At 41.0% G+C, this 72,089-nt stretch overlaps 1 pseudogene; it reads right to left on the reverse strand.

The window, feature by feature from the left end:
* Window positions 1-30,511: 30,511 nt before the first annotated feature.
* On the reverse strand, window positions 30,512-31,169 carry LOC149460519 (uncharacterized; annotated as a pseudogene).
* Window positions 31,170-72,089: the final 40,920 nt, after the last annotated feature.

The raw sequence follows: 72,089 nt of genomic DNA on the forward strand, positions 1-72,089 counted from the left end.
ATTAATTTACACGCATTGGGATTTTTTTAGCAAATACATGTCGCAGAATACATTTTGGCCTAAATTTATGAATTGACATTTTTTTTATTGGAAATATTGTTTTTTTTTTCAAAATTGTTGGTCTTTATTTTTTAATAGCGCAAAAAAAAAAAAAATGCAGAGGTGATCAAATACCACCGAAAGAAAGCTCTATCTGTGGGAAAAAAGGACATAAATTTAATTTATGTACAGCGTTGCATGACCGCACAATTGTGAGGTAAAGTAATGCAGGGTTGTATGGCAAAAAACAACCTGGTCAGAAATGGGGGTAAATCTTCTGGAGGTTAAAGAATGCTGTGCTCAGTCATCAGACTCAGGCACCAGATACAAGAAAGGTGAGCATTGCTAGTTGAAGAAATTACTTACAGCATTAAGGAAAGTATGCTGTCTTTAAAGTTGGAATGGCCTGAGCGACAGCTGAGGCCATCTTCATGCTAGATTCCACAGGCAGTTAAAGTGGCATCCTTTTCTACACTACACTTGCAAAACTGGATATCATTTTGGACACTGCTCCCCCTTTAGTGAGGTGACTATTGAGCTCCAGCTTGGAGCGGCGCCACAATGCCACGCATATTGGCTTATTATTACTAGGAACTCACCCTTTTATAGTGATGGAGTGGGCTTATCCAAAATCCTCCTTATTGATCCTTCTAAGTTTACTGAACTATGTTCAAAGGCCAAACAGTGCATTATAGTTGTGGTAAATTCCCAATCAGGATTAGCCTTGAACCCAATGTGGTTGCAAACCACAACTTCAGCTCTATTCCTGAGGGTTGTGTAAACATCTTTCAAGTTTCTGGGACCAACATCAAAAATGCTCTCTTTTAGCTTCATTGTAACTGGACCACTGTTATTATGTATGTATAAAATTATCCATACCTGGAATTCCTCTTTAACTAGTAGCCGACCGCAGATAGCCGAATGACGGCTACACTGCGGCCGGCCAGTTCTGAGTGGACGTCATATGACATCCTCCCAGAAGGCGCTCTCCTGCGCGCCCCAGGGGGCGCGCACCCGGCGATCTCCGTGATCGCTGTGTCCTACGGACACAGCTGATCACGTGATGTGGTAAAAGGCCAATCACAGCAGCCTTTTACCACGTGATCAGCGGTGTCCAATGACACGCTGATCAGAGGGAAATGCAAGTGCCGGTTCTCGGCTGCACTTTCCTCATGCTGTCAGATCGTGAGGAAACTACTGCCGAGAACCGGCAGTTGTCAGAGCGGGGATCGGCACCGATCATCAGGGCACTGATGATCAGTGCCCAGCAGTGCCACCCGCAAGTTCCGCCCACCTGTGCCCAGCAGTGCGCCCACTAGCTCCGCCCACCTGTGCCCAGTAGATCACCCACCTGTGCCCAGCAGTGCACACACCTGTGCCCAGAAGTGCCACCTACCTGTGCCCAGCAGTGCCACCCACCTGTGCCCACCCACCTGTGCCCACCAGTGCCACCCACCTGTGCCCACCCACCAGTGCTGCCCACCAGTGCCACCCACCAGTGCAGCCCAGCAGTGCTGCCAGTCAGTGCCACCAGTCAGTGCCAAGGGATTGTGCCAATCAGTGCCGCCAGTCAGTGCCCAGCAGTGATGCCAGTCAGTGCTGTCTATCAGTACCCATCATCAGTGTCACCTATCAGTGCCGCCTATCAGTGCTGCATATTAGTGCCGCCTATCCGTGACACCTCATTAGTGCTGTCTATCAGTGCCGCCTATCCATGCCACCTCATTAGTACTGCCTATCAGTGCCCTTTAGTGCCGCCTATCAGTGCCCATCAGTGCTGCCTCATCAACGCACATCAGTGAAGGAGAAAAAATACCTGTTTGAAAAATTTTATAATAGAAACAAAGAAACTTTTTTTTTTTTTCAAATTTTTTGCACTTTTTTTATTTATAGCGCAAAAAGTAAAGTGCCCAGTGGCGATTAAATACCACCAAAAGAAAGCTCTATTTGTGAGAAAAAAAATGATCAAAATTTCATATGGGTACAATGTTGCATGACCGTGCAATTGTCAATCAAAGTGCGGCAGCGCTGAAAGCTGAAAATTGGCCTGGTAAATAAGGGGGTATAAGTGCCTGGTAGGCAAGTGGTTAAGACCTAGTGTTACAATGTACTTTTTTATTTGGAACGGCTGTTAGAAAGCAACTTAAAAATTCAGGATAGCTTATGTATGTAATTACAAATGTTTCCCTTTTTATTATTTCGTTGGCAGGTTCTATATGAAACCTTTTCCTTGCTGGCAGATACCATTAAGGGACTGTGTTTACACTTTCTATCTATTGCCTGCCTTGGTGTTTACAGAAATCTTGGATCATGTTGAGAATATTAGATTAGAAGGTTTATGTAAGGAAAGAAGGTTCAAGTCAAAATTATATTTCAAAGGTCAAATAAGCTGGCTCATGAAATTCAAACTTAATGTAACCTAAATAACAGCATGAAATGAAGTCTTGCTATAAACATAAGGCTATAAAAAAAATTTCTGTATGTAGTAAAGCACTCATTAAAAACGAGTTTTCTCTTAACACCTCTTGTTACATAATATTTTCTTTTGTCTCTTATTATGCTAAAAACAGTCATACATTTACCTGTCTATTTGACTGTCTATTAATTATCTATCTTATTATAATAGAATTTGCTTCACAACTGTGCATAGCACTTGCACTTAGTTTGCATTTGGGTTTGGGGTTAGACTGAGGTCTGATGTTTATGTACTGGGATAGAACTGAGGTCTGAAGTGCAAAAACTGGGACTGTTTTGAGGTCTAAAGTGCATGCATTGGGCTTGATTTGAAGTCTGGGGTGCATGCATTGGGCCTGAACATGTGTTGTGTGAACAATCAATGTAAAACAATCAATAATGTAAAACAATCAATAAGTGTGAATTCACACGTGTGCAGTGCAAATTTAAGCTCTGTTTTCACAACTAATTGACACAATAGATGTTCAGTGGTTCAGGTCAGGTTTAGATCAGGTTCAGGACAGGTTTAACTCAGGTTCAGGTCAGAATTTTATCCTACTCACAACTGATGACATGTGCGGTTTAGAAGTGATTTCCATAGAAGTCAATAGCCTTTAATCTGCACAGAAATGCGAACTGCTCAGAAATCGGACAGGGATCTTTTTCAATCCTTACTGAATCTAGACTGCCAGTGCACCGGACATATGTGAACAGGCACCAAAGGAAGCAATGTTATTTCACATGTCAAACCACATTCAATCCGCATATATATGTGAACTGGCACTAATATAAAATGTTCAATTGTACTGAAGAGCTACAATCTATTTGTGCCACTGGGGAGTGTATTTTGGAGTTTTATGAACATTTTAATTGCTCCTACTTTTGGGGTCCCCCAAGGTTCTGTCTAGAGATGAGCGAATTATTCAAAAATTCGATTCGGCTGATTCGCCGAATTTGAGGAAGAAATTCGATTCGATGCGAATTTATTCGCTGCGAATTTAACTTATAAAAAGGGTTTCTAAGCTTCAGAGAGCCTTTATATTAGTGCAGAACACTGTACCTTTAATTTAAATGCCCTTGGAGATGAGGAAGGAGAAGGATGAGAAGAAGGAGAAGGAGAAGGATGAGAAGAAGGAGAAGGAGAAGAATGAGAAGAAGGAGAAGGATGAGAAGAAGGAGAAGGATGAGAAGAAGGAGAAGGAGAAGGATGAGAAGAAGGAGAAGGAGAAGGATGAGAAGAAGGAGAAGGAGAAGGATGAGAAGAAGGAGAAGGAGAAGGATGAGAAGAAGGAGAAGGATGAGAAGAAGAAGGATGAGAAGAAGGAGAAGGAGAAGGATGAGAAGAAGGAGAAGGATGAGAAGAAGGATGAGAAGAAGGAGAAGGATGAGAAGAAGGATGAGAAGAAGGAGAAGGATGAGAAGAAGAAGGATGAGAAGAAGAAGAAGGATGAGAAGAAGGAGAAGGATGAGAAGAAGAAGAAGGATGAGAAGAAGAAGAAGGATGAGAAGAAGGAGAAGGATGAGAAGAAGAAGAAGGATGAGAAGAAGAAGGATGAGAAGAAGGAGAAGGATGAGAAGAAGAAGAAGGATGAGAAGAAGAAGGAGGATGAGAAGAAGGAGAATTCCAAGCCGGCAAAAAGTGTATCTGCAGAGCTCCGCTATTTCTTAGCGGAGCTCTGCAGATACACTTAGCGGAGCTCTGCAGATACACTTTTTGCCGGCTTGGAATTCTTCTTATTTTCATCCTACTTCTTCTTCTTCTTCATCCTCATCCTCTTCTTCTTCTTCTGAGGATGAGGATGAGGATGAAGAAGAAGAAGAAGAAGTAGGATGAAAATAAGAAGAATTCCAAGCCGGCAAAAAGGGTATCTGCAGAGCTCCGCTAAGTGTATCTGCAGAGCTCCGCTATTTCTGACAGTTCTCTGACATTCACTCCATACAGAGGTTGAAACATTGTATCTATTTGTTTCCATTTATGGAAACAAATAGATACAATGTTTCAACCGCTGTATGGAGTGAATGTCAGAGAACTGTCAGAAATAGGCTATTTCTGACAGTTCTCTGACATTCACTCCATACAGCGGTTGAAACATTGTATCTATTTGTTTCCATAAATGGAAACAAATAGATACAATGTTTCAACCGCTGTATGGAGTGAATGTCAGAGAACTGTCAGAAATAGCGGAGCTCTGCAGATACACTTAGCGGAGCTCTGCAGATACACTTTTTGCCGGCTTGGAATTCTTCTTATTTTCATCCTACTTCTTCTTCCTCTTCTTCTTCTTCTTCATCCTCATCCTCTTCTTCTTCTTCTGAGGATGAGGGTGAAGAAGAAGAAGAAGTAGGATGAAAATAAGAAGAATTCCAAGCCGGCAAAAAGTGTATCTGCAGAGCTCCGCTAAGTGTATCTGCAGAGCTCCGCTATTTCTGACAGTTCTCTGACATTCACTCCATACAGCGGTTGAAACATTGTATCTATTTGTTTCCATAAATGGAAACAAATAGATACAATGTTTCAACCGCTGTAAATGTGAATGTCAGAGAACTGTCAGAAATAGAGGAGCTCTGCAGATACACTTAGCGGAGCTCTGCAGATACACTTTTTGCCGGCTTGGAATTCTTCTTATTTTCGGCTGATCGGGAAAAATCCGATTCGCGCACCCGAAGTATGCTAATATTCGGATTCGCCGCGAATCAAATTTTTCCTGAAATTCGAAACGAATTCCACTTCGCCTGGTTCGATTCGCTCATCTCTAGTTCTGTCCTTGGACCTCTCCTATTCTCGATCTACATTTCTTCCTTGGGTCAGCTGATAGCTTCCCATGGTTTCCAATACCATTTCTATGCTGATGACACACAAATCTATTTCTCTAATCCTCAGCTCACCCCTTGAGTTTGCTCATGTATCACTGGTTTACTAACAGACATATCAGACTGGATATCACACCACTTCCTAAAACTCAATCTATCCAAAACTGAGCTCATAATATTTCCTTCCCCATGTGCCTCTTCCCCTGATTTCTCAGTCAGGATCAATGGCACCACTATCATCCCATCCCTGCATGCCAGGGTGCTGGGGGTAACCCTGTATTCTGAATTATCCTTTCAGGCCCACATCCAATCCCTGTCTAAATCATGCCTTCAACCTCCGCAACATCTCCAGAATACGCCTCTTTTTAACCAATGATACCACAAAGCTCCTAATCCACTCCCTGGTTATCTCTCGCCTCGACTGCTGCAACTCCCTCCTCATTGGCTTACCTTTACATAGGCTATCCCCTTTTCAGTCCATCATGAATACTGCTGCCAGGTTCATCCCCCTTACTAAGCGTTCAGTGTCTGCTATCCCTCTCTGCCAATCCCTCCACTGGCTTCCACTTGCCCAACTAATAAAATTCAGAATTCTAACAACAAATTACAAAGCCATCCACAACTCTGCCCCCAGCTACACCACCAACCTGGTCTCAAAATATAAAATAAACTGCTCTCTTCGATCCTCCCAAGACCTTCTGCTTTCTAGTTCCTGTGTCACCTCCTCCTATGCTTGCCTCCAGGACTTCTCCCGAGCTTCTCTCATCCTATGAAACTGCCTACCCCAATCTGTCCGGCTATCTCCTAATCTATCCATCTTTAGACGATCCCTGAAAACCATTCTCTTTAAAGAAGCCTATCCTGCTTCTAACTAGTAAACTGCCATTTATTTACTCCATCAGCTCATCCCCCTACAGCTATTACATTTTGTATCACTCAACCCTTCCTCCTAGATTGTAAGCTCTAATGAGCAGGGCCCTCTGTTTCCTCTTTTACCAAATTGTATTGTAACTATAATATCTACCTTCATTTTGTAAAGCGCTGCACAAACCTTTGGCGCTATATAAATCCTGTATAATATAATAAAAAAACAAAGACTTTATTGACATTAAGCATATACAAAGTTTACTTGTTTCCCAAAGCAGGATCATCATCGAAAAAAAGACAGTAAAAGACTGTTCATCATCAAAACATAAGAGGAGGAATCATTATTTGTTTCAATAGACAAGATGCTGGTATGAGTATAGCTGTCAAATATTTAGAGTCCTAGCAAACTGAATAGTAGCAGTCCATGTTTATGCACGATACACAGACCCGACCTCTTATTATAAGTAGGCTAGTTGTTTCAGCATAAAGGGACTTTAGACTCTGATTTATAGTCCCTCAAAAGGGCCAGCAGATGGTGTGGTGCTGAGATCAAGGAAAGAGAGTATAGAAAAATAGAGGGAGAGAAGAAAAGGAAGGTAAGAGAGAAGACTAAGGAGGGGCTAATGAACATTACAGGGGAAACTCGAAAAAATTTGAATATCGTGCAAAAGTTCATTTATTTCAGTAATGCAACTTAAAAGGTGAAACTAATATATGAGATAGACTCATTACATGCAAAGCAAGACAGTTCAAGCGGCGATTTGTCATAATTGTGGTGATTATGGCTTACAGCTCATGAAAACCCCAAATCCATAATCTCAGAAAATTAGAATATTACTGTACATGCAATCAATAAAACAAGGATTGTACATAGAACAATATCGGACCTCTGAAAAGTATAAGCATGCATATGTACTTGGTTTGGGCCCCCTTTGCAGCAATTACTGCCTCAATGCAGCGCGGCATGGAAGCTATCAGCCTGTGGCACTGCTGAGGTGTTATGGAAGACCAGGATGCTTCAATAGCGGCTTTCAGCTCTTCTGCATTGTTCGGTCTCATGTCTCTCATTTTTCTCTTGTCAATGCCCCATAGATTCTCTATGGGGTTCAGGTCAGGCGAGTTTGCTGGCCAATCAAGCACAGTAATCCCACAGTCATTGAACCAGGTTTTGGTGCTTTTGGCAGTGTGGGCAGGTGCCAAGTCCTGCTGGAAAATGAAGTCAGCATCCTCATAAAGCTCGTCTGTGGAAGGAAGCATGAAGTGCTCCAAAATCTCCTGGTAGACGGCTGCGTTGACCCTGGACTTAATGAAGCACAGTGGACCAACACCAGCAGATGACATGGCTCCCCAAATCAACACAGACTGTGGAAACTTCTCACTGGACTTCAAGCATCTTGCAGTGTGTGCCTCTCCATTCTTCCTCCATACTCTGGGTCCTTGATTTCCAAATGAGATGCAAAAGTTGCTGTCATCAGAAAAGAGGACTTTGGACCACTGAGATGTTTTTCTGCACAACTGTCAGGTCAACAGTCTTTCCCATGATTGTGATTCCTACTGAACCAGACTGAGAGACCATTTAAAGGCTCAGGAACCCTTTGCAGGTGTTATGGCTTAATTAGCTGATTAGAGTGGGACACTTTGAGCCTAGAATATTGCACCTTTTCACAATATTCTAATTTTCTGAGATTGTGGATTTGGGGTTTTCATGAGCTATAAGCTATATTCATCACAATTATGACAAATCACAGCTTGAACTATCTTGCTTTGCATGTAATGAGTCTATCTCATATATTAGTTTCACCTTTTAAGTTGTATTACTGAAATAAATGAACTTTTACACAATATTCTAATTTTTCGAGTTTCACCTGAATATAGTATTGATTATTTCACACAATTGTTCACAATTTTGTTTTCTTACTTGCAGAGTGTTTTCACTTCCATGTTTTTCACAAGGGTTGTTTTTTTGTGTTATGTACTATTTAAAGCACTTATGTGAGGTATTTGTTTAATGGGACAGCACAGCATTTTATAAATGTACAGTTGCAAGAAAAAGTATGTGAACCCCTTGGAATTACGTGGAGTTTTGCATGAAATGGGCATAAAATGTGCTCTGAACATCATGTAAGTCACAACAACAGAAGAATACAGTCTGCTGAACATAATACTACATAATACTAATAGAGGTGGCCATGGTTTAATTTCACATAACTTGCAACTGTATAGTTTATTGTTATTTTGTAATCAAATATCAATCAGTGCGGCTGTCTAGAAAAAAAATACCTTTTTTTTTTGTTATTTAAATTGTATTTATTTTTTTGTGCATGTTTTTTACATACTAATGTTTTGTGTGTGTACCAGTTAATCAATGTTTGCACGTTTAGTGTTACAGCTCATGGCTAGTTTAACAAATTAATTATTATACAATGATTAATGATTTACATTCATTATTATATAATGAGTTTTAATATATAATATAATAATAAGTTAAACTTGCCACTAGCATTACAGCTATGAGTGCAAAAATTGAAAACGACCTAAGAATACAACATGCATTCACTGACATGCTGGCTGTCTAATGCTTGTGAGCATGACACTTACAGTGGAAAAGGTTGCTGACCCCTGAGCTAATGTGTCACCATGGGAACTACAATACATTTCAGAATACATCCATACTAATGGAGTCATTCACACCACAGCTTTAGTGTTTTCAGGGAATTGAAAATAATGTAAAAGCAATTTTAGCATGCTTCCCATTCAGTTCAGAAAAAAGGAAACTTGAAAAAAAAAACCTTCACACAGTAATGTATTCATATCTAAGGGTTTCTTTTGATCAGAATTTTTCATCAAAAGACAAAAGTCCTTTTTGTTGAGTGTAACTCCACCTTCCAGGCAAAAAAGATCATATATAGAAATATAAGCAAGTGAAAATATGCAGCGCTAAAATGATATTAATGAACAATAAATATGCGTATATAAATAAATATGAAAATTAGTAAATATAATAATGGTATTCCAAACTTGCGTTTAACATCGCTCATGAGTACTAAGGAGTAGGTCTTATATACTTCAACGCACAATCATTTGTGTTGTCTGGTTAGTACTTTGTACACCTATTTTCACAGTCACAATAATCACGGATATTCGCAATATTTATCATACGGACTAGAGCACAATTGTCACTTTATGCACCTTATGGGATTTTATCCAAGACTGGTTTTATCTCATGAGCGTTGTTAAACGCCAATTTGGAATACCATTATTATATTTACTAATTTTCATATTTATTGTTCATTAATATCATTTTAGTGCTGCATATTTTCACTTGCTTATATTTTCACTGGAGGATCTTGAGGTTTCCCTCTTTATGCTGGCAGCTCTCCATCTATACCGCAACCCAGCGCTCATATAGCTTGTTCCTTATATATAGAAATATAGTTGGTATAAAAATAAATTCCCATCCAGGGTATTAACTACAGGGCCCAATAGCACAGATTTGATGGGGCCCTCATCTATTTCAGACCTTCAGTAATGCATCCCTATTTACACCTCCTAAGGCTAGGTTCACACTTTTCAGTGCATTTCCTTGTTTGCAGAAATGCACTACAGTTCATTTACCATGATTTCCTATAATCTAATTCACATCTGTGCATCTTTAGCTGCTGAAGATTTTTGAAAGGGTCATGGACTTTTTTCTCTGCTCCTCGGGACGTCATTGAGTGGAACATGCTGGGTCGATGATGTCACAAGGGGGCGGGGCGGTGGTTCCACTCTTTAGCTTATTTAAGAGCTGTCAGACGGTGTAGCTGTCAAATGGTGGGAGCCTTGTTGTGCTTTTACTCTCTTTTGACACTTTTTTGGTGAATGAGTAGGCATACTCATTCACATGGAGGAGCTAGAATTTGGGGGCCCACAGCCATCCTCCACAGCAGTTATATTCATTTCAATTTGACATATAAACTTTTCAATTGGAACTGCAGCTCCTGTTATTTTTCACAACCGTCAGAAAAAAAAAAGATATTTTCCTTGCAAGATGGCAGTTTGGAGGCCCTCTGTACACTGAACGCATTCCGAAATCTCTATATATCTTTATATGTCAAACTGAAATTATTATATCTGCTGTGGAGGATGGCTGGAAAGTAATGCTAAGAAGGTTCCTTTGATAAAGTCAGAATCAAATAAAGATGCCAATGGTCCTGTAGCCTGAAAAACATCAGTATGGTGGCGGAGGGCGGCTCCTTAGCCCCGGAAGACGTCTTTTGATGATGAAACGCATCGGGCGAAATCCATCTCTGATGTCATCATGCTGTAGGCCATCTTGTAAGCATTTTTTCTAATGCTTATTACTATTCTACAGCTTGTAAGTAGGACTTTTATTTGCGCATATAAAGTCTTGTCAAAAATTGCACTATGAGAGGCATGTCTTTCGTTTTATGATACTAATTTGGCATTGTATTGGAGTTCACATTCTGGCTTGTGAGGCTTGGGAAATATTTGATCCTGGCATGACATGGAAATCTGGATGATACCTTATATTGCTATGCTGGTAAAGACCCCCTATAATGAAGGTGTCTCTGCTTCTGGTAAGCCTCCATTTATTCACATGGTGGTGGTGCATATATTGCGAACAATTGGATGGAATAGGATTCACAGCATTCACATTCACAGAACTGGAGAAAGGCTTCACTATTGATTGTGGAGCATTGTATTTACACAGACGTTTTTGTTTTCTGTATGGAATATATGTCACTATTTATTTGTTTTTTCACTGATTTGATTACTTTACATAGACATGAGTAATTTCAGAATGAATATATATGATAAGTTTGGTTTGTAAAATTGTTATACAGAGTGCAATATTTTATTTATTAATGTTTATGTGAAGAGAGGATATCCTCTTTAATATTTGCAGCTTTGTATAGTTAAATAACTGGGAATTTACAGTTTGACTTGTTTTTATTTATCCACATTGACTAATATGAATGGAGGAACTAGGTTCTTTGTTTTTTTGCCCAAGCATTAGGAGTGTAGGATCATCAGTGGCGGTAGCTCTTATGCTTTGGCATATACTTTTTTTCTGGCCAAGATTTCTTTATCCACATCAATCGTTGTGAATTTAGGGATCTGTTAGGTTCTTTTTTTTTTCAGCCCACAGGCATTAGAGGAGTCATTAGATGTGTGGAAGAAGCCTCTAACTTTGGGGAAAAAATGCCAGGACCATTTAAACACCCTTAAATGACCCCTTTTTGGAAAGCAGACACCCCAAGGTATTTGCTGAGAGGCATGTTGAGTCCATGGAAGATTATATTTTTTGCCACAAGTTTTTGGAAAATGAAAAAAAAAAGTTTTTTTTTTTACCCGTCATTTCATTGAAATATTTCTCATACATGCCATAGGTATATGTGCGATTACACCCCTAGCCACGTACAGGGACCCACAATCCAATGACCATGTTTTTAAAGGGTGTACAATAATTCCATAATTTCACTTCCTGACTACCTATCACAGTGTCAGAGGCCCTGAAATGCCAGAAAAGAACAACCCCCCCCCCCCCCAAATGGCCCCTCTTTGGAAAGTAGACACGAAAATTTATTTTTTATTTCCTTTTTTTATTTTTCAAAACCTTGTGACAAAAAAGAGATCTGCAAAATACTCACCATGCCTCTTATCAAATGCCTTTGAGTGGTTACTAGATGTAAACCTCTCCTCAGTGCAAAATACATGAAAGCCTGCTTGGAGTTTGCAAAAGCAGTTTTTGTCATTTTCTAAAAATGTGTGGCAAAAATTTAAATCTTCAATGGAATCAACATGCTTCTCAACAAATACCTTGGAGTGGCTACTTTCCAAAAAGGAGTAGTTTGGGGAGGGTGTTTGTACTATCCTGGCATTTCAGAGCCTCCAAAACTGTGATAAGTAGTCAGGAAGTGAAATGAGGCAGTTACACCGTTTTAAAGCCTGAAGGTCATCATTGGTTTTCTGGCCCCAGTACACGGCTAGGTTTCCAAAAAGTCTCACACATGTTGCAGCCAGATATTGCAGTTGTTTAAATTCTTTTTTTTCTAATTAATCTACACTCAGTACCCCATAATAATGAAATCAGAATTGTAGGAATATCTGTGAATTTATTAAAAATAAAAAACTGAAATATTACATTGGCATAAGTATTTAGACCCTTTGCAATAACACTTGACATTTTAGCTCAGGGGTCTCCTATTTCTCTTGATCATTGCTGAGATGTTTCTACACCTTGATTGGAGTCCACCTGTGGTAAATTTAATTGATTGGACATGATTTGGAAAGGCACACACCTCTCTATAAAATGCCTTACAGCTGACAATGCATACTGTATCAGAAAAAAAGATCTGGGGAAGGCTAAAAAATTCTGCTGCACTGAAGGTTCCCAAAAGCATGGAGGCCTCCATAATTCCCAAATGGTAAATGTTTGACATAACCAGGACTCTTCCAAGAGCTGGTCACCTGGCCAAACTGAGGAAGCAGGTGTGAAGAGCCTTAGTAAGAGAGGTGACCAAGAACCCAATGGTCACTCTGACTGAGCTCCAGAGATTCTGTGTGGAGATGGGACAAAGATCCAGAAGGACAATTATCACCGCAGCAGCACGGAAGCAAAATACACGCAAGCCTGCTTGGAGTTTGCAAAAGCAGTCTTTGTAATTTTCCAAAAACTTGTGGCAAAAATTAAAATCTTCAATGAACTCAACATGCCTCTCAGCAAATACCTTTAGGTATCTACTTTCCAAAAAGGGGTTATTTGGGAGGGGGGCAGGGGTTATTTGTATTGACCTGCCGTTTTAGCACCTCAAGAAATGCGATCAGAAAGTAAAAGCTGTGTAAATTCCAGTATATATGCCATAGTTTGTAGATGCTATAGCCTTCACACAAACCAATTAGTGTACACTTATTGGGATTTTATACAATAGACATATAGCAGAATATATTTTGGCCTGCATTCATAATGAAATTTGATTTTATTGGATATTTTTTGAAACATAAGGTAACAAATATGTTTTTTTTTAATATTCTGTCTTTTTTCATTTACTTAATAAAAAATAAACCTAGTGGTGATCAAATACCATCAAAAGACAGTTCTATTTGTGTGAAAAAATTGATAACAATTGAATTTGTGTACTGTGTTGCACGACAGAGCAATTGCCAGTTAACGTAGTGCTGAATAAAAAAAAAATCCCTAGTCATGAAGGGGTTAAAACTTTCCTGAGGTCATGTGGTAAAGATTTACAAGACCGTACCACCTTGATGGCTACTTCTCACAATAGCACTTTATACAAGCTAGAGGATCAAAAGAACAGAAGGAAAAACCTCCACATAAGGGGCTTTCCTGAAGCCGCAAAAGATGAAGATCTCCCATGCATGGTAAGGGGCATCTTAAATTCTGTCCTCAGGAATCATGCTACCACACCACTGCAATTTGAATGGGTGCACAGATTCCTACATCACTGCAATCTATCATCAGATTTACCACGGGACATTATCTGCCACTTACACTATTTTGAAGAAACAGGTTTTATATGCAAAGGTTCGGAAGCACACCCACAATTGACTTTGATGGCATCTCCATTACTATTGTAGCACCCTCCTAGATAGGTACTAGGATTAGTTAGATTTAGTACTGACTCACTGTGTTCAGTGGAGCTGTATTTTTGTTCTCTAGGTAAATTTAGCTTGTCTCATTGCAACCAGTGTGGTCTTCTCAGTGTTTCAGCTGCTGCTAGTTTTGACTGTCTCCACTGCTTTCCAGAGAACTGGAGAACTCTCTGGAACATACAGTAGATGTAAAGCAATGCAAATAGCAGCATGAATATTTATACAACCTTGGCCATTTCCAGGGAGGGTGGCCCTGAAGGCTGCTGGGAGTCTGTATAAATTCGTTGGGTCTTCTTCCAGATGGAAAGATCATTGGCTAGTGGACTCGTTAGCATTTCCTGAACATTCTGCCTTGTGCTTGTTGAGCGAATGCCCCAGCTAGGAGGCTGGAGGTCCTGGACCTACTGTCTGCTGCAGATGATTTGCCGAGGAGCTGTTGTTTAAGATCTAGTCTGATACCACTTGTAGTACAGGTGGGGAGTTCCATCACCCCTTTTGTGTGCTAGAGGTCAGTCGTGTGTTTGAACTTTTGTCCAGAAGTACATAATCATTACATGCATTTTGAAAGGGTTGTTGCTTAGATTGTTCACCGAGGAGGCTCAACCTCAATACTGTTACTGCAGAGCCTGTCCGCTATCTGCTACTCAGGAGCAGTGTTCAGAGTTTCAATATGCAAATTTAGTGTCCTCAGGTTCAGTATTACAAGTTATTATATTACAAATCCCTGAGGAAGTCACATGACTCATGACGTAATGCGTAGGATGGAAACATGGTAACGTCCACTCCGGCCGCCATCTTGCTACAGCCATGCAAGTACATCTACACTGATACATGCTGTTCTGAGTTTTTGTTACCTTGTATTTGATGTAAGTGGGCATTTGGCAATATGCTGCTCATTAAATTATATTAATTACTACACTATGGGAGTGTTCCTTTTCTCCTCTTTTGGGATCGTTTGAGTGGCTGTACGGTGCATTTTTTTCCGTGAGGGGGATATCACCACTGTTGTTGATGGTTGACGATTTCTGGATTAGTACGTTAAGGCCCCCATTGGATGCTGATCTGTTTGACATTGAGTGCTTTGGAAGTGCGTTGGCCCCTAGGGGTTGCAGCGTGGAGGTGAGGAGGCATTTTAGCCAGTGGTGGATCTCTTGTCAAGTTGATCACATTCACTATCACCCATCAAGTTTATTTGGGAAATTAAATATTGGACTTTACACGTATTAGTGTATTGTGAACTATTATACCATCTTTTATGTTTATTCACAATTTGTGGCAATATTCATGCCAATTTATATGAGGTTTGTGGTTTTGTGCGTATCTTTTTTTTCTATTTATTTATATCCTTTTATGAAATTTTTGTCATTCATGTCTAGTCCTGCATTGGTATATATCACTTTTGTGTTTTTCTTTTATTGACTATTGGTATACCAGTTTTCACATATTTATATGTAATATCTTTTTTACCACCCATTCACATTATCTCTTCTTGGTCTTCATGTACAGTTCACTTTTATTACTACGGGATGTGTCTTGAGCTGAGGACATGTCTATTTTTGTTGGTTTCACATATGATAGTGCACTTGTGATATTTGTGCTCATTCTCACCTTTGTGGCATCATTTATGCCATTATTTATGCCACGCTGTTTAAATTTCTCTGTTTATCTTTCACTCATCATCCATTTACATTCTTCCCTGACCTTAATTTGCACTGGTATATATCACTTTGGACTCTTTTTGTATTTGTTTTACCAGATTATTATTATTATTATATTTTTACCACTTTATTCATATATACTATTCACTGTTAGTATTATGGCACGTCTTCAGTTGAGGACTTGTTTTATTTGTGTTATTTTTCACATATGTTAGTACACCTGTGGTATTTGTGCTGTTCAATTTGTAGTTCACATGTGGTACGGTCCCTGTGGGTCATCCATTTTTTCCACCCTTTTTAGTTTATTTAGATTTGTTAGCGCAGCACCACACCCCTTTTATTGCATCTTCACTATCAAGCTATTGGAGTATCTTACTTTCCCAAGACCCATCCAAGTTCAACCGTTTATTGAAACATCATAACCAACAACCTTAGACTGTTTCTTGAGCCAAGAGAGTGAAAGTGCAGGTGTGCCTGGCTGTGGAGCAACTACTGGGAAAAGGAACCTGGGCATATTACCAGTGGCTCCTCTGGGGATAGCACTACACTATCTACTGACTTGGACTGTGAAATACTGGAGTGGCGAAGGGCTCTGAGATCACTCCTGGACAATCTTTGTGCCACAGGCATTACCTACCAATGGTATTTCCTTCTAGCCTTATAGCCCACAGAGATGCTTGTTCATCTATTCTACAGTATGCTTTTCCGAATACTTACATACCTTCTGTGCAGATCCTCAAATCAATCCATTGAATTTTCCTGGCTGGCAAGAGGGTCTTGCCAGCCAGGTAAATATTTTACAGTCACCCCAGAAACTTAATGGCGCAATACACCTTCAAAGAAAAAGTACACCCAGCTCTTCACAAAAATGGGTGTGATTTACCTGTGATTTATATCACAAGCAGTCACAGTGGTACTTTGGTAGTTTTTGTTAATGTTTCTTACATTTGGCTTACAGCCAGTTCTGACTGCCCCTTCATTACTCAAACATGGTTGTATTGGAAACAGAGTCTTCCTGCTTCTCCATGCTTCCTTACTTGTATCAACCCTTTTGCATCACAAAATTTAGGATTTTTTATATTTGTTGGCCTGCCAATCGATGGTTAGAGCGTCTCTTTTTTTTATCGTTATTTTTTTTATGGATAGTTTATATTACCATAAGCCTTTGCATACAGATCTTCAAGAGACCCATTGCTTTGTGGTTATGTCTTCCTTTTGACCTTACAGTCTCAGGGGCATCCCCCTTCTTACTTAGGGAGCACAGCCACTGACACATTCTCAGGGCACTTCTTGGTTTTTGGTCCTGTTGACTGTTTTCTGGCTAATTGTGCCACTACAATTATTACATTGCAACAATTTGCGTGACTTAAAAGAGAAGTATGTGTTACATTTTTTTTTTTTGCATAATCTGAATCCTGGTGAGCTGCTACTATGAAAAATGATTCTTTTCCCTCTGGAATGTACACACTTTCTTCTGAAATCAAAGAAAATACCTGTGGGTGGGGCTGAGGTCTCTCATGCAGTGTCATCCTGACACTGAAGTCGGTATCCATTCCCCTTCTTATGACTGACATTGGCTCCCGACAGTCTGCACGCTCCCAAGACATCAGCAGAGCTTCAGCTCTTCTCACACTCCCCACTCCTCAAGCCTCCCATCCAGGCTGTTGAGTTTCTTCACATGCAGACAGCTTCTCTCCCCTACTCCCTCCTCCCATCAAGGTCATTCTGAATGCAAGTTTCACTTACAGACATGCAGCTGCTTTCTTCCGCCTCCTTCCTTCCACCTCCTTTCCAGACTGAGCTCTCACTGCCAAACTTTATCAGTTCTCTCTCTGCAGAGTGAAGCAGAGAAGAAGCTGAAGAACATTTATTCATTCTTTTCTTGTACAGTATAGTCTCCTGGAGTTGCAAATCCCTCAGCATACTGTTATGTGCCTCTGTTGGAGCAACATAGGAAAGAAAAGCTGTTTTGTGGTAAGGTTAGTTAATGTTATCTATTTGTACTATCCCACACTTCTACGTTAATGGTACTATCTGTTTTATTGGTATTTCAATGCTGTTCATTATCTTTTTCAGATTTTCTACACTATTTATCTCCATTGTCAACCTGCTCCTACCCCTCCCTTCTAATTCTGGTATCGATGCTGGTATACACTTCACAGTTGTGTCTGTATCTGCTCATGGCAATCGTTAAAATAGTCACATACAATTTGAGAGGTTTGAATACTGCAGGGTGAGGCATCAAATCTGCATAGAATTAGAAGGTTTATCTGGCACTGTAGCCTTCCTCCAAGAAATGCATCTCAAGCATTCCACTAATACAAAAATAAACTCTCACTATTACTCAAAATGGTATTATAGCCTTTTTGCTACTAATAAGGCAAAGAGATTAGCCATTGGCTTTCATAAAGACACTGATTTCACTCTATCTATTATGTTAGCAGATGTGCATAGGAGCTTCCTTTTTTAAAAGGTCAGCTTGATAATAATATTTGTACACTAACTAATATTTATAGTCCTAACCAGGGTCAACCCATATTCTCACCAAGCTTTCTAATTTTGCCTCAGAATTTAAAATCCTAGTGGGTGATCTAAATGTGGCCTTAGATCCAACATTACACACCTCCCAGAGTGCTACTCCCATCCCCTATAAACAAATCAGATTGATTTAAAAATTCCTGCATTACACTCAATTATTGACAGATCAAGAACCCTCAACCCAAAGGAGAGAGAATACTCTTGCTCTTCTAAAATGCATGACTCCTACTCCAGGATTTATACTATTTTCAATAATTATCACTATTTACATCTACAGTATTACGATAAGCTTTCATTGAGGTCTCCTCCATGTTGGATCATGCTCAAGTCACTACTCAACTCTTTAATCCTACATTCCCAACCCTCACTAACAACTGGAAACTAAATGATTCCTTACTCTGGTCCGCTTGACCAAACTCAATTCTCTGCTGTAATATCACAGTATTTCCTCTCTGGCTCTCTCATTCCCACATAATGGGGGCAAAATCCATTCCATCCATAACCAAATTGTTTCAGAAAATTGATAACACATGTCTTATGGAGAAACTCAGATATTACCATTCTACTAGCTCTCATAGCAAGATATGGGACTGTTGGTAGATTTACAAAGTATCATCTACTTATATAGACATTGTCTCTCAATCTGCTGAAGGGACATCTATATGATTTCTCGACTTATACTGAAATTGACACAATTAACACAATTGGTGGCTTTTAAATGACACCAAATCTCTCATTTCCACATAATGGGGGCAAAATCAATTCCAACCATAATTCCTAATGGTTATGGAAAATTGACAACACATGTCTTATATGGAAAAACTCACTCAGATATCACACCATTCTGCTAGCTCTCATAGCAAGATATGGGACTTTTGGTGGGTTTTAAAGTATTGTCTACTTATATTGACATTGTCTCTCAACCTGCTGTACCCACTTCTACATGACCTCTCGACTTATGCTGTAATATGTTTTACTGCTTTCTTATGCTGATATTGAATGTTGCTTAATACAAGGACTTGAGGGGCGGAGCCTAAACATGGCGGCCCCCGAGCTGACCACCACGAGAACCTCTATGGACTGAAGTGCGGAGCCCTACCCGAGTGAGAAGGTCTCCAAAGGGGGAGAAGCCGGCGCACTGAAGGGAGAGGAGAGCGAGAGCGGGCACGGAGCTTCGGGAGGTGACCACGCTGCGGAGACCCGAGATCAGCTGTCGGGTTGCCGGGGAAACGGAGCAGGGCGGCGTGAGCATGCTGGTTGGCCGCAAAGGAGCACTGGGAAGCAGAGACGCCGGCCGGCTCCCTGACAAGAGCTGGTTCCCTGACAGGAGAGGATAGACGCCGGATCAATCCCTAAACCTGCTGCACAGTAGAGAAAAAAAAAAAAAAAGGATACATACCCACAGGCCACAGGAGACCCTGTAGGAATCCCCCAGAGACACCAGCCAGGAAAAACAAGCGGACGGCTGTGGATTTGAGTCGACTCACTGGGTGAGTGAGCGAAGGAGGGTGAGTGAAGAAGCCACATGTAATTGTATAAGTATGCTGGACTGTGGGAAATGATTTTAAACTGCCTATAAAAGAGAGAAGGGGGATTCCCAGGGGATCTGGAAAGTGAAAATAGAAAGAAGAGGGAAAGAGAAATTATTAAGTGGCTCCAGAAGAGAAGTGGGAAAAGAAAAGAAGTGTTAAATTGATAGAGACTGATTAATATCAATACCCCAATATACAGTCTAAAGTTGCCCTCTGGTTAAAGAGTATAGCCTGCACAGAAGATATGAAGAATAAAAGCGCTAAAGGAAGCGGGCTTAAAGGGTCCCAGACGGGTACAATTAAAAAATATACTTCCCAGGGGAATGCGACTCCAGAAAGGGCCCATAGGCGAAATGAAAAAGGGGAGATGGAAACCACCTTGGAAAATAGCCCCAGAATGTCATTGGGCCTGAATAGCAGCAGCCAACAGTTGATAGAGAATCCAGAGAGGAAAGATCTTGAAAAAGATTTACAAGTGCCGAACAAAAGAGAGATGTTTAAAGATCTGGAAAAAACTATTAAGCAAGAAATGACAAATATACGACAGGATCTAGGGCACCTGCTAATGAGAACGGAAGAAATGGAGGGAAAAATTAATAAACATACCCAATTCATTTCAGACTTAGAAAAAAGGTCCGCTATGATGAGGAATACGCAGAAACAACTGCAGTATAAAATAGAAATACAGGAGAACAGGAATAGGAGAAGCAACTTGAGGATAAGAGGAATCCCAGAAATCCTGAAAGGGGGAGAACTGCAAGAAATAGTCTGTAAAATGTTAAACTCCATTATGGACAGACCTGAAACAGAGGTAATTAAATTGGACGGAGTATATAGAACAGGAAAGTTTCACCAAGGTAACGGGATGGAAAAACCAAGAGATGTGATTGTTCAGCTGCATAAATATGGAGATAAGGAAGAGATTTGGAAAAGGACTAAAGGAAGAACAACTATTAAGTATGGAGATATAAATATCCAGATTTTTGCGGACTTATCGTATGAGACTTTGTGGAGAAGGAGAGCCTTGAGGCCCCTATTAGAGCAGATGAGAATACGGAATGTACAATATAGATGGGGCAACCCAGAGTGTTTAATCGGATGGAAGAACGGTGTTACAGCATATTTGAGATTTCCCGAGGACTTAAGAGACTTCTGCGACAGACTGGAATTGCATAGAATGAGGATTACTGGGTGGGAAACAGAGGTAGAAATAGGCATTGGGGGAAAAGAGGAATGACAGAAAGTAGGCAGGGGGGAGGTAGGGAGGAGTTAGAGGGGATAGCGTGAGTTTTTTTTTTTTTTTTTTAATTTTTATTATTCCTCTCTTTCTCTTTAAATTGCACCGCTAAAGTTAAAAGAATTAAAGAAAACAAGGGAAATTTTGGTGGTTGGAGGGAGGGTAAGCCGTACATGGGAGGAGTTCAACCCCAAGGTTTAAAAAAATCAAAGGTGGTCATATCTCCACAAAAGATTGATAGGCAAATTGAAGGCCTAAAAAGTGTGGGGGGGGGGTAGGTAGAGGGAGAAGGAGGGGGGGGAGGGGACCAGCGGGAGAGGGGGGGAGGGATATGGTTAGAAAGATAAGAGGGTTAGGGGGGGTCCTAGGGACAATACTCTGCACGATAGAAGGGGGAAAAAAAATAGCGATACAAGATGTATGGAAAACTTGCGATTTATAACATATAATGTAAAAGGTTTGAACTGCCCTGGGAAGAGATTTAAATTATTCAAGGAGCTGCAGCATAGAGAGGTTTCGGTGGTTTTTTTGCAGGAGACTCACTTAGAGATCAAGTCAAATGTAAAGTTGTACTCGAGAAATTACCCAACATGGTTCTATTCTGATTCCCCGATTAGGAGAGCTAAGGGAGTAGCAATAGGGTTTGCAAAAAACATAAGGTGGGAGATTGAAGAGAGAGAAATAGATCCGGAGGGGGGATTTTTATTTTTGAAGGGTAGATTACAAGAACAGAAATGTACAATTGTGAATATTTATTGCCCAAATAAGAGACCAGAGGTATACCTGAAGGGAGTCTTGAGAAAACTGATGGCCTTTAAGGAGGGTCTTTTGATAGTGGCGGGGGATTTGAACCTTTGTATGGACCCACAAATGGACACGACCTCATCTGTGCAGAGAGAGGGAAGTAGAGCTCTAAAAATTTTGAAGGGGGTGATACATGAGTGTCAATTGGTGAATATTTTGAGAGTGACAAATGGAAAAGAGAGAGATTATACCTACTTCTCTAATGCCCACGGGATGTATTCCAGATTGGACTATATATTAGTAGACCATCAACTCATAGAAATGGTGGATAAAATAGAAATAGAAGCGACGTCTCTCTCTGACCATGCTCCTGTCACATTGAAAGTGAGGTGGGGGAGATGTTCGACTGGAGGGATAGGATGGAAGTTGAATGAGGCTCTTCTTTTGGACCAGGAGGTGGATCGGAAAATTAGAGAAGAAATAGAAAGATTTTTTTGGGAGAATGAAACAGGTGAGGTGTCGGTGGCTACAGTGTGGGAGACCCATAAGGCCTACATAAGAGGTATATTGATTGCGACCGGGGCAAAAAAGAAAAGGGAAAGAAGAGAGAAACTTACTGGGCTGTTAAAAGAAATAAGTGATTTGGAGCAGATACATAAAAATAAAAGAACAGAAGAGATAAGACAGAAGGTAGTAAAAAAGAAAGAAGAACTAGGGTTATTGTTGGAGGAGGAGAAGAGAAGAGTCTTTAACAAAGTTGCAAGTGAGAGGTATAGATGGGGAGATAGACCAGGAAAATATCTAATGAGAGCCTTGAGGGAAAAGAAAAATAGGAACTATGTAGAAAAAATAAAAAACCCCAAAGGAGAAATGGTTTATTCTACCAAAGAGATCACTAAGGTGTTCAAAGAATACTATAGTAAGCTGTATAATATTGCCTCCCAAGATCCAGCAAATATAAGTGGAAAAGAGAGTAGAAAAAAAAGAAGGGTATATTTAAAGAATGCAGGACTACCGAAGTTAGGCGAGGATCAGTTGAATTCCCTAGATATGGAAATTACACAGGAAGAAATAAAAAGTGCATTAAAAAATACCATAAAGGGGAAAAGCCCAGGCCCAGACGGTTATACAGTGAGGTACTATAAAAAACCTAGTGACTTGTTACTACCTAAAATGGAGAAATATATGAATGCCCTGGGAGGAGAGATGGAGATGAGGCGGGAATCTTTACAGGCCCATATGGTACTAATCCAAAAGGAGGGGAAGGATGCCTCTCAATGCTCTAGCTACAGACCGATATCACTTCTGAACATCGACACTAAGTTATATGCAAAGGTTCTAGCAAATAGACTAAAAGATCTAATGCCAGAATGGATCCAAGCGGACCAGGTGGGATTTGTACCAGGGAGGGAGGGTAGAGACAACGGGTTGCGAACTCTGAATAAATAAATAGTGCGAGCTCAAAATAAATAAATAAATACATATAAATACAAATAAGTGACCAAATCATATAACAAATCTTAAAAAAACCCGCAACTAGCATCAACTAAAATAGATTATATAATAATATATAATAGTGTGTCAAAAAATGAAACTCAAGTGATCACACTTTAAGTAAATCAAGTGTCTCAAATAAATATCGTGCTTAAAAATGACAAATTGGTGACCAAATAGTGTAACAACCTATGTATAGATAAAAAGTGCTAAAGTGCCAAAATTAGTGCAGAAAAATATATGTCCAATCCTTCTACAAATCAATATAGACAATGTCCATCAAGTGATAAATAAATTCATGCAATATATAGTGATGATCAATTGGCGATTTGTGCCATAATCTTCTCCAAACAGTGGCTAGATTTCCTCCTCACCTCCTCACTGCAACCCGTAAGGGCCAACAGGCTTGCAGGATCAACATGGATCCTAAAATCAAATGGGCCAGCAACTTTCCTCCTTCATTTCCTTGTGGGCCTCCTATTTCCCTTATTCAGCCAAGGTGCCTCTGAAGAACAGTGGCTCACCAATCCAGTGAGCCAAGAAAGAAAACACCCTCTAAGTGTAGTATTATATGACTCCTTTATTAACCTCTTGCCGACCGCGCATAGCCGAATGACGGCTTCACCGCGGCCGGCCAGTTCTGAGTGGACGTCATATGACGTCCTCCCAGAACGCGCTCTCCCGGCGATCTCCGCTCTCACCCGGCGATCTCCGTGATCGCTGTGTCCTACGGACACAGCTGATCACGTGATGTGGTGAAAGGCCGATCCCACCGGCCTTTTACCACGTGATCAGCGGTGTCCAATGACACGCTGATCACAGGGAAATGCAAGTGCCGGTTCTCGGCTGCACTTTCCTCACGCTGTCAGATCGTGAGGAAAGTACTGCCGAGAACCGGCAGTTGTCAGAGCGGGGATCGGCACCGATCATCAGGGCACTGATGATCAGTGCCCTGATGATCGGTGCCCAGCAGTGACACCCGCAAGTTCCGCCCAGCAGTGCGCCCACTAGCCCCGCCCACCCGTTCCCAGCAGTGCCCCCACCTGTGCCAAGCAGTGCCCCCACCTGTGCCCAGCAGTGCACCCACCTGTGCCACTCTGCAGTGCCACCTACCTGTGCCCAGAAGTGCCACCTACATGTGCCCAGCAGTGCCACCCACCTGTGCCCACCAGTGCCACCCACCTGTGCCCACCAGTGCCACCCACCTGTGCCCACCCACCAGTGCTGCCCACCAGTGCCACCCACCAGTGCAACCCAGCAGTGCCACCAGTCAGTGCCCAGGGGTTGTGCCAGTCAGTGCCGCCAGTCAGTGCCCAGAAGTGATGCCAGTCAGTGCCGTCTATCAGTACCCATCATCAGTGTCACCTATCAGTGCCGCCTATCAGTGCTGCATATCAGTGCCGCCTATCCGTGACCCCTAATTAGTGCCACCTATCAGTGCCGCCTATCCGTGCCACCTCATTAGTACTGCCTATGAGTGCCCTTTAGTGCTGCCTATCAGTGCCCATCAGTGCCGCCTATCAGTGCCCATCAGTGCCACCTCATCAACGCAAATCAGTGAAGGAGAAAAAATACCTGTTTGAAAAATTTTATAAAAGATACAAATAAACTTTTTCAAATTTTTCAAAATTCAAATTTTTTGCACTTTTTTTAATTTATAGCGCAAAAAGTAAAGCGCCCAGTGGCGATTAAATACCACCAAAAGAAAGCTCTATTTGTGAGAAAAAAATGATCAAAATTTCATATGGGTACAATGTTGCATGACCGCGCAATTGTCAATCAAAGTGCGGCAGCGCTGAAAGCTGAAAATTGGCCTGGTAAGGAAGGGGGTATAAGTGCCTGGTAGGCAAGTGGTTAAAAGATATGAAGTAACATAACTCACATTACTTAGCAGTCCTCTCTCCTCACCGATGTGTGGGTACACTGCATGTGAATTGGGACTTCCTGGGTATAGCAAGATGGCGTCGCACGCCGGAGGTGCGTCACCGCGCACCGGAAACTACGAAATCTGTTGCTTATCCAAAAGGCTAGGAAGGGGAAAACTCCGGTATTGGTGCTTTCGATTGATGCTGAAAAGGCATTTGATAGAGTAAACTGGAGCTTTATGATGGATACTCTGGAGACTTTAGGATTGGGAGCAAGAATGAAAGGGTGGATAGGAAAGTTGTACAGAGAACCTTCCGCGGTTATTATGGTTAATGGGGAGAGGTCGGAAACTATAGGAATGTCAAATGGAACTAGACAGGGTTGTCCACTGTCCCCATTGCTGTATGTACTGTCGTTGGAACCTTTACTGGCAACAATTAGGAAGAATATAGATATAACAGGGGTGCAGATAGGAGGAGACGAACATAAAGTGGCAGCCTTTGCAGATGACCTGTTGTTTTACGTGGGAAATCCGAGGATAACACTTCCGAATTTAATGAAGAGCTTAAAGGATTATGGGGAGTTATCAAACCTGAAAATCAACCCAACAAAAACTGAGATTTTAAACGTAAATCTTCCAAACAGCGAAAAAGAAAAAATACAAAAAGAATTCCCTTTTATATGGAAAAATAGAGAGATAAAGTACTTTGGGGTTAAACTATCTGCTTCGTATATGAACTTGTACAAGTTAAATTATATCCCACTCTTAAATGAGATTAAGGAAGAACTAAGGAAATTGGGAAGAGGCAATCCGTCTTGGATAGGGCATATAAATCTGATAAAAATGGTAATTGTACCTAAAATCCTGTATAAATTTCAGATGGTCCCAGTTAAAATCCCGGAGGTATTTTTTAAAGTAATAAAAAAGATGTTAACAAGATATATATGGAAAAATAAAAAACCTAGAATATCATATGACTTGCTGAGCAGAAATAAGGAGAGGGGAGGATTGGGAATGCCAGATATCAAGAGGTACTATAGAGCAGTAGTCCTAGCGAGAATGTATGACTGGACACATAACCCAGAGGGGAAAAGGTGGGTTAAGATTGAGAATGAACTAAGTGGAACTACCTTGAGTAAAACTATATGGGCACCAGCAAAATATAGAGGTTTAAAAGATTCCACGAGTGTTTTCACATTGAATGTTTTAAAGGTTTGGGATAAATTGCACAAATTTATGAAATGGGACTTTAATTCACAATTAATATCACTTAGGAACACGGACTATTTCCCCCCAGGTAGGGAGGAGAGTATAGGAAAATGGTTAAAAAAAGAGGATATTCAATTGAGAGATATTATGGATGGACAGGAATTAAGGACACTTAAGGATTTGGAAAAAGATAAAAGGGAACTTTTTATTAAAATAGATGAGTGGAGATATCACCAATTAAAACACTTTGTTAGAAACCTTCCGAAACCTTTGAGATTGAGAAAGGATTGGAATTTGTTTGAGAGGTTGTTGGATGCACGTGGAGATGGGAAACGGGGCACAGCTAAGGTATATAAGATTCTCACGGAGTTAGACACACACACAAAGCCAATGTACATAGCAAAATGGGAAAGAGATTTGGAAATAGAGATAGATGAAGATAAACAAAGGAAAATATATAGATTCATACACGAGAACATAAGCATGAGAGAGGTGGAGGTAAATTATAAATGTTTAACGAGATGGCACATTGCACCGAACGTGGAACACAGGATGAGTGGGGAAAATACACCAGAGTGTTGGAGAGGATGCGGAAAGATAGGTACCTTATATCATTTATGGTGGGAGTGCCCAATGATTCAAGCCTTCTGGGAGAAAATGGTTCAATTAATTGAGACAATCACTGGGTTAAAAATAGGATTGAACCCAGAGGTGTGTCTACTACATAGTACAGATTTATCAGTAAATAAATATAAGGACTCTGGTGTATGGCATTACCTGAATGCGGCAAAAGGTCTGATTCCTAGGTTTTGGCATAGACCAGAGGCGCCGAGGGAGGAGGATTGGGTAGAGAGAACGAATCAGATATGTAAGATGGAGAAATTATATTATACGCAAGAAGACAAGATGGGGCTATTCTATAAGAAGTGGAGAAAATGGGAAGATTTCGTAGCGAGATATACAAAGTAGTAATGAGAAAGAGGAGGAAGTATTTGTATATATTATTTAGGAAAAGAGTTAATAGAATTATGCAGAGTGGGAGGGTTCATTTATGGGGAGGGTGGGTACGCTGAGGGGGGTGGAGGGGTTTTAGACAGGGGCTGGGGAGGTAAAGGGAATAAAACATAGGAAGAAAAGTAATTAATGGTTTGGAAAATGATTTTTGTATGAAAATAATGAAGAAATGTGTATATTATATGGAAAATAAATAAACATTTAAATAAAAAGTACAAAGACTCCTTCCTCACCCTCCGCTGTCTCTTTTCACATCTCTCTTTTTTTCTTTTTAGCCTCTTTTCTACTTTTTTTCCATCATATTAATGTACTCAAAAATGGCCTCTAATCTGATATGTTGGGATGATATCCCTGTTGTCCTGTATTTCCCCACGTGGATGTCTAGCGCAATCGCTGTAAAACATAAGCCTTGTACATGGGTTGTAGATCAGACTTATGTAATTGCCACTTTCCGATTGCATCACTTCCTTTCATTTACAAAAAAAAATTCAATAAACATATATCAAACAAATATACAGTGTATATATGTGTGTGTATATGTATATATAACCCCATCAACTCTCTCCTCCTGTGACCTCGCAACCGCCCTACCCCCCACCACACCTAACATCCCACACACTATAACCTCCCCAACACTCCGCTCCTTCAGCCTTTCTACCACTGAGGAGGTCACTAAGGTCTTCTCAGAAGCCCGCCTCACCACTTGCCCCCTTGACCCTGTCCCCACACATTTCCTCCGGTCACCCTCCTCCTCCATCCTATGCTCCCTCATCCACATCTTCAATCTCTCCCTCTCTACTGGCGCATTCCCCTCCCCCCTAAAGCATGCGCAGATCACCCCCATACTCAAGATACCCTCCCTAGACCCCACTGACCTGAACAACCTTAGACCCATCTCCCTGCTGCCATTTACTTCCAAGCTCCTTGAGCGCTTAGTCTACAATCGCCTAAGCGCCCACCTCACTGACAACAACCTCCTCGATCCACTGCAGTCTGGCTTCCGTCCCCTACACTTCACCGAAACCGCCCTACTCAAAATCACCAATAACCTGCTAATGGCCACTACTCAGTCCTCTTACTCCTCGACCTTTCCGCAGCCTTCGACACAGTTGACCACCCCCTCCTCCTTAATAAACTACACTCCGTCGGCATCTGAGACTCTGCTCTCTCCTGGCTCTCTTCCTATCTATCTCAACGCTCTTTCAGTGTTACTTATAACGCTACCACCTCCCCCTCTCTACCCCTCTCTGTTGGGGTCCCCCAAGGCTCTGTCCTCAGGCCCCTTCTTTTCTCCATTTACACCTCCTCCCTCGGCAAACTGATACACTCCCACGGCTTCAACTATCACCTCTACGCCGATGACATGCAAATTTACTTCTCCACCCCTCACCTCACCCCTTCAGTCTCCGCCCGTATCACCCACCTACTGAACGACATATCAGACTGGATGTCGCTCCATTTCCTCAAATTGAACCTTTCCAAAACCGAGCTCCTGATTTTCCCCCCCAGCCCACTCCCCCCCCCTCCATCACGGCCAACAACGCCACCTTCACTCCCACCCCGCAAGCCAAAGTCCTAGGTGTCACTCTAGGCTCAAACCTGTAATTTCAACCCCATGTCCAATCGCTGGCAAACTCATGCAGGCTCCACCTCCGCAACATCTCCAAAATACGTACGTTCCTAACCCCAGACACTACTAAACAACTCGTTCACTCCCTTATTATCTCACGTCTGGACTACTGCAACTCCCTTCTCACCGGCCTACCTCATCACAGACTATCCCCGCTTCAGTCTATCCTGCACTCAGTGGCTAGACTCATCCACCTTACCAACCGCTTCGCTTCTGCCACCCCCCTTTGTCATTCCCTCCACTGGCTCCTGATTGCCCAACGCATTAAATTCAAACTACTAACACTGACATACAAAGTCATTCATAACGCTGCCCCAAACTACCTCACCGACCTGATACCAAAATACCACCCTACCCGTAATCTTCGCTCCTCACAAGACCTCCTACTTTCTAGCTCCCTGGTCTCCACCTCCCACACCCGACTGCAGGACTTCTCCAGGACTTCCCCCATCCTATGGAACTCACTACCCCAATCCATCAGACTGTCACCTACCCTCCTCACCTTTAGACGCACCCTGAAAACCCATCTCTTCAGGGAAACCTACCCCACCCTCACCTAACAGCCGATCCCCTCCACTCCTCCTACCACTCCATCCCCCACAGCCACTTCCTTCTGTACCACTATCCCCTCCCTCCTAGATTGTAAGCTCGAAAGAGCAGGGCCCTTGAACCCCTCGTGTTTTGTTTTGTTACTGTATTGTCTCATGTACTGTCCCCCACTATAATATACAGCGCTGAGCAAACCTTTTAGCGCTATATAAATACTGTATAATAATAATAATTATTATATATATACATATATATATATAACAGAGCACATCAGGACATTTTTAGACAAAGCTAAAGTTTGTATTGAAAAGCTGAATTTATAATTGTGATTTGTGGTTTACAATAGACTGACAAATACAAACTGCTATTTTTTTAATATATTTTTTATTAATTTTTTTTGGAACATATGCAGATATTACTGTTGTAAGCAAAGGATTAAGGCCAGGTTCACACCTGTGTATTTTTTTATGCATTTTGCAGGAATGCAGTGCATGCCATTTATCATGATTTCCTATGGATCACATTCACATCTATGCGTTTTTGTGGGCGTGTTTTTTGGAAAGGGTCAGGGACTTCTTTTCCCACAGGAGTTTGCATTTTTGGTCCAATAGACTTCACTGGAACTGCATATAAAACACAAGTGTTGTGTTGAATTTTTGGTGCGTTTCTTAGGCGCTTTGTGTTTTTTACATTATTCACTACTAACACCTCCCCTTGACAACAGACTTCCCATGCTGCCCTGCAAACCAGGAAGTTGGATCCAAAACAAGTCAACATGGTGAAAACAGAGGTGCTCATGCAGTTGGTGAGGTCCCAGACTTATGTATACAGCCCTCCTGACCCAGAACATAAGGATAAGTCAAAGCAGCATCATGGATGGGTGGACACTGCAGAAGAAGTCTATTCTAAATGGGATTCCTTCAGCAAGAAACAGAAAGAAAACAAAAGTGAGTACTACCTGTATTATCTGGTTTCAGCTTTTTAGCTCTTGTTTGATGTACCTTTTTTTAGATTACCAAAAAAAAAAAAAACACACAACTCCAAAATATACTGAATTGTTTTATTATCTTAATTTCTCCCAAAATAAAAAAAAACAATATTTTTTTTTACCAGAAGAACCTAGTTTATAATACATAAACAAAAGTTTTGCAAACTTAACAATGCTAATGTTCACAACCCTCCACAGCAACTAAGGATCAATTACATAGCAGTATTTTTGTCTTCAAAAATATATGTAGTTGACCAAAAATATTAAATAGCCTCAAGTTGCAATGGCACCTGATCATTTGGAGACATGAAATAGGCACAGAATGCATCCCTGATAGTGGCACCACTTCTGCTGCCCCGAGGTGCTGATAAATCTGCATATGTCATGTTATGGGTAATTGTGTATTGAAATCCATCCCTTTCTCTAACAAAATTATGCAGGGCACATGCTGCTTTAACAGATTTTATAGCATGATGCATGTTTAAGTGGAAGGGAGTGTGCAATTAACGCCATTTATTGGCAAGGATGTCAAAAGCTCACTCCACAACTCTACAGGCCCTAGTGAGGCAATAGTTAAACACCTTCTAACATCCAAGAAGTGACCGGAAAAGGGCTTTAGCAGATGTTCACTAAGGGCAAATGCCTCATCACCTACAAATACATATGGTAGAACAGGACCTTTGTTCCTTGTAGTGGACTGTTTGGTGGAAAGCCCAGGTTATTATTTTGAAGTATGTGCCCAAATGAGGAGTGTGAGAAAATACTTGATTCTGAGCTGCTCCCATAAGGCCAAATATCTATGTAAGTGAAATGATAATTGGCATCTGCCACTGCAAATAACACAAATGAAAAATATTTTTCATAGTTATAAAAACTGCTGTCACTAGCTACTGGTTTTATTATGTGAATGTTTTTTCCCATCCATCACACCCAGACAATTTGGGATATTACAGCGCTCCTGGAACACAGCAGCTATGTTGCACCATTCTTCTGCTGTTCGTTTCTCAAAGATCACATCCTTCAGTACCTCTCAAAGGACTGTGCAGGTGTCATGGACAATATAGCTTTAGTTCATTTCCCCATCATAACCTGAAAATGTAGACTGGCTAAAGGATGTCCTGCTGCAAGGTACCTGAAATGAAAAAGAAAAACACATTTTTATGTTTTGCAGTTAAAGAGTTGCTTACAAGATGGCATGAGTTGCCTACATGCTTACATGAGTGCAAAAGACTGCTACAATAGACAGCCATGCATGGAATGGCAAGCAAGGAATGGGTCTGGTGTAACAAATTTTACCTCTTACCAATTTGTTAAGGACCAGAAGCTCCTCAAACTGATCCTAGAGATGAGAAGGTAAGCTAGGATCAGAGCACCATTTCAATCATTTTTGTTTTTTAATAAAAATAATATTTGGATTTATCTCATGTTGCTTCTTTCTGTATTTGCAGCTCTGAGAGCAGTTGGGAATCTCAGGCATGTGCAGAGGACCCTGGGGAGTGTCCTTCAACACCCCTGGACACCCCAACTACTGCTTTGCCAATATCCAGGGCAGGGGCAGACTGACAATTCATGGGGCCCCCAGACAATAGGGGATCATGGGGCCCCTGTGTCCTTGCTCAAACTCAAAAAAGCCTATGAAAAAGGTACCAGGGGCATCTCATGGGGCCCCCTACTGACCCCGGGCCCTCGGGCAGTGCCCGAGTTTCCAAATGGTCAGTCTGCCCCTGATCCAGGGTGACAGAGGAGATGAGGGAGGAGGAGGTGGAGGAAGAGTTGAGCAGGCCTGCTGCACCACCACCTGCTATGTTGCAGAGGGCAGGAGCATCAAGAAGAAGGACTCCACGTCAAAGTGAAAAAATGATGGATACATTAAATGAGCTGGTAGCTCTATTTAAAAACCAAATGTCTTTATCCCAGCAGTATGTAAACACACTAGTCCCCTTTGTTGATTAAGTTCCTCTTGAAATACAGGGGGAGATAACAATTTCAATAATGCAGTGCCTTCATTCCCTCTGCCAACCCACCCCCACCCACAAGCTTGCCCCAGCAGACACCACCTCAGGCCTCTTATGTGTCATACCCAATGCTCGGTGCTTACCAAACTCCTGTACAGCCAAATTATCAGGTTCCACAATATTGCTATCATGCTTCAGCAACACCTTTGGAGCACACGCCACCACCAAAGCCATCTGTGTCCCGCTTTGTGATGGAAGGGCAAAGCTGGGGCCCAATATATATACCTGCCAGTGCTCCGCAGAGAGGCATGAAACCTGCACCATGCTTTGCAGAGCCCCAGTACCTTGAGCAGCATGATGCCTCCCAGGAGGAATGAGTTTATCAGACCCTGTAATGTCCTTTTTACACTTTTATATCATAATATTATGGCAACAATGTCATTTTGTATTTCTTCATAAAACAACTAAAAAAAAATTACAGAAAACAATGTTATACAGTTTTATTGCATTTTACTATTTTATTGAAAAAACTGTATGAAAACAAAATAAAAAGTTTTCATGCAATTCAATATACGTTGCCATTATTACTTGTACAGTTTAGAGTATAAACACTTACCTTAATGTGATCATTAGCCTTTCTACTGGTAGGATGGGGTCCCGGAAGAAGGTGTTTTGTTACTCCAGCTTGCTGCTGAGTAGACCAGACAATTCATCAAAACTGTTAAAAAAAAGTTAGTGATTTAAAAAAAAAAGTTAAAAAAGAAAAAAAGATGAAAAGAAGAAAAAAGAGAAGGAACACAAAACAAGAAAGCATAAGACAAAAAAAAGGAAAAGAAAATGAGAGGTGGGAGGGGGAGGTTATGGCAAACATATGTAGCTACAGGAAAAGTTCAAAATTTGTGCTCACCTTTTTGTAGACATCCATGTGTATCAGAAAAATGTGTTCTCATGTGCTCTCAGATCATTACACATGATCCAAAATTGTCCTCTCTGCTGTCTATTGGATATCACCGGATGTATCCAATATCTGTGTCTACTCTTCTGTTCCTCTTCTTCTTTTTCCTGCATGACTGTAGCTGTCAATGTGGCAATTGCAAGGAATAAGGAGATTGCAGCCATGATGGTGACAGATCTGCACCATGCACAGATTACAGGCAGGAATCAGTAAGTAAAAATGCTATCTGACATCCTGTGACATCCAACCAGTGTCTTTTTCCTATTGGCCAACCAAATTGAAAAAAAAAAAAAGATAAATGCATGTAAATGACATCAAATACGCAGGAGCTAAACCACAAAATGCACCGTACAAAGCAAATGAAAATGCAACCTGCACAAATGTGAACTTGGCTTAATGGTTATATTTTTTTCTTTTTATACTTTTTTTTTTCCATTGCAGAATTTCACATTTCAAATTTCAGCCTATAAACCTAAAAATGTAGTTCAAAAGTTTAAATAAACCAAAACTAATTAAATATTCCTAGGCTTATTAAAAAAGATTCTGTTAAAAAATAATTGCTTTTGTAATGAAACAAATAAACGTTTGTTGCTAGCAACAAATTAGACTGGTATTGTATAACTCACTGTGACTTTGCAAAATTTCTCACACTGTGCATAGTAAATGCACCCCCAATTTAATGATATTCACCCCTTTTCTCAAACAGTGGCCTTTCCTCTGATTTTACCAAGATAGTTTCCCTTTTGCTGACTTTTTGTCATCCCTTTATGACAAACCTGCCTCTTTTCTGCTGGAAGCAGCAGATTTTTTCTTACAAAATTTACACCCTTTGATGTTCTCCAGGGAATCCTGTAAAGCCTTCAATGAGGACATCTCAGAGATGGAAATCTCTCTGGCCATCAAATCTTTGCGACTTTATAAAGCACCAGGCCTAGATAAGTTAGGTATCTATCTAGTACAAGAAATTCTCTCCCTTTTTTGACACCTCAGATGGCCAAGCTGTTTAATGCTCTAAAGAAGGGCTCTGCCTCCTCTCCAGACTCTCTACTAGCTTACATTACTATGATTCCAAAAAACACTGAGAACATTTCTGAATCTGTCTTTTAGACCAATCTCTTTTAAATGTGAACCTGAAAATCCTGTGAAAGGTCCTCAGGTCCTTAACCGCTAAACAATGCACCTGATCCATCTTTTACATCACTGTAAGAGTCCAGGTTTTCTTATTTCTCTAGCTATTTCAAAGACTTTTTCTGGAACTACTTACGGTACATTCTGAAATGTTGGGGCTTTGGTGTTCCCTTCTAGCCTGGATTTTGGCCCTATACTGCCCCCCCTCCGCCATAGTGAGGTATGTTGGATTTCACTCTAAACCCTTCCAAATTTTCATAGGGACATATCATCAAGGCTGTCCCATCTCTCCTTTTTATTCATGCCTTGGCCATAGCGCATAGTGAGAACTCTAACATAACAGGAATATTGGATATATTATAATGCATAATATCATATAATACAGTGCTGAAGTGCACTATAAAGTGAACCTATTTACTGACAATGATTTCCTATTCAATACAAACCCTCCTATCACCCTTCCAAACCTGCAATGCACCTTAGTGCAGCTTACTACTATCTCAGTGTTCTGGTAAACCCTTTTAAATCCATTGCTTTGAACATTTCATTGTCTAAAAATATGGTATCATATTTCCAATTCTGTTTCTCGTATCACTGGACAACTTCATCCTTGGATTACTTAGGCATCAAACTGACACCCCAATATAATTCCCCTTTTGTGGCTAAGCTCTACCCTTTATAGTGCTCTTTGACCTCCCTTATGCAGTCATGAAAACTCCCCTCTCTTTTCATGGATAGGTTGTATAACGCCAGTCAGATCATGGTCCAGCCCAAAGCCCTCTACTACTTCCGGTCTCTTCCTTTTTTTACGCCTCCTGCAAAATGGAATCCTCTCTTTTATTCTGGCCCACCAATGCTCTAGAGTTGCCCGTTCTACTCTTTTCACTCATAGATTGCAAAGTGGCCTGGAAGTACCTAACTTGATGAAATACTATCAAGCATCCCACAAATCACTGTTCAATGTTATATGCTACTTCTGCTGACCAGCCATTGGTACTTTTGGAACTCACATATTGTGAGCATCTACATAAGCAGAATATAAAAATGGTATTCAAAAGGAGAATGGCAACTGCACATGTCCACAGGTTACACTGCTGCAATAGTGTAGGGGTGTGTATCTTGGGTGTTGCATTGGGAGGTGCCCACTAGAAGGTGCTTTACCTCGAGTTGGTGCCTCCTTGATTGTAGGCGCAGACCTCTCTTTCTGCCGGTGGTCTCCGCCCCTCCACTGCCATCCGGCAGGAGTTGTTGGTGTGCATGTGTGGGATTCGTGACAGGGACAGATTTTCATGTAGGCGTCCCAGTCGGGGTGCATTTATAGGGCGGCAACAGAGTGGTGCAGGGGGTATGAGGGCACTGGAGACAATAGAGGAATGGTGGACTATTCCTTGCCCAGTAATCTAACGACTGGTAAGCAAATGCTTTATATGCGATGAATTGATGAGTTAAAGTGAGCAGAGTACCTAGGATAAAAATGGAAAATTGCTGAAAGTATGCAGTTTGTCTTTGTAAACCTCTTCATTTGCAAATGCAAATTGAGCGGTGGAAGTAGCAGCCACAACAGCTCTAAAAGCTGTAATAAAGTTTATAGTAGCCAGTAGCAGTTCATAGTACAGCTTGTGACCTACTTTTGTTTTGAGTACCATGTTATATTATATTAAAAGTTGAATAACATTTCAAAACAGAGTACACAAAAATACTTTGAAACCACAACCCAACATTCCAGAGATGACAGTTTTTATCTTGAAATACAGTGCCTTGAAAGTATTCATACCCCTTGAAATTTTCCATATTTGTCATGTTAAATCCAAAAACGTAAATGTATTTTATTGGGATTTTATGTGATAGACCAACACAAAGTGGCACATAATTAGTGAAATGGAAGGAAAATGATAAATGGTTTTCAAAGTAATGACTCAGGGGGGCTGAATACAAATGCACACCACACTTTTCAGATATTTATTTGTAAAAAATGATGTTATTATATACACAAAATATTATTATATAAACAATTATGTGCCACTTTGTGTTGGTTTATCACATAAAATCCCAACAAAATACATTTTACATTTTTGGTTGTAGCATGACAAAATGTGAAAAATTTCAAAGGGTATGAATACTTTTTCATGGCACTGTAAAATTAGAGTACTATATTTCAGAGACAAAAAACAGCAGCTAAAGGACATGTGGGCAGTTTGATTGGGCTGCAATGTAAAAGGGAGAGATGAGACAGTTTCTATCATGGAACAAAATTTAGAGTGTATTTGTCACGGTGTGCCTTCATCCTCCCCCCTCTTCCCCCCGCGTCCTCATCCTACACAGCCTCGGAAGCCAAGCTGTGCGGGATGGGGGGAGGAGACCCCTCGCCAGCAGACCCCAGCGGCAAGCTGCCAAGGTGTCTCTGCGCGTCCCTGGCGGGCACGGTGTGGGCACGAGGTGTTCCCGCGCTCTGTGCCCACCGGAGACAAAGGCCGTGCTCCCTCAGTGCGGCCTGAGTCAAGGGGGCGTGCCTCGTTGCCCTGGCAACACGGTGCTGGGCCGGCCATTGCCGGGGAAACCCGAAAGCATCTAGGGAGCTTTAAAAGGCTGGCGTGAGAGCCGGCCTGTCTCTTCCTCCTGCGCTGTCCGGCCGCTCTCGCTCGGCCCGCCGCCACCGCTGTCGTGGGAGGTCCAGGTGGGGACCGGACCTCTGCAGCCATCCCTGCTGAGCGCTCTGCGTGAGCCCCCCCCTGCTCAAAGGTCAGACCCCACAGCCCTTCCTCCCGCTGCTGTCCCTGGGGCTACCGCTGTCACGGGAGGTATGGGTGGGGATCAGGCCTCCACAGCCATCCCCACTGAGTGCTCTGCATGAGCCTCACAACCATCCCAGGCGCAGACCCGCACTGCCAAGATCCTGCTGAGCCCTTGCAAGCCCGCTGTGTCCCTATCGGCTGATCGCTGGGTCCCTGGGAAGCCACCCTGTCTGCTGATCATTGGGCCCCTGGGAAGCCGTCCTGTCTACTGATCGCTGGGGGCCCTGGGAAGCCGTCCTGTCTGCCGATCGCTGGAGGGCCCTGGGAAGCCGTCCTGTCTGCTGATCATTGGGCCCCTGGGAAGCCGTCCTGTCTGCCGATCGCGGGGGGGGGCCCTGGGAAGCCGCCCTGCCTGCTGACCGCTTTCTCCCTGGAAGCTGCCTGCTGCTGAGTTTCCGCAAGCCGCCTACCTCCCTGGAAGCCGCCTGCTGCTGAGCATCTGCAAGACGCCTATCGTGAGTGTCCCTAGAAGCCATGAACTGTCCCTGTTGTGCGCACAGACCACCCGTGCCCTGAACTGTCCCTATTGTGCGCACAGACCACCCGTGTCCTGAACTGTCTCTATTGTGCGCACAGACCACCCGTGTCCTGAACTGTCCCTATTATGCGCAAAGACCACCCGTGCCCTGAACTGTACCTATTGTGCGCACAGAACACCCGTGTCCTGAACTGTCCCTATTGTGCGCACAGACCACCCATGTCCTGAACTGTCCCTATTGTGCGCACAGACCACCCGTGTCCTGAACTGCCCCTATTGTGCAAACACACCACCTGTGTCATGAACTGCCCCTATAGCACGCCCAGAATACCCTTGCTTGAACCGCCCCATGGCGTGCCCGGAGTATAGCTACCTGTGATGCCCCTGAGTGCTTGAGCCATCGCTACCTGCTGAGTCCCCGTGAGCCTGATGTCACCCCTAGCATGCTCTGTTGAGGCCAGACTCCACAGCCCAAGTCCCGTTGAGTCCCCGTAAGCCTGATGTGGTCCCTAGCACACTGTGTTGAGGCCAGACTCCACAGCCCAAGTCCCGCTGAGTCCCTTTGAGCCTGATGTGGTCCGTATCACGCTATGTTGAGGCCAGACTCCACAGCCCAAGTCCCGTTGAGTCACCGTGAGCCCGATGTCCCTAGAAAGCTGGGTGGGAGCTGCGCTGAGGCCAGACTCCACAGTTAAAGTCCCATTGAGTCCCTGTGAGCCTGATGCCAAGCCCCTGCCGAGCCTCTGCAAGCCCGCTGTGTCCCTATCGGCTGATCACTGGGTCCCTGAGAAGCCGCCCTGTCTGCTGATCGTTGGGCCCCTGGGAAGCTGTCCTGTCTGCCGATTGCTGGTCGCCTGGTTGCCCCTAGTATGCTGTGTGGGTGCTGTGTTGAGGGTAGCCTCCACAGCCAGAGTCCCATTGAATCCTCGTGAGCCTGATGGTGCCCCTAGTATGCTGTGTGGGAGCTGTGTTGAGGGCAGCCTCCACAGCCAGAGTCCCGTTGAGCCCCTGTTAGCCCGCTTACTGTGGGTGTCCCTACAAGCCGCATGTCGCGGAGTGCCATGAATTGTCCTGATTGAATGTCTTTCATAGATCAATAAAGCTTTGTGTGTTCTCCATCTTCTTTGTGTGTTCTGTCCTGCCTACGCTTCCGTCACAGTATTATTTGAGAGACAACAACCAAAAATATTGTACAGACTCACTTCACATTATCTGAGTATGTTTACTAGTATACAATTGAAGGGGGAGAGACAGGTAAAGACTTCCCAGACAACATTGAATCTTGTGTGCAAGGCTGCATTTTAAAAATTACACACACCATGCAGCTTTTTATCACAAAGCTACACATTAAAATCTAAACATTTCATAGAAAAAAAATGAAAAAATATTGTACAGACTTCATAAACAGCATTACAGCAGGTGGGATATGCTATATTTTGACAAAATGATGAAAAAGCATGTAGACTATTGTCCAGAAATTCCACATTTAAGTATACATATTTCACAGAGAAAAGGAACGATTTTACTGACTCTATAGACAGAAAATAAGCACTTCGGTAGGCAGCAACAACAAAGGTCTTCTTTTAATCCAAAATTAAATATTAGAGTATATTTGTTTTACATAAAAAAGATAGATACATATTGTACAATCTCTATACACAGTATTTAACCAGTTCACACCCTGCCTATAGCAGATTGATGGCTGGGCGGGCATTTCATCTTTCTGGGTGGACATCATATAATTTCCTCTTGGCACCTGGGGGCATGCAGCACAACAGACACAGCGCATCATTGATCAGGGTACAGAGCCAATGACATTGGCTCTTTATCACATGATCACTGTGTCCAATCACAGCTGATCACATGTAAACAAATCCTGCTATCGGCATTTCCTTTCCTCAGCGCTGCAACTGTCTGAGGAAAGGAAAGATGATAACCAGTTTTGCTGTGACAAGAGACATTTACACTTATAATCAAACCATTGATCACCAGTGCCCTGATTATCAGTGCAGCCCCATCAATGCCAATCAATGTCCATCAGTGCAGCATATCAGTGCCGATTGGTGCAACATAACAGTGCCCATTAGTGCAGCATATCAGTACCCATTAGTGCCACCTATCAGAGCCATTCACTGCCACCTTATAAGTGCTGCCTCAGCAGTGCCTCTTCATCAGTGGCCATCAGTGCTGCCTCATCAGTGGTTATCAGTGCCCATTAGTGCCACCTCATCAGTGCAGCCTCAACAATGCCCATCAGTGAAGCCTAATCAGTACCCATCAGTGTAGCCTCATCAATGGTCATCAGTACTGCTTTCTTCAGTGCAGACTCATCAGTGCCCTTCAATGCAGTCTACCAGTGCAGCCTATCAGTGCACATCAGTGCAGCCTGATCAGAGCACATCAGTGAAGAAGAAAATTTACTTATTTGCAAATGTTTATAAAAGAAACTAAGAAAAAAAATTTTTCATTTGTTTAACAAAAATAAAAAACCCCATTGGTGAATACATACCACCAAAAGAAAGCTCTATCTGTTTAAAAAAAATGAAAAAAAATTAATTTGGGTACAGTGTTGCATGATCACGCAAAGGTCATACAAAGTGAGACACCGCTGAAAGATGAAATTGGCTTGGGCAGGGAGGGGATGAAAGTGCCCAGCAGGCAAGTGGTTAAGCACATTTAGTAGGCCACATGTTGAACTGGATATTCGACAGTCAGCTTTTAATCAAAGAATCAACATTAGAATGTATTTATTTCAAGAACATCAACATTTTTAAGTGAGTCCACAGTATTGAGTCACTTGTACTAGGACTCATTTTTAACAGGAGGGACAATAGTCGCTTTAAATTAAATAATCAGCATTAGTGTTTGTTATTTCAAAACAAAAGCCAGAAAATTTTTCTTTCTCCTCCAGTTTTAAATTCCCGCCACACTATTTAAGCACTTTAACCAGGCTGCATTTTGAAGAGGGGTGAAAACAAACGTCTCTTAATCATTAATTTCATAGAAAAAGCCATCAGAAAATTGTACTGACTGCATTTTGAACAGCAGAGACACCATAAAGCATTTAATTAAAAAAAATCAACTTAAAAGCATTTTATTTTACTAACTTAATGCACAGTATGTTAGCATTATTTCAGAGAAATAATAGCCACTAATATTTTTTATTGCCAGGGCAGTGAAATATACTGCAGAGAAGGGGACAAAGAAATTTACCCTACAGAAAAACACTATAAATTTACATCTGAGAGAAGCATTATAACAAAGTGACAAAATTCATTTGTTCTATCCAAATTTTTTAGGACATCTGAAATAATAAATAATATATAATTCAAATTGATTTGTTAATAGTTTGGTATTAAGGAGCTGACAGCCAGCCGACCACCACATCCTTACTGCACATGTCTCATGTGCAGTATTCCTCGCTGACAGCAGAATGTAAAACAAAAGAAAAAAAAATAAATACAAATTGACATACTATGACTGTCTTTATGCTGAAAGTTGGGAATAATAAAGTTGTATGTCTATTTGTAATACTTCAATAAATACTTATAAAACAAGCAAAAACATTATTTTTAATGCGTGGGGGTCCCCCCAAATTTATACCAGACCCTACGGGTCTGGTATGGATTTTAAAGAGAACCCCTGCCAAAATAAAAAAGGCACATGGTCCCCCCAAAATCCATACCAGACTCCAAGCATGAAGCCCAGCAGGCCAGGAAAGGGAGGGATGAGCAAACTCCCCCCCCCCTCCTGAACCATACCAAGCCACATGCTCTCAACATGCTCCCCCAAAGCACCTTGTCCCCATGCTGATGAGGTCAAGAACCTCTTACCCACAACCCTAGCTCAGTGGTTTTAAGGGTGCATGAGGTGACTTACTTGAATCTGGAATCCCCAGATCCTGGCTTCTATGTGAATGAATATGGGGTACGTAGTACCCCTACTCATTCACCAAAAAAAGTCAGAAGTAAATAAAACACAAACACAGTTTTTGACAAGACCTTTATTAAACATAAATAAAAATGCCCCCTTAAATCCAGCATTTATCACAATGAACGCCAACCCGCATGGGAAAAAAAAAACCTTGCTGCCCACTGGTGCTATCCTTTTTTTATGTTGTTAACCTGGTCTTGAGTTCTGTTGTGCTTTATCACTTTAATAGAGCTGCAGCCAGTCACTATTTTTACAAAGGTGTATTAAATAAAATTAGTCCTAAGCACAGGTGAATAGCGCACATGTAGCCAATTACAGCATCACAATAGTAAGCAAGCTGTCATGAATAAAGCCATTCATAACAGTTAAAACTAGTGCTTATGACAGTGCTCATCACTGTTATAAGCAATAATGGTAAAAACAAATCCCTGATCAAACCAGCCCCCCCCCCCCCAAAATAGTACACTGTCACTATGGTGACTATGTCAGTACAGTATGTAAAAAAGACAGTACTGTAAGAGTATGTAGAAAAAACATACTCTGATGACAGTATGTAAAAAAAAAAAAGTAAAAAAAAAGTTTTATTTTTTTACATACTGTCTGTATCCCTTACCACCATCACACCAATCATATGATGATGCTCTACTGCACTGGGAAAATGAAGAAATTGAATAAAACATTTTTTCACATTTTTTTACATATTGCCGTAAAGGAAAGTTAAAACATTTTATTCAATTTCTTATTTTTCCAAAAAAATAGTGACCGAATAAACGCTACTTTAACAAACTCACCATGCCTCTTGCTAAATACCTTTCTGTCTAGTTTCCAAAAAGGGGTCATTTGGGGGTTATTTTTATTGACCTGGAATTTTAGGGCCTCAAGATATTAGATTGATCAACTTTTAAATATATATATCATAGTTTGTAGACTCTATAACTTACACACAAGCTAAATAATATACACTGATTTGTTTTTTTGTTTTTTTACCAAAGAAATGTAGCAGAATACATTTTGTCCTACATTTGAGGAAAGATTATTTGTTTGCAAAATCTTATAACAGGAACAAAGAAAAATGTGTGTTTTGCACAATTTTCAGTAAAATAAATTATATAAATTTAATTTGGGTACAGCGTTGCAAATGCCAGTTAGAGTAGCATCGTGCTGAATAACAAAAAATGTCCTGGTCATGAAAGGGGCCAAACCTTCCGGAGATCAAGTGGTTAACTCATATGGCATGCAAGTGTATAATTTATGTATCCACAATGCTTCTCTCTTTAATAGCTTCCTATAGGTACTACCACCTTTTGCAGATTTTTTTAACCCTCTCTATACACTGAAACTGAAACCCTTTCAGATTTGCATCATGAATATCTCTGAAATGCTGGGCAGCTGCTGGTAAGTGTTTGACGTTAGGATTGGTAGTCGCTGTGAAATGTTTAGCATTTCTTGTTCTCAATAAATTAGTGATGTATCCTACATATTGTAAAGAACAGTCTGTACATATAATGGTATACACTACATATGTTGTACTGCTGTTAACAAGATCTTTTACGGGATAAACTTCATTGGTAGTCATAGAGGACACTTCCCTTGTTTTTATGTGTGTAATACAGTGATCTGATACTGATTGCAGGATGTTAATTACCACAAAGTGGCAGTGTTCTGTGTTTTAGTATTTCAGATTTTAATGAAGCCTTGCTGAACGTATGTGCTAATAGCAGGTCTTCTGTACCCAGACAAAGAGTAAACAGACTACATTTCCCAGAAGAGCTAGCAAAGGGCCTATATAGTCAAAAGCCTGGGAACACTCCAGAAAGAGAGTAGATGGTGAAAAGGCTGAGGACGTGTGTGGAGAAGGACCCAGGCTGGATTGGGTTGCATCGGGGAAAAGGAAAGAGGGACTGCTGGCCACTGGTACTACGGACACTGCTGACTGCAGATCAATCCTGCAGGCCCCCAACAGAGAGACCACTGTTCCTGCTGCATAGACTACAGACCGAGTTAGAGGGTTCTATAACCCAGATCATCACAAGTTGCAAGTAATTCTGCTATTTTCAACTGTTCCAGTTTAGTACATCTTGCTTCACAGTTTATCACATTGAGACATTGGCCCATTCAGTACTGCATCCTACTGCTTTAGTGTCTCCCTACTATTGAACTGCTGAAACTGCTGAAACTGCAGGACTTTCCTGTAGACAGGATTACATTTAGTATCTCATTTTAAGCCTTTTCCAGCTGTAAAGGACCTTGCTTCACCAGACTAGTTTACCTCCTGTAGGAATTCAAACTCTGCTGAACTCTGCTCCCATCCCTTTCTTCAACTTTAGCAAATTCTTGCATTTATCTTCTGTGTTAAATAGACCTTACCCAGTTTTCAACACCACTCTAAGGCAAATCTTTCTGTTGCTGTACCATCCTGAGGAAATCTTGCTCTTACACAAAAATGATCTCAACCTTGCTGTGTACCTACTAGGGCCCCATCAAGTTTACAGAAGATTTGTTGCTATTCTTTGATGAGATACTAAAGGGAACATTATTGTTTGAAAAATATTCATCTCTAGAGTTAAACCCTGTTCCCAGCTATTGAGAAATCAAAAGTGAGTTAGTCCAGTATCTTGATAGCCTATTTCAGCTCACTTGGGGAAAGATATCTCAGTGCCTTAGTTGATATTTAAACTCTGGTCCTGCAAGACACTTGTGTTTACTTAAAGTGGCACTGTGCTTGATTATTCTGTTAAACTTTTCAGAGTGTTTAATTTTTGTGCACACTTACTGTCATTCATTTGTGCTTGCAATTCCTGTACCCTGACCTCATTACAATCAAAATATTTGTTCACATTAAACTGTGTGATTATTTTGTGGTTCAAAGCCAGGGGGTTCTCTTGGTCAAGGTTTCATGGTGGTGTCAGCAGGGACTGTGCTTCCAAATCAGGCTCTGAACACACATGGAACCCAAAGTACTCAGAGGCTCTTAAGGGGGTAGCGTTACATGTGTAATTTTTACAGTATATACATGATTTTATTCCTCATTTGTGATAACTTCTGTGGGCAAGCCATAATTTATTTTTATTTTCCTGAGATTGAAATATACTCAGGGACAATAAATTGCCTAGGGTGGGAGCCCTGTGGCTTGAAAAGTGACAATCTTCTTTTAAGATGTTTTGTAGTGTGAGATCTGTATAAAGATTGACTATGTCTGTCTGATAATATTGACTATGTCTGTATATTTTGTAGAACACGTAGTTACAAAAGTGACAACATGCCTAGAATGCATGTGTTTTTTTGTGTAATTTTTAGATGTTACTGACACTTCATTAATGAAAGAGTCTTGTGTATTCAGATGCTATTTGGAGACCCCTAAAAATCAAGGGCTCTGGATACATCCATTCCCTAAATCTAGCAATAACCTGACTCTCCTCCAGAAAAGCCTCCTCCTGATGAGCATTTGCTATTAACTTGTGACAGAAACAATTGAGTACTGTCCGTGATACTTTTTTTATTTGCACTAACATACAATTTTGAGGACAAGCTGTCGGGGTATGTCCCCTTCTTCAAGGTCTAAGCAGTACTATTACAAATCACAAAGTTTAAGCAGAATGTTAAAAGGGATTGAGAAAAAAAAAAAGGCTACAGATAAGATACATCAAAAGCGAGGGGGGAGGGGGGGGGGAATACTACACTCACACAGAGGGGGTCAAGCTTGTGTAAATGCTGACCCGACTGAAAATGTGGATATAACAGAGGAACTTGGAATCATCAGCTTGTCAAAGCATAAACTTTCCGAACCAGAATTAACCATCCTTTCCAAAGGCCTTACATTCTGCCCAACCACCAAATTGGATCATTTACAAGTATTGTCAGATATGGAGGATTTCTTCAGGAGACTAAGGCTCAAAGAATATTTCCACTCACACTTCCTTTCACCTGATGTGCCTTTCTCTCTTCTTTTCCTTTCCTTCTTTCCTTCACACCTTTGTCCTCTACAATTAACTATATCTTTTATGAGGGACAGGGTGCCCTTTCACATATAGGTATGATTGTCCTTCACAATAAGAACCCTACATTGCCCGGCTACGGACACAGAAGAATTGTACGCCTTCAAATGATATTTTGTACTGCGCCTCATGGTCCCATTATTTGAATAATCCCTACGCATCAGAGCAGCATCCACTATAATCCTCTAGACTACCTATTATAATCAGTATTCTTTTTTTTTGGTTTAGTTTACTCAACTGCTATAATGTGATCTTTTGTATAAGGGTAATTCACACTTCAAGTAAACAACTTATGACCCGTCTGCGCTACGGGAGATTATGACAGATGTTTATGCGCGGACTGTGTTCCGTATCCGTATATGACTTGTTATGCCTTTCTTATTTCAAAATAAAATAAACCTTTTTTGGAAAAAAAAAAAAAAAAAATGCAGAAAAAAAAAAAAAAAAAAAGAATATTTCCACAATAATGAAAGGAATCCTAGGACAATGGAGTGCTACACAAACAAAAAGAACAGCTGCTTCACACCTCCACAAGGACGCAACCCCAAACTGGATACCTATATTGATAGCTTCAGATTGCGAGCTACATCCCTGATATCCACCCAGCAAAAGAAAATTCTGTACAATCTTTCACCACTAGAGCGAAGGGCTATACACGATTTGCGCAACAATCAGGCCCTCACCATCAAACCAGCGGATAAAGGGGGAGCAGTTGTTGTGATGGATACAAACAAATACATAGAAGAAGGCCAGAGGCAGCTGGAAAATGCCATTTACTATAAAAAACTGGATTATGATCCGACCCAGGACTTTACAAAGCAATTAAAAGGTCTCATTAAAACACTTCCAGCCCACCTACATTCAGAACTTATAAATGCGATTCCGGATCATCCAGAAATCGGGGACTTCTACATGCTGCCCAAAGTCCACAAGCCAGGAAATCCAGGCAGACCCATCATAACAGGTATGAATACACTCACCGAACAAATCTCAGGCTTTGTAGAAAATTTTTTAAAACCGTTAGTCATGAATACTGCTAGTTTCCTGCAAGACACAACTGACTTTCTTAACAAGATCAACAACATACAGCAATTACCATCTAATACACTCCTAGTGACCATGGATGTAGTATCCCTGTATAGTAATATCCCTCACAAGGATGGATTAGCTGCATGTCACAGATCTTTATCATCCTCACCAAACGACAAATACACTGCTGAGGATGTTACACTGCTCATTGAATTCATACTTACACACAACTACTTTGCTTTCAATAAAGACATCTATCTTCAATGTATGGGCACTGCGATGGGAAGTAAAATGGCACCCCAATATGCAAATTTATTTATGGCTAACATGGAGGAACAATTCCTGAACAACATGGAACAAAAACCATACAGATACTTTCGCTATATTGATGATATTTTCATCATATGGACAGAAGGTGAAGAAAATCTAAAACAGTTTTACTCATTGATGAACACTTTTCATCCATCAATCAAACTAACAATGTAATACTCAAACACACACGTCAACTTCCTAGACACCACAGTATACATCAGGGATGATACACTTCACACCTCAATATACAGGAAACCCACTGACAGATGCAACTACCTCCACAGTTCCAGCTTCCACCCCCAACACACGAAACGTGCCATCATACACAGTCAGGCCATTAGATACCACCGAATATGTTCTGACCCAAGAGACAGAGATAAACATCTCGGGACACTAGCAGACGCCTTCCATAAGAAAGGTTACAAGGACAAAACTATCAACACCAGCATAAACACAGCCTTGAGAACCCGAAGGGAAAATCTACTTCAGTACAAAGAGAAAAAAACAAACAACCGTGTACCTCTAGCAACCACATACAACCCAGCACTAGAAGGGATAAGAAAAATAATCAAAGATTTACAACCCATCATAACAGAGGATGGAACTCTGAAAGAAATATTCCAGCAACCCCCAATACTGGCTTTCAGACAACCCCCTAACCTCAGAAATAAACTAATCAGTAGGAAACTTCCTTCTGATCAAGATGTCACAAATAATGGAACCAAACCCTGCAATAAGAAACGCTGCAAACTGTGCAACCAAATCAATCCATCAAAAAGTGTCACACACTCAAAAGGGATCTTCACTATCTCCGGATCATACAGCTGCACCTCCAGTAATGTTGTGTACCTTATCCAGTGCAGAAAATGCAGCAAAGGTTCTTATGTTGGTGAAACAGGACAGAGGTTACAAACACGGATGAATTTACACAGACATACCATCAAGGAACATAAAGAAGGTGACCTTTGCACACCTGTAGGACACCATTTCTCACAACCAGGCCACAATATGGAAGACCTCAATATTTTAGTTCTGAAAGGAAAATTCAAATCCATCCAGGAAAGAAAAACATTTGAACTAGGAATGATAATTCTATTTGACACAAAAGATAACGGCCTTAATTTGGACCTGGGTTTCCTCAACCATTATCCGACAGCTTTATGACTATCTATTAGCTAAAGCTTGACCCCTCTGTGTGAGTGTAGTATTCCCCCCCCTCCCCCCTCGCTTTTGATGTATCTTATCTGTAGCCTTTTTTTTTTTTCTCAATCCTTTTTAACATTCTGCTTAAACTTTGTGATTTGTAATAGTACTGCTTAGACCTTGAAGAAGGGGACATACCCCGAAAGCTTGTCCTCAAAATTGTATGTTAGTGCAAATAAAAAAAGTATCACGGACAGTACTCAATTGTTTCTGTCGCAAATGCACTAATACGGCTACAATCACCTCAAGCTATTAACTTCTGAAAATTCCCCTACCAGGATAGCTGTTAGCATATGGTGTGGATGGCAACTGCTTGCTAGTAAAGTGGAGTTACCTAAGGTTTCCTTACAAAATGTTTTAGTTCATATACAGGCAGAAATACTATTTCTATCCAGGGCAACTCCAAAAACTTGATATTATCTTTATTGTGTTCACAAATGTATTGCAAGCTGAAATTGTTGTTATTTGCCAAATCCACAAAATGGGAAGTGTCATTCAGGATGCCACATCAGATCAAAAACAAGTCATTGATATAGTGGCTGTACCATAGGGCGTTTCTCTGGAAGGGATTGCATTCAGAGAAGCAAAAACCTTTCCATGTCCCCATATACAGATTACCCATGAAGGAGAACATTTTGCACGCATAGATGCACCACATATTTGCAAAAAGTACAAACCATAAAAATAAAAAAAAATTATGTGACACAAATTCTACTACTGTCCAAATGAAAAACTTAAATATTTCTCATCATATAGACTGTATTTAAGGAGATGTTCCTTAATGCCAAAACAGCTAACTCATGTGGAATAGACGTGTATAAGGACACTTATATGTCCAAAGTAACCCAGGTATACAAGTAAGATCTCTAAAGTGGGCTAGAACCATCTCTGTATCTCTAATGTAGCTTGGTAAGCTCCTAACCAGAGGCTGGAGAGAATAGTCCACCTGCTCACTGAACGGTTCTAATAAAGAACCAATCCTGGCCACCATAGATTTACCTTTTGGTTTATATTTACTGTTATGTATTTTAGGCAGATGGTGGAATATTGGGGTCACAGGACTGTTCACAAATCATTGTTCCTCAACCTCTGACTAATGATTCGAATGCTCTGCCCATAATTCTTTAGGAAAATACTTAAACTCATAAACTGGGTTACCAGAAAAAAACAGATAAGTGGAGGTATCCTGTAGCTGTCATACAGCTTCTGCTTTATATTATTTTTATGCTTAACACAACTATAGACCCTCCTTTGTCATTCACCTTCACAGCAATGTTATGTTGCTGGTTTAACTTTTCCAAAGCCTGTATTTCACTCCTTGATAGGTTACTTTTGCGAGACCTGTATCCCCCATCCAGTTTTTTTTATTAGGGATGTCAATTCTGCCTCTATGACAACCTGTAAAAAAAGCTTAGCTATTTCTAGTTTGTATGGGATAACAATAGCTATCCCCTCTAACTGGAAAGGGTGTGTCAACCTCACAGGAACCCATCCCTGACAGTGAATGTAATTGTTCTAAATTAAGAACAGCTGACAAATCTGTGAAAAGAACAGATTGAACAGAAGGTACACATTAATCTCCAGCAGAATTTCAATCCTCAATCCTCAATTCCATCAGAAATGTGATGTAAAATGCACCCCTGATATATTATTCTCTTGCGCTGTGGATATCTTTTGTAGCATCTGCCCTCTGCATCTTCTTTGTCCTCCTCTTCTGCATCTTTTCATTAGGGATAGTTGGTTTTGGATTTTGTTTGTTTTTGTTGATTATTTTTGATCCTATAGTTTTATCCTTAGTAAATACTGAGCCTATTAAAGACTTTGAGGTACCCGTAGATGTAGAATCCATAGTGGAGGCAGACTGATCATCTGATTGTTCAGGTGATCTAAAACTTACAAGTCATCAGAACGTCTCTGTCACGGTAGAAAAAACATTGAATACATTGAGTTGTAAAATGGGTCTTACTAGCCTCCAGATCTGATGGTGGCCTGTCTTTTCCAAAATTTGATCTAATATTATCAGGCAACACTGGGCTGTTTCCTCATGGTCCACACTTCATACCTAAAATCATTGGACAGAGGTGGAAAAGCTATGGTTGGCACGGCACCTGTTGACCCCAATTCTTTACTGTGGAATACAAAAGATGCTGTTTAACACCACAAGCTACTTTACACAGTGTCTTTTGTGCTTGGACTCCGGAAGAGGACAAACTGCCAATAGTCTCTGACTTCAAAGTCATCTCTGATGAAAGCCATTTTATTTAACCCTAAAGTTCCAGACTGCTTAACCTCTCCTATGTCTTGGAGTCAACAGGCCTTTGTCAAGGCTTGTGCTGCTCCATGTGCTGGCATCCATCTTAGGTGTCTGCAAAGCATTGTGGGATCCTTTATGCTTTCAGCCCTCTGCGGCTCCTCCCAGGAGGTGGCAGCTTATCACATTTAAGTCTGCTGTTTGTAGTTGTCCATTGCATTTGTGTCCTGTCTGTTGCACAGCAGCAAGCTCCTGTTCAGTTAACTCATTGCTCTCCTGGATACCGACTCGGCTCTGGTGACCATTCCTCCTGGCTTCTGACCCCAGCTTTGGCTACGATTCCCGCTGGTTCTCGACTTGATTATCCTGGAAGACGACCTCGGCAGGAGAACTTCTGTCCTACCAAGCCATCCGATGTTGCTGTCGGACTTGCATAGACACTTGCCTTGTTTCTGTGTAAATAAACCTACCTTTAATTGCACCTCCTTGTGTGTCTGGCTCCTCGCTCCCTAACAGCCTTATTTCAATTTAAGCAACTCGTGGATGCCAGGACCAGAAAGTTGCTCTCTTTTGCAGACCTTATATGTAGTGCACTGTATGGATCACTTAAAATTAGACATTATGCACAAACTATCGCTCCTAACCTACAGTTCTCCAAACCATCCCCCTTTGAGAGGATCAACCTGTGGCGGACCCTCCAGGAAGGAACTGATTTCAGATATTTATAAACTATTAAGTACCCACTCCTTTGAGACCACAGGGAAGTATATATATATATATATATATATATATATATATATATATATGGGAAAAGCTTCTGGAGTTAGAACTGCTCCTTGAAAAGTGGCAAATCATCTGGTCCCATAAGGATTGTCCACAGTGATTATATCTGCTTATACAGGCTAGACAGAGAGGTCTCACAAGGGATAAATCGCTATCACAACAATCTGAGTCAGAATATCTATGATCCTGATATTCCCTTAGATCCCAAGACCTACCTCTTGGGACTCCCACCACCTACCTTCTCTAAATCAGCCAAAAAATGATTGTCTCATATACTAACTGCAGCTAGATGCTTGTAGGCACTAAACTGGAAAAAAAGAAACCCCACCCTTCTAGCACTACATGCCAGATTTGCTGATGTAAAACTGATGGAATGTTGTAATTCTCATATTCATGGCTTTCTCAAGCACAATAATAAGGTTTAAGAACTATGGCACCTCAAGGAAGACCCACCCCAGGTAAAGCAAAAACAATACACACCTTTTTCTGCAAAGCTTGTAATCAGGCCAGTTTGGGGGAATCATTTTTGAGGATGGATACTTCATTATTCAATTCATCATCCTTATCTTTCTCTCTACTTCCTCCCTTCCTCTTTTATCTCTCCTGTTTGCTATTTATTCAGGTTTAGTGTCCTATCTCCTGTGATAAGGGTATTTTTTATGCCCAGTGCAGGTCTGTCAATGGGCTTTACTTAGCATACAAATGTGTTCCCTAGTAGCTTGGACACCTATGTATCTAAGGATTTTTTTTGTTTTGACAGTTTATACTGTACTTTCCTGGATGACCTGTAGTAATTGCATTGAAATCCCATTAATTCTGACTGCTCTGGAACTTGTTTATCGTTATGCTGCACTGTTTATTTTTGTTTGTTCATGATCTCATGATTGGAAATATATAAAAATTGTTACTTATAAAATTTACATGTCTTCTGGTTTCAGGCAAAATTTTTTTTAATATTGACTTAAGACGATTTTCCAATTTTTTACCTCCCCACTTTTGGCGATCATTCATGGCATCATTTTTTTACCATGATATCTTGTTTAAATTTATGAATGTCCCTCATCAATTTCTTATTTAACAACTGATATTCCACAAAATTTTGCATTGCTTGAAAATAATGTTTTAATACTTTAATTTCTGATGTAATACATTTTTGGGTAGACTGTTCATGTTCTACAATCAGAGAAAGAACATTCATCCAAAATTTCATGCCATTTCTTTTTTTAAAGCAAGCTTCCAAATATATAGTAGTTGGCACTTTTTTAATTAAAGCATGCTTTACATGGACATGTACTATATGGTTACCATTTGTCCCTTTCTCCAGTGTATAGTCCGTGTTTTGAACACACATGCTGGATATTGTCTCAAACCACTTGGTAGTGTGGTGTGAACATTATACTAAACAGATGCATTGATTCTTACAGCTTCTTGCTCTGAGTAAAGGGGCTAATGACTCCAGAAACACATACTTCTACATTGCCATGTATAGGCTCTGCTCAGTCAATATAAAAAGTAGGATAATTATAACAATACCCACAATATTAGTTAGTCCACATATATTTCTTTGTACAAAACTATTGGTGCAGTCTCTTATGTGTGTGCTGCACTCTTTCTTAAACAAAGTACAAGCTTTCCGTGTTGTGATCCCCACCTGCAATCCCACTCACTCACCGTCAGCTGTGGACTCTTAACCGCTTAAGGACCGTCCACAGTAGATTTATTGCTGCAGGGAGGCCCCTGTGCGCAGGATCACGTATATATGTGATTCTGCATTTCCAGGTAGGTGATGCACACAAGGTGCGTGACCACCTTACCGGCACCACCGATCACGGCCCCGGGTGTCAATCGCCGGGTCCTGCCCGGTGATTAACCACCAGCGCCTGGTGATTACTGGTGATCACTGACAGGGAGGAGGGCTGCATTGTTTACCAACAGCTCTCCTCCCTGTCAGTTTGGGCACACTGTTCAGGATGGCTGATCACAGCCATCCCCATCAGTGTGCTTACAATGAAGCACACCCCCTCCACCCCCTAGTAAAACACTCCCATCACACAGTTAACCCTTTGATTGCCCCTCATGTTAATTTCCTGCCCAGTGCCATTAGTACAGTGTCAGTGCTTTTGTTTAACGCTGATCACTGTATTGGTGTCACTGGGGATATCAGTGACACCAAGTCAGTTACCCCCAGTGTCAGAATGCCCACCGCAGTCCCGCTATATGATTGCTGCCATAAGTCGCTGATTGCCGTTATTATTAGTATTAAAAAAAAATCCAGTATCTATGCCGTCATTTGTAAACGCTATAACTTTCACATAAACCAATTAATGTACATGTATTGGGATTTTTTTTTACCAAAGACATGTCGCAGAATACATTTTGGCCTATATTTATGACAAAATTTGATTTTTATATTTTCTTACTGGACATGATTAATAGCAAAAAGTCCAAAATATAGTTTTTTTTCTCAAAATTGTTGGTCTTTTTTTTTTTATAGCGCAAAAAATATAAAACGCACAGGTGATCAAATATCACCGAAGGAAACATCAATTCATGGGAGAAAAAGGACGTAAATTTCATCTTGGTGCAGCATTGCATGACCGTGCAATTGTCAGTTAAAGTAACGCAGTGCTGTAACGCAAACCACTTCTTTAACTGCTTCCTGACCGTAGAAATACTGCTACAGAGCAGCACAGGTGCGCAAAATCACGTATATATACGTGATTCGCACTCCCGTGGTTTTCACTCCCCTCCCAGATAGTGTCAAATTGCTCGTCAGTACACCAGTCATCACATTTAACCCCTTGATTGCCAGGAACACGCTCATACACAATAAACCTTCATTGCTAGTATAGTGTCTGAAGAGATCAATGTCTTTGATCAGATCAGCACTATACCAGCATTCACATTAGTATAGCGTCCCCAAAAACACAGCATTAGTGGAATCGGCCCTGACACCTGCCAGCACCTACATTTAGGACCTACGCTTACCCCCCCCCCTTCTCCCCCCAGCAAGTGCAGTGTCAGTAGGTCATTGCACACAAAACCGCAGTGTTCGCAGAATCAGGCCTGATCTTTGTTAGCACTTGCCTGTAAATTTTGATGACTCTCACATGCAGCAGAGTGCCAGTACTATCGCCGCTCTACCTCTTGGTGAACTGGCAAGCACCAGCGGCCTAGTACATCCTGGCCTTTCACATACCAGCACTGCAGTATCACTTGGTGACGTGGCAAGTCCCATAAGTGCAGTACAAGCTGGTGTGGTGGCGAACACAAGTATTGTCCCGTAGCCACCTTGAATTCGCACACAGGCCTGTAGAGCCCCTAGTATCCTTTCGGATGTGCTTGCAAATCCCGATTGGCAGCCCACAAATTCTGCAGCACCCGTACTTCCCCCATTCACTGCCCAACCCAGAATTCAGGTGGAAATAGCAAATGTAACTACTCCCCTTGATTTTTTGGAGCTGTTTTTCACGGAATATCTGTATGCATTGATTGCGGATCAAAGGAATTTATATGCACAACAATTTATCACCGCCAACCAAAATTCAAACCTTGCCAGACCATTCGCATGAAAATCTATTACGGTTTAAAAATTTAAAATTTGTTGGGCCTAACCCTCAACATGGGCATTACTAAAAAAAAAAACTGCGGTTGTATTGGTCCACAGACCTGATTCATCATATGCCGTGTTCTCTGCTGCCATGGCCAGGCATAGATATGAGAGTATAATGTGTTTTATGCATTTCAACGACAACACACTTTGTCGTCCTCAGGGCGACCCTGAATTTGACCGGCTCCACAAAATACGACCCCTCGTAAATCATCTTAGCCAAAAATTTGCAGATGTCTATACTCCCCAGCAAAAAATCTGCGTTGATGAGTCCCTCATTAATTTTTCTGGCCGCCTTGATTTCAAACAATTTCTCCCCAGCAAGCATGCCAGATATGGGGTCAAGATCTATAAGACCTCTGAGAGGGCAACAGGCTATACATATTTGTTTTGAATTTACAAGGGAAAAAATAGTCGTGTGGAGCCCCCCCGGATGCCCAGACTACATGGGGATTAGTGGGAAGATAGTTTAGGACTTGGCATCATCCTTTTTCCATATGGGGTATCACTTGTACGTGGACAATTTTTATTCAAGCGTGCCACTATTTAGACATTTGTACAATCTTGGAACTGGCACATGTAGCACTGTGGGACCTAATGTATGCCCACCATTAGAAGTGGGTGGATGCAGGGAGGTATATTCTAATAGTGGGCATACCACACACTTTTTCTGGCAGAGATTTCTTCTCTTTTTTTCATTCAGCCCACAGGCTGCATACAAAAAAAACAAAAGAACATAGCATATATACCCAAGAAGGACTAGCGACGTACTGGTAAATCAATGAATTTGAATGGTTATATTAGGATGATGCCTATGGCTGCAGGCATCATCCTGGTATCGTTTTTTTCAGACGGAAATCGGCTTTCATGTAAAAGCAATCCTAGTGGCTAATTAGCTGCAGGATTGCTTTTACAAGCAGTGGGCGATGATGCTCCCCTCTCCGCTGCCTTGCCATCGGGGGAACCTGAGAATGCAGCCGGTGTTTCTGCCAGCTGACCATAGAGCTGATTGGATACTGGAATGGTGCCAATCATCTCTATAGTCTAAGAAATTGGAAGCTATGAGCATTTCATCCGGATATAAACAGCACCATTTGTAAATTGGGAAAGCATCTGATCACACTGATCTTGGTGAGATTAGATAATGTAAGGGCAGAGGAGATATCTAGAGTCTGATAAACCCCAGATTTCTTAAAAAAGAATATATAACAATGCCCATTGAAGTTATAGGGGATATTTGCATTCCCTGTGATAGCATTAAAAGTGATAAAAAAAATGAAAGGGACAGTGTAAAAATAATAAAAAAATCTAAATAACTTAAAAAAAAGCCCCCCCGCGCACGCGTGAGGGAGGACCCTGTGCTGTTATGTAAACAGCGCTTGCACCATGCATTTGAGGTATCGCCATGAATGTCAGATCAAGGGCTATAATTCTAGCACTATACCTCCTCTGTAAATCTAAAATGGTAGCTTGTAAAGGCTTTTAAAGCATTGCCTATGGATTTTAAAAATGTATGCAGTTTGTCGCCATTGCACGTGGCATGTGCAGTTTTAAAGCATGTCATGTTTGGTATCTATTTACTCTGCATACCATCATCTTTTATATTTTACCAAATAATTAGCTAATATATTGTGTTTTTGTGCATTAAACGTAAAAATATATATTTTATTTTACAAATTGTGTTTTAAAAATTGCTGAACGAGTACTATGTAACATAAACAATTGCAGCACCTATCATTTTTATTCACTAGGGTGTCTGCTTCAAAGTAATATCCTAGCAAAAAATACAGATTTTTTTCATGTGAACAAAAAGTGTCAGAAAAGGCTTGGTCTTCAGGTGGTTAGAACATTGAATGATGTGTGGCATAAACTTCTAACGCTGGGCATAAAATGCCCCTACCGCTTTTTGGAGAGTAGACACCCCAAAACTATTTGCTGAGAGGCATGTTGAGTCAATAGAAGAATTTATTTTTTTTTACACAAAATTGTAACTTAAATGATTTGCTCACACATACCATGGGTATATGTGGAATTACTCCCCAAAATACATTCTGCTACTTCTCCTGAGTATGGGGGTACCACATGTGAGAGACTCTTTGGCAGTCTAGCCAAGCACAGGACCCCAAAATCCAGTAAACACCTTCAAGCCTTTAACCACTAGCCTAAAGGACACTTATACCCCCTTCCTGTCCAGGCCAATTTCCAGCTTTCAGCGCTGTCACACTTTGAATGACAATTGCGTGGTCAGGCAACACTGTACCCATATGAAATTTTTATCATTTTTTTGTGACAGATAGTGCTTTTTTTGGTGGTATTTAATCACCTCTGGGTTTTTTATTTTTTCTTAAACAAACCAAAAACCACTGAAAATTTTGAAAAAAAAAAGTTTTTTTCTTCGTTTTTTGTTATACAAATTTTGTAAATAAGTGATTTTTCTCCTTCACTGATGTGTGCTAATGAGGCTGTAGTGATGGGCACTGATAGATTGCACTGATGGACACTGATAGGTGGCACTGATGAGGAGGCACTGGTAGATGGCACTGATGGGCTTTGACAGGCATCACTGATGGGCACTGAAAGGCAGCACTCATATATGGCACTGATAGGTGGCACTGACTAGTACTGATAGGCGGCACTGACTGGCACTTTTAGGTGGCACTGATAGGCAGCACTGACGGGCACTGATAGGCAGCACTGATGCACACTGATAGGCGGCACTGATAGGTGGCACTGACTGGCACTGATAGGTGGCACCGATTGGCAGCACTGGTAGGTGGCACTGACTGGAATTGATAGGTGGCACTGACTGGTACTGATGGGTGACACTGAAAGGCAGCTCAGATGGGCACTGATATGTGGCATTGATGTGCACTGGTAGGCACTGAAATGTAGCACTGATGTGGCACTGATGGGCACTGGCAGGTGGCATGGATGAGCACTGACACATGGCACTACTGGACACTGACAGGTGGCACTGCTGGGGCTAAACTGATCATCAGGGCACACTGATCATCAGTGCTCTGATGATCACTGTACATGTCCCCTCCGAGGAATGCCGATTACCGGCTCTCCTCTCCTCTCGAGCGTGTCAGCGTGACAGCTCGTGAGGAGAGAAATGCTGATAACCAGCATTTCCCTGTTTTACATGTGATCAGCTGTGATTGGACACAGCTGATCACATGACCGAGCTGTCATCTTCAGCTCTTTCCATGGATCGGTGATCTGCTGTGTCTGAGGGACACAGCGCACCACCGATCGCTGCACGGTGAGAATGGGAGGACGTCATATGACATCCTCTCAGAACGAGAGAACCACCTTGCGCCCGTCATTGTACTATATGGCGGGCGGGAGGCGGTTAAAGGGCTTTATTTCTTCATTACACTTCCTGACTACCTATCACAGTTTCAGAGGCCCTGAAATGCCAGGATAGCACCAAACCCCCCCAAATTACCCCTTTTTGGAAAGTAGACACCCCAAGGAATTTTATAAGAAGCATGGTGAGTATTTTGCAGATCTCGTTTGTTGCCACAAGTTTTTGGAAAATGAAGAAAGAAAACAAAAACATATTTTTTAACTTTTCTTTTTTTATATTTCAAAACCTTGTAAGAAAAAATGAGATCTGCAAAATACTCACCATAATAGAAAATATGGCAGTATGACAAGAGCAGCACTGCCCGCAAAAAGTGGTTAATTGAAAATCCATGCGGAGTAATATAACTGCATAAAATAGCTACAAAAATATTTTATTTGATCACATGGATCATAAAGAGGTTGGACATAGACACGGTGAACAAATCATAATAAAATTACAAAATTAAAAAACATTCGACGTCTTCAAATCTGGTTATTTATCGGCAAGCAGGAGTCCACATAAGTCAATGAAGTTTCCTAACTACATGATCATAGAATTCCATATGGTTCCACATGGTATCTGGATAGGGAGATCATTCTTCAAAAATATTCTTTGGTAAACACCACAATAAACGGAATGACTTCCTATAATGGAAACCAAAGAAGGATCATAGTAATGGAAACATAAAGAGAATAACATATGCACTGGTCATGTACTGAAACAAGATAACCAAACTTAGTAGTAGTAAACTAGTGGTTCTATTACCTTCTCATGAGCTTGATCATCATGAAAAAAATGAATGTAGGGCCTTCCTACATATGTGTCCTTAAGACATACAAGACAGGGCGAAAGCCCATCCCCCACTCTTTCATCATTGGCTTTGATTGACATCAGTAGGGTTCAATGCCCCTTGTTGCTGTATTTGAGCCAATAAAGGCTGGATCAAGCATCATTCCCCCCACTAGCACCAACAATGGGGCATGATAACTCCTTCTATTGACCACAGGCACTATGTAATTTTTACCGCACTATTACCAAGACTGACACATTGGCATTAAGTTACTAAAACTGGAGAGAGCAAAATCTGGTGCAGGTCTGCATAGAAGCCAATCAGCTTCCAGTTTTTTTTGTCAATTGAACAACCTGAAGTTATAAGCTGATTGGTTGCCATGCACAGCTGCACCAGAATTTGCAAACTTCAAGTTCAATAAATCAACCCCATTGTCTACTTTCACTGATATTGGGGCATGTTCTATTCCCATAGGCCACAGTCTTGCCCTCCAAAAGTCTGAGGACAGCAAACTGTTCCTTTGTTAAGAAAAATGTGGAGACCCCTGAACTATACAATGAAAGATTATAAAAAGAAGCAACCCAAAAATATTGTACTTGGTAAACACAAACACATGTAGAGTATTCTTTACATGGACATATCTCCATTTTGAACGGTCTACTCCCAGAAAATGAGCATCCTTGACCATGGCCATGACCACTGACACCTAGTCTAGTAGACATGGAAATGACTGGAATATATAATTTACTGCACTGAGTGAATGTCAGGGCACCTGGGAAGCATGCAGCAAGCAACTGGACTTTGTGGTTCAGCCTTCATTTGTGAAAGATGCTGCTAGCTCAGTCACCTTACCTCATCCTCTTCATTTTCCTTATCCTATTAGTCCTTCATCGAGGATACCTCAATGTCCCATTGCCCCAGACCTATGCAATGTCATAAACAAAATGCTGCCATGTAGTGCTTTTGGCTTGTATGTCTGGGTTACAGGTGCCAGACCAAGCTAAAACTGTTGGAATCCCTCGAGGCCTGGGCCAAAAAGTAGCTTGCCCCATGCCATCTGTACCTTGGCAAGGTCATGTTTGATAATTTCACAAACTTGCAAACTGCCCTCCAGTAGGGAAAGATGACACACATGTCTTGCCTGGCCCGTGCCTCAGACCTTATAGTATAGCCATTCCTGACAATCGTAGCACTGGCTCATGACAGTCACATGGCTGGCTCATGGCAGTTATGAGGCCGGCCTACATTATTCATATGGCTGGCTCATGGAAATAATATGGCTGGCTCATGAAAGGCCTGTGATTTTCCTAGTGCAGTGTATTGCACTCAATGCATGAGCCAGTATTGTGATTGCCATTAGTCAACCATGTGCCTGCCATAAGCCATCTATGTGTAGCACTGTGCTGGATAGCTAGGGGGAGCTAGAGTCAAATTGTTAGCTAAAGGCTGAGCAGCAACCTGTGGAGATAGTCAGATGGAGGTAAAATTTAGATCACAGCTGAGAGGCTAGCAGACCAGCTCTCTGGAACTTCCCCCTGCTCTAGAATTTTGGAGAAGATTCTAGGTAGTGGGAGGGAGGAGTACCTGGTCTGCACTCTCAAGGGATCCTTGACAATCCCCAACAGGAGACTTGTCATGGGGCCAGAACAGCCCTTAAGTGTTACTGAGCCTGCTCAGCAGCAGGAGAGTTCAGATGGAAGATAGAGAAGTGAGAGGCTGGAGAGCAGGAGCCTGAGAGGGGGGCCAGATGGGAAGGGGCCTACCTACAAGCAAAGGAGATGGAAAGGAGGAAAATGCAATCATTGCCACCAGAGTGAGGACCAATTATGCAGCAGGGAAGGAGCAGCCCAGCAGAAGGCCTTAGAGCAGCAACCAACCCAGCAGCTCATAGGAGGAGGACTGAGTGAGTAGACCTGTACCCCCTGGGCCAGTAAGGGGAAGGAGCACTCTGGTGGGAAATTAGATTAGCTGCTACCCAGGGCTGTCTTCCTTAAAGTGACAGGCCCTGGATCCCCTTCCCAGGGATTCACCCAGAACAGCTGGATAGAGGAGTATCTATGGTCTGGGGAGGTACAACAGGAGATGCTCGCTAGCTCTCCAGAAGAGTATTTCTGCTGTTAAAGAGACTTGTATGTAGTTCCAGGAAGTTTGTTCTCTGTTGTCATTCCTTTGGGCATCCCATACACCTCCTACCCTATCCAACTTTGAATTCCCCTAATAAAATCCAAAAACCAAGCTCGAGGACTGGTTACTGTCTCCTGGATGCAAGTCTGAATGGAAAATACGTGTTGTCTGGCTGTGCAGGACTATAGGGGGACCTAAAACTCTAGACTCCTAAGGGGGTAGTGCTACATATGTAACAATCATGAGCCAATCATAACACTGCAATGAGCCAGCCAAGTGACTGAAATGAGTCAGCCATGTAACTGTCATGAACTAACCATATGAGTCAGCCATGGGAACATCATGAGTCATGGGAACATCATGAGTCTTGTGATTGCCATAAGCAAGCCATGTAACACCAATGAAGCAAAGCTTCTGTACCATTTAGACTGTAGTGGTCACAGATACCTGTCACAAGCTGCACCTGAACCTGATGGTCAATGACTTTATGAACTACAGGGTTGACACTGAAACACTTAAAAGCAAAGACCCCATGGACCACTGGCCAGAGCTTAACATGCTGGATAGAGATGAGCGAATCGAACTTGGCCAAGTGGAATTCGTTTCGAATATTAGGAAAAATTCGATTCGCACCGAATCCGAAAATTAGCAAACTTTGGATGCACGAATCGAATTTTTCCCGATCGGCCGATTTTCATCCCTTCTACAGCCGGCAAAAAGTGTCCCTGCAGAGAGCTCCGCTATTTCTGACAGTTCTCTGACAGTTCCTTCACATTTACAGCGGTTGAAACATTGTATCTATTTGTTTCCATTTAGGATACAGATGTTTTTATTCGGAAACAAATAGATACAATGTTTCAACCGCTGTAAATGTGAAGGAACTGTCAGAGAACTGTCAGAAATAGCGGAGCTCTCTGCAGATACACTTTTTGCTGTACTGGAATTCTTCTTATTTTCATCCTACTTCTTCTTCTTCTTCTTCTTCATCCTCATCCTCTTCTTCTTCTTCTTCTTCTTCTTCATCCTCATCCTCTTCTTCTTCTTCTTCTTCTTCTTCTTCTTTTTCATCCTCATCCTCTTCTTCTTCTTCTTCATCCTCATCCTCTTCTTCATCCTCATTCTCTTCTTCTTCTTCTTCTTCATCCTCATCTTCTTCTTCTTCATCCTCATCCTCTTCTTCTTCATCCTCATCCTCTTCTTCATCCTCATTCTCTTCTTCTTCTTCTTCTTCTTCTTCATCCTCTTCTTCTTCTTCTTCTTCTTCTTCATCATCCTCTTCTTCTTCTTCTTCTTCATCCTCTTCTTCTTCTTCTTCTTCTTCATCATCCTCTTCTTCTTCTTCTTCTTCTTCATCATCCTCATCTTCTTCTTCTTCTTCATCCTCATCCTCATCATCTTCTTCTTCATCCTCATCTTCTTCTTCTTCTTCATCCTCATCTTCTTCTTCTTCTTCTTCATCTTCTTCTTCTTCATCCTCATCTTCTTCTTCTTCATCATCCTCTTCTTCTTCTTCATCATCCTCATCTTCTTCTTCATCATCCTCATCTTCTTCTTCTTCATCCTCATCATCTTCTTCTTCTTCATCCTCATCTTCTTCTTCTTCCTCATCCTCATCTTCTTCTTCTTCTTCTTCTTCATCATCTTCTTCATCCTCATCTTCTTCTTCTTCATCCTCATCTTCTTCTTCTTCTTCATCCTCATCTTCTTCTTCTTCTTCATCCTCATCTTCTTCTTCTTCATCTTCATCTTCTTCTTCATCTTCTTCATCTTCATCTTCATCTTCTTCTTCTTCTTCATCATCTTCTTCTTCTTCTTCATCATCATCTTCTTCTTCATCATCTTCTTCATCATCTTCTTCTTCTTCATCTTCTTCTTCATCCTCATCCTCTTCTTCTTCTTCTTTATCTTCTTCATCTTCTTCATCTTCTTCATCTTCTTCTTCTTCTTCATCTTCTTCTTCTTCTTCATCTTCCTCTTCATCATCATCTTCTTCTTCTTCTTCATCTTCTTCTTCTTCATCTTCTTCTTCTTCATCTTCTTCTTCTTCTTCTTTTTCATCTTCTTCTTCATCTTCTTCTTCATATTCTTCGTCGTGCCCCGTGACTGCCCAAATGAGTGAAGTGTGCGGTGATTCTAAGATCGACGGCACTCATCTGCATGTCATACTGACTGACAGTATTATTTCTCTTCCCCAGCAGACTCCAAGGGCATTTAAATTAAAGGTACAGTGTTCTGCACTAATATAAAGGCTCTCTGAAGCCTAGAAACCCTTTTAATAAGTTAAATTCGCAGCGAATAAATTCGCATCGAATCAAATTTATTCCGCAAATTCGGCGAATCAGCCGAATCGAATTTTTGAATAATTCGCTCATCTCTAATGCTGGACTTACCTCTTTCAAAAGTCATGTCTAGAGGATCTTCAGTGCAGCAGGACAGATTTGTGAGAAGTGCATCTGCCTGTTCCCAGACAGTGTGGACCAGCTCACTTATTAAAACTGTATTAAAATTAAGCAAGCCTGAATCACTGAGGACTATCATACACCCCCTATGGATACCACTGATTAAATAATACATGAATCTAGTATATGTTTTACCAAACAATTGTTCTTCTTGTTCTCACCACTATGCCTGACAATGCCCCTCTTGTCACCTCTTTTTATTCTTCTCCTTCCTTCCCTCCAAAGCTAACTTTTTTTAGAAAGACATCTGTCATAACATTTAACACTGTTCCCTCTGATACCAAACTGTTATGCCACTTTACAAATTTTAAACACTTGTGTGTAAAAGCCAAAATATTTTTTTTCATAAAATACCTACTCTGCACCCTGCATCAATTTTTACCAACCTATACCTGAGGGCTTTGGCTCCAATTTTGTAAGAAGATACCTTCATGTGGCTTCCCTGCATTTATGTCTGTTGTGGCTGCTACTTTCATCTGAAAAGCAAGTCTGCTTCAAGTCTGCTTGAAAAAAATCATTGCTAAATTTACCGTTAAAAAAAAGTCCTTTTTTGATGATGATCCAAATAATTGTGAATGAGGTTGTTGCTTCTTATAAGTTAAGCTAATTGCAAAAAAAATAAAAATTGTATCTATATATATATATATTTATATATATGTATATATATATATATATATATATATATATATATATCAGTTCTGAAGGAAAACATTTGCTGCCAAAGTAAATTGTTGTTAAGGTTATCCCTAAAAAAAATGTGCTGTTCTATTACATCATGTTCAGCTTTAAGATATTCCCCGAAACTTATCATTAAAAGAATTTGTGTCTTTTCCATGTCAACCTCAAAATCATAAGAAAAGGACCATCTCTTGCTGTACTGTATTCTAAAAAATGACACTGGAAAAGGTCCCCATGGTACTGCCCCGCTTCCCATGCCTTTTTTGAAAATACATTGCCTATTGAATGGCCAGAATTGACTATAAAGATTAGCCCCCCAAAACTTCAATGCAATTATTCTTATCTGTTTAGGCTGACAACATAGCATCCTTGCTGTACTGAAATCCCAAACAGCACTATCAGGCCTGCCTGCTGGACTATAAATCTCCATCTATCCCCATCCGGTTTCTGTTTCTCTACCTTGCATACAAGGCAGTTCAGGGAAATTTTTGGAAATGTATGGACAAACATTTTAAAAGTTTTTACTTGATCAACCTGAAAAATCCGAATTAAATTCTATAAGAAATAATATAATTAATAATACTCATATATATAATACATTTATATAATTAAATAATAATATGAAAATGATCAATTTACAGAAATTTTCCCTCATTTTACACATATTGTAGATTAGTGGATTTTTTATATTTTTAAGGGTTTACATCAATTCATTTCTGTATTTGCAAAACTTTAACAACTCAATAACAAACTAATAAATCCAATTTAGCAATTCAAAGATTTTGATTTGATATTTATAGAGTGTTTTCTTTATTTAAAAAAGTAAGGCTACTACTGCTTACTGTATTTTGTATTGAAAAACAGAATAAAAGTTCTTAATGGTTGACATCTAACATTTCAGAACTTCAAAAGAAATATTTCTCATTGGTGACTTGCTTTCACAGAGTTAAATATACATCTTAGTTTATGATAAGTGATGACATACCCAAATACATGTATTCCTGAAACACTTTTATCATGTGACAGTGCGGTTAGCTTAATAAGTACTTAGGAGAGCAAGCTTAATAAGTACTTGGAAAAGCAGCAATCAGAAATAGATGTCTCAGCCTGACAATTGCAGAAAATTGTACAAACACATTCAGGAAGGAAACTGAAATATTAACAGATTTGCTTCCTGAGCTTGTGAACTTTTCCATAGAATGAAAAAATGGCATAAGAGAAATTACTAAAAGACATTTTTTTATTCCACTACTCACTTTTCCCATATGAGGCTCTATAAGCATAAAATAAAAATGTGCTTTGCCATCTCAGAGCAAAGCAAAGAGTTTGCTTTAATGGCCCTTCTTCTTACCGTCTTACTCCTGCATTGCTCCCCTCAATGCCCTGAATGAGGAAAGTATCTTAGATTGTAGATTTTATAATTGCTAGCCCAAAATGTCTACAAAAATGTACAGTCTGAATCTTTACATGACTGTACATTATTCAAAAACCAAGAAACTTGGCTTGTGTAAAAAAATAAAAAAATGATTCTAATATCAATAAAACTAGCAGCAGACTCTACTGAGATATTTATCACAGTATAACACAAATTATAATATATCAAACTGCACTGTGGATGAATAAACTATTATTACAAAAACTTAATAAGTTATAATATGTGCAACGTAATGTAGTGATGGGCCGAACACCCCCCTGTCTGGTTCGTGGATGAACATTCAAACCTAATGAATGTTCGAGCGCGAACTTCGAACTTAATGCAAGTTTATGGGATTCGAACTTGTAAATTCAAAACTGCTAATTTTGAAGGCTTATATAAAAGTTATTGGCCATAAAAGCGGCATGGGGACTCGTGTACTGCCCTGAGAGACATAAATCGATGAAAATGTTTTTTTCAAAAAGTACCAATTTTAAAGGGGCATTCATTTTCCATTCCTTAAAGTAAAAAAGAAAGAAAAATTCCTTTAAATATCATGCCTGGGGAGTCCCCTTAAACTACCTACAAAGTTGCACATCTGTACAATGTATAGAACCTGCTGCAGCTGGACTGACATTTAAAAAAAAAAACTACATTTAAAAAAAAAAAAACAGTGTGGTGCCCCCCCTCCCTTATCCATACCAGACCTTTTAGGTCTGGTAGGGAGGTTAGGAGAGACCCCATAGTAAGATTTTTTTTTTTTAAAAGTGCGTGGGGTTCCCCCTAAAAGCCATACCAGGCCCTTTAGGCCTGGTAGGACTTTAAAGGGGAACCCCACTTCCCAAAAATGGGGGGGAAAAGTGTGCTTACCAGGCTACATGCTCTCGGCACTAGGACGGTGTCCCCAGCTGATGGGGACAAGGGCCTCTTCCCCACAACCCTGGCCCGATAGATATGAGGGTCTGCAGGCAGGGGAGCTTATTAGTACCCCTACCCATTCACTAAAGGCTTAAATTGTGAAAAATTAAACACAAGACTTTTTAAATAATCTTTTATCAAACAAAAACACAAGTCACTTACAATCCTGTAATTAAAATTGCGCAAACAAAAAACTCAAAGCCAGCAAAACTCACGATCCATCTGCAACGTAGGAGCGTAGGAACGTAATGCTGACAGCAATTTTAATTACAAGATTGTAAGTATAATTCTGTATTTTGCTCATACAAAATGATGTGATTTATTTTATCTGCAACTACTCATTCTAACTTCCCCTTTTACTCCTTACACATTCTCCCCTCTACTCCACCCCCCTTTTTTTTTATCTCATATCCCCCCCCTCCCCCCCGCTACCTCACTCTACATCTCTTCCTCTAACTATTCTCCTTTCTGACCTCTCTTTATCTCACACCTTTTATACGCTTTCATTATTAATATATCCCCAACAAAATATAACATTTAATTTCTCATACAGGTGTGACTAATTTCACGTGGCTCACACGGTCCTGAAATGAACACACAAATCATAACATACACATCATCATGTGCTATCCCTAACCAACACCTCACATTCCCTTAACATAAGGGCTCCCAAGTAACTAGATCAGTAATCAATATACCTCTATTAACTTATCTACTATACTCCTTGTATCTGCTGGTTTGCTATATACATTTATTATAATGATATATCTCATCTCGATTTGTACTGCAGTTCAAACCCATGGCCCGTCTGCAAAACGGGATGCTACCTGCTGTGTCTATGTTCGGACTGTGATCCGTATTTGTATGTACATTGATATGCCTTACTTTTTTTCTAATAAAAGTATTTTTGGAAAAAAAAATAATAATTCTGTATTTTAAATAAACCTTGCTAAGAAATTTTATACTATGGAAGCGCTTTATCTCTATGTTCTCACATGAGGCTGGAAGGGATGGAGGCATATGAGATGTTATCTTAAGGTTACTAGTCCCTTCGGGTTCATATTCCCAGCTGTGTGATGGCTGCCATTGGAATTGAAATCTAAAAGCTCGTATGACCTTTCTTTAATTAGGAGAATGTCCCTATTTGGTAAGTGTGTGATTTGACTCTAGGTGGAGGTCTTCACATCACTGCTCTTGTGACTTCAAGGGTGACAGCTTTTCTATTAAGTTGAAAGAAAGCACCTGGAAGCAAAAAATTTCACGTGTGGACTTTATTTTATTGGTCACTTATTTGGACACTACATATTTTTATGCACGTTTTTATTTAACTTTTTTGGATATGGCTGTGAGATTATCTCACAATATGCTTTGATTTAGTAATAATATTATATGTGGTGCATATATTATAACTTAAGTTTTTGGAAAAATTGTTTATTCACCTACAGTGCGGATTGATATATTATCATATGATTGTACATGAATTTGCTTTTTATTGTGGTTCTTAATTTGCTGTAAGCATGGTCGATGTTTCCTTCTTGTTTAATGGAGTTGATAATAGACTGGAACGATTTAATGTTTATGTCTTTTTTACATTTGCACAGAACATAATGAGGAATACTACTCAACTTCAAACTCTGTCTTTTGGATTAAAAATGTTTTTTTAATTGTGTTTTTAGTTCTGAATGTTACAAAGAAAGAGAAATTATAGGCAAAACAGATATGCATTCATTGTAAACAAATCAAATGTATTTCCACTCTTGAAATAATTACCTGAATTACATGAAGACTACAACCACTTGTGTACTACCCTTACTAGTCGATGTCATTGAATAAAGGTATGGCACTTTTCCGCAAAATAGGCTTCATTATGTTGTTACAGTTCCATAAATAGTTGTTTTTTTCTAAGTACATCTTAGATCAGTATTTTTTTCTGTTGTACTGTAGATGTCGTAGTAAATAGTTAAAACCCGTCAGGTTTTTTGCCATTTCAGTCCCATTAGGTTGATTTACTTTTACTTCCAGTCTTCACAATCAGGAAAGTAGAGAAAATCTCTCCAAAGTGAAATAATTTTCCCCGTGGCAGTTGTCCCTGGAACAGGTGACCATTATAAAAGATAACCTTCTATTTCTGTCCTGGTGACAACTCAAATTTTGTATTTCCCTTCACTTTATGTCCCAATGAAAATTGTTACCTGGTTATATAGGGGGTTATTTAAGCTCCCTGGCGGTATGATTATTTCCGATTTTTGGTGCTGAAAGCGGTACCATTTTTTTGCATGGAAATATGTCGTTTTTTATTGTAGGCTGTAATTTTTAGGAATAACTCACTGAAATCTGTCCGAACAAGAGTCTAGTAAACATTCCGGATATGATAAAACTTGAAACACGAAATCATAAATTATAATTTAATTAATAATCATAAAAAATAATATAATAATAATAAATTTAATTCAATAATATAATCAAACCAAAAACACTGCAATTTGAAATACCGAGGCAAATTCGCACATCGCTGAGCAAAGTCGCAAAATCGTTTTCAGTGTCTGATGACGAATTTCCCCACGAATCATTATCACTCAATTCTGCAAGTGGTTCTAATTTACTATCGCTGTTCTCTAGCTGGTCTAAAACCGCTTTGACATATAGGGATGCTTTTTGGACGCCATGGACATTTCTAAGTTTCCAGGCAGAAAGAACAGTCAAAATGTAGGCAGGGCACAGGACAAAGCAGTAGGGACAAAATATATGTGAAATGCATTGATACAGCAATGTTTTACTATATAATAATAATTTTTTTTAAAAATGACATTTTTTAAAAATTTCAAATTTGACGCCGGTTCCGGAGCGCGTACGTCCCGACGTCACAGGGACCGGAACACGGAAGCCGGATGCCGGCATTGGCCTGAGGAAATGGCCGGGGACGCTGCAGAGGACACATCACGGGAGCGAAGGACAAGGTAAGTGCTGCAGGGACTCCCTGAGCAATGCTGCATGGTAAGCCCGAGTGTAGCTCGGGATTACCGCTCTTGGTACTGAAATTTTACCCCGAGCTACACTCGGGAATACCGCCAGGGAGGTTAAAAGTGATTCTAAAGAAAAAAAAAGAAGAACGTAAAAGCAGCCCCAATCCTCTTCTTTTTGGGTTCCCCCATGGCAATCCTGGCTTCTCCCCCCAGCTGCGCTCCTGTGGATGGACATTGTCCACTCACACACAGAGTGTGGCTCAGCCCTGCTCCCAGCTCTCTCCTCATTGGCTCACTGGCTGTGATTGACAGCAGCAGGAGCCAATGGCTTCCACTGCTGTGTGAGCCAATGAGGAGAGAGAGACCCGGGAGAGCCATGGCTTTTATGCTCATAGCTGGAGTGAGATGGGGTTCAGGTGAGTATAAGGATAGGGCGGAGTGGGGAGCTGCACCCAGAATGTTTTTTTACCTTAATGCATAGAATGCATAAAGGTAAAAAAAAAACCTTCTGCCCTTAGATTCACTTTAATTGAACAAGCAGAAGTTAGAAGCTGATTGACTATCTTACATAGCTCCACCAGATTCTGAGTGCTCCAGTGAACCTCCTCATCCAGGAAACAAACAGCAATAATAGCCTTACAGACTTCTAAGCAATAGTGTAACAATGGCATGGGCGTGGAAAGGGAGAATTAGGAGGGCTGTTGAGACAATTTACATACAGAAAATCTCTGTGTATCTGAAGATAACACATATCCAGTACTGTATTATTATATATTGCAGAGATTGCTCTCAACACTGACCCCGTACTGCCCTGTGATATTTCCAGTCAAGAATAGCTAACTAAACAGGAGAGATCAGATTTATTGTGACTAGTCCCAGATCCCCTTTACAGGTTGTGCAATAAGGCTAAATTAAATTGTTTAGCTGTCTCAATATTGTAGATGTATTGCCCTCAGGGCGTATGACCTGACCAGCACTGAAATAAACCCAGTTTACCTTACATAGTCTTTTTCAGGCTGTAAATCCCAGTGTCTCCTTCTCTAAAATCTGACAGCTATTTGCAGTTCTTTTTTTTTAAAAATGCTCATAGTTTAACCGCCTCCCGCCCATCATATAAGGAAATGATGGGAGGCTGGCTGTTTTCTCATTCTGGGAGAACGTCATATGATGTCCTCCCACTCCAGCTGCACATGTGCACCCCCGGGGGCGCTCAGCAATTGGTGTTGCGCTGTGTCCCTGGGACACAGTGGATCACCGATTGCAGTAAAGAGCCTATATCATGTGATCAGCTGTGTCCAATCACAGCTGATCACATGTAAATAGGAAATGCCGGCAGTCCTCTCCTCATGCTGACATGTCGTGAGGAGAGGAAAGCCGATAAGCGGCATTCCTCAGAGGGGACATGTACACTGATCACCAGTGCCCTGATGATCAGTGTAGCCCTATCAGTGCCACCTGTCAGTGCCCATAATTGTCACCTGTCAGTGCCCATCAATGCCACATGCAAGTGCCCATCAGTGCACATTAATGCCACATATCAGTGCCAGCCAGTGCTGCCAGTCAGTGCCGCCTATCAGTGCCAGTCAGTGCCGCCTATCAGTGCCAGTCAGTGCCGCCTATAAGTGCTAGTCAGTTATGTCTATCAGTGCCAGTCAGTGCCCGTCAGTGCCACCTAACAGTTCCAATTAGTGCCGCCTATCAGTGCCAGTAAGTTCCACCTATCAGTGTCACCTGTTAGTGCCCATCAGTGCTGCCCATCAGCGCCATATATGAGTGATGCCTTTGTGACATAAATGTACAGATTTGAGTAGATAATGATGTGACCTGAGAAAATATAAAAATGTAAATCTAGTTCATTCCGTGTCATTAAAGAAATATTCAGTCATAGGTACTCAGACACAGATGGTCACTCATTAGCATCTGAAAAGACAGAGCAGCTTCCTCAGGCTGGAAGTGACACCTGGGTGCTAAGAAGGTTTGTCACCTTCTGGGGAAAGTGGGAAGGAGACAGGTTGGCCTCATGACAGCGGGAGACCAGAGCTTTGAAGTATATCGGGGATCAAAGGAGTATGTTTCATCCCTCATAAAAGCTAAAATATTAGTTGCAGAGAGATGAAAACACTTCCTTCTGATGGGGCACTTTGTAGGCTACATCGGCATATAAAAACTATATTTGTGGCCTAGGTAGAATGCCAGAAAAATGCAGAAAATGGTTATGTGGCGTTGGAGTGTGATAGCGGAACAGTGATTGGTACTGTCGCGATCGGACTGATGCTCTGGTAAATCGTATGGAGCCGGTTCGATTTGACTAACGGATTCCTGACTCTCCCTGACTTGCTCCAGTCGCAGGATAGATCTTGGTAAAAGTTTTAGCTCTGTTTTTTATGCACTTTTATAGTGAATAGTCTATGTGTGTCTTCTTGTATTTTTTGTATTTTCTGTAACTTTTTATACTTTGTACATATTTTATGCACTGCCCACTTTCGGGATATTAAATCTTAAAATGAATAAGTGACTTCTGTGTATTTAAGCACGGGCTCATATCTTCGGAGAGATTAGATTGTATTGTATGTTAGTGCCTTTATATGCTCGGTCAAGCTCATTGCTAATCTGTATGCAATTGCGCTGCGTGTGGGCAGATTGCGTGCAGATTGTAAAAGGTAACAGATCTGCCAGACTGAGATCTGTGTGTGTGTGGTGTCCCAACAGACCGTTCTGC

This window comes from Staurois parvus, unplaced genomic scaffold (assembly GCF_062004578.1).
Source record: "Staurois parvus isolate SC_StPar_1 unplaced genomic scaffold, SC_StPar_1.0 ptg000227l, whole genome shotgun sequence".
In the NCBI taxonomy this organism is placed as follows: Eukaryota; Metazoa; Chordata; class Amphibia; order Anura; family Ranidae; genus Staurois; species Staurois parvus.